General features: G+C 51.1%; 1 protein-coding gene across 1 annotated transcript; it reads left to right on the forward strand.

The window, feature by feature from the left end:
• Positions 1 to 6,644: 6,644 nt before the first annotated feature.
• PTP4A3 (protein tyrosine phosphatase 4A3) lies at positions 6,645 to 53,617 on the forward strand. The gene is made up of 6 exons (XM_084260792.1): positions 6,645 to 6,756; positions 44,205 to 45,019; positions 46,583 to 46,675; positions 50,981 to 51,111; positions 51,755 to 51,829; positions 52,305 to 53,617. Exons 2-6 carry the CDS (start codon positions 44,915 to 44,917, stop codon positions 52,420 to 52,422), a joined length of 522 nt encoding a protein of 173 aa, XP_084116918.1. The 5' UTR covers positions 6,645 to 6,756; positions 44,205 to 44,914; the 3' UTR covers positions 52,423 to 53,617.
• The last annotated feature ends 16,989 nt before the right edge of the window (positions 53,618 to 70,606 follow it).

Below are 70,606 nucleotides of genomic sequence, written 5' to 3' on the forward strand. Positions count from 1 at the left end.
CTGATTCATTCATCCCCTGCCTCTGTCATCTCAGGAACCATGAGTTTCCTTCACATCCATCACTGAATGCAACCAAACCTCCTAGGAAAGGTCAGATTCTGCTCCATGTGCTTGGTTTTTTCACCAAAAGTTCTAGGTTTTGTCAGAGCAGTCCAAGCTAAATCCCAGCAAGATGCTTTCTTCTATACAAAGAACATCCATACAGGGATGCATGTGGGCCTAGCCAAGTGAGATCCTACAGGCCTCACAGGACTAAAAATGAAAGCTAGAGCCAGAGATCTACTACATATGCAGCTTCAGGACTCTGCTGGTGAGTCCTGAAGCTGTATGAATGGTCCTGAAGCTATGTTTGAATGGTGCCGGGTCAAGCTGTTTGAGGTTGAGCTGGTAATCCAGACACTTCATTATCAAGGTTAAGATAAAGGTGGACAAGCTTACACTTCAGTTGAAATTCATCAGCACTCTTTGAAGAACCTTCCCAGTGTAAACACCCCAAACAAAAGAAATGAAGCGCTGTTGGGCTTTTTTCTCACAGGACCAAGGAGGAAACTACTCTGAGGCACAGAGACATCTCTCAGTTCCGTGTTTCTCACCCTTTTCCAATTGCCATCTCCATACCAGCCTGTCAGTCGCAGTGCTTGTCTTTGCTGGACGTCTGGGGCACACCCTCTGCCCCCCCCACACCGATAGTATCATGTCCTTAGGATGTGTCTACACTCCCAGGTAGAGCTGGTTATGCAGAATAGTACTTTCCTTCGGCCTGGCTAAGTCTGGAGGCCTGGGTGTGAGATAGAAAGTAGGCACTGCTCCTTATCATACAAGGAAGATTTTGCAAGTATGTCCTTTAATGAGGCTCTTTGAATAGGTATGTGGGGTTGGCTGCAGTTAACTTCTGGCAGTGAGCAGGGTTCTTGCAGCATGTACCAGCCCATGTTTCTAGTGCCAGATGAAGTGGGGAAACCAGCCACCCCCCACCAGCCTCCTTAAACCAAACGAACAATTCACCTTCCTTCTCAGCCTCCTTAAACCAAGCAAACAATTCACCTTCCTTATAAAAAAAAAGGACAAAATAATAGCATCACTGAAAGAACTGACACCAGGACCTAAAATTCAAAATGTTTATCTGTCTGTTACTTCATCTCCTGTCTGATGGCTGGCTTGCAGGCGTGGGAATGCAATGTGTATGTTTTTTTTTTAACTGCAATCATTTTGCAGACCACCTTCAGGCATGCTGGGGACCACCAATAGTGCAGGGACCGCATGTGAAGAAGCCCTGCCCTAGGAGACCCATCCTGCCTTCCCTGATGTGGTTAAAATGCCATTCCAAGTTGTGGTGCCTGCAAGGATTTAAGCACGTTCTCAGCCCAGACAAAAGCCCTGGACTATGCCATGTGCCTGAGAAAGCAGGACTGAGATTCTGCTGTGTAGGAGGGCAGCTGCAAGAAGCCAGGCTACCTGCAAGCGCTTGGTAGTGATCCCTTTAGAGCCTCCTCCATATCTCTCACATGCAAATACAACCTCTTAGTCTCTGGGCCCAGCTCTTTCTGTTCTGAAGTCTTCGTTGCCTATTAATACCTAGGGAATCTGTGAAGTAGGCAAACAGGGTTTTGATGAGTGTGGGAAAAAGAGAGGCGTTACCACGTATGAGTGAACTTCAGTTTCGCTCGTGTGTTGAATTAGTCAGTGCCTTCAAGTGAATTCCAAGTGCTGGTCCAGCTATTAAATGACTCTTCTTAGAGAGTTAAGCACTCATTTTGAGCTTCTCCTGTAGGAAAAGCTAACCTAAAAACCAGAATAAAATCTGAATTACAACTGTTGCATAGATTTTCTTTTTTTTTGCTTTCTTATCTCTCCCAGAAAGATAAAGTATCCCCTAGTCAAGGCACAGCAACTTCTGGGACCTCTGCAAGCTGGAGAAACCCAGGTTGCTTGTAGTGAAGTGAATGTGATGTATGTGTCTGGACTGCTGACTGAAAACCCCATCCAGATGTTGAAGTTCCAGAAGAACATGATGTGATAGCTGTTTCACTGGAGGAAGAAGAGTAGAGCCAAGACACAAGCTCCAGTGGCTGAGAAACTCAGTTTAAACAACTAGTGGATGGGAAGGAGGTATCAGTGCTGAAACATTAACACCGACATATCAAGAATCCACATTTTACTTCCTACCCTGGAGGAGCAGCTCCTCTGGCAACCTTCTGAACCCAGAGTTCCCACTTTTCTGCTGCTTCCCTCTCTAACACGGCACTGGTGAGAAGCCTTGCCTGCAGGTGGCAAAAGGGAGAGTTATTTTTTTCCATCAGTTGAGCGTGAATGGTGTCCTGGCTTAAAGAAAGCTGAGTTTGGCTGAAATGGAAATGACAGAAGGGGTAGGTAAGGACTATGGAAAAAAAAAGATTACAGAAACTCAGACAAAGCAGGTGTATGGATTGCATTAGCATCCCTTCTGCAAACATGGAGGCTGTGAGGGCTTGGTCCAGGGAAGTGTCCTACCAGTAATAAAAAGCACTTTGACAAGCACACATTAAAACATGGCCAGACTTTCCACTAACACCAAGGCAAATAAAGCCCTCTGGGATTAGTATCAGAGGTTACAATCCTTCCACATCGCTTTTCAGTGCATTATGCTGAAAAACATGCTCAAGGATGCTAACGTGCACAGGAGATTGTCGCTATTTGTGCTGAAAATCCATTCAAATTCAGGAAATTACAGCTAACATGAAGCCTGTTTGATCCTCTTAAGGCAGTGACCTGATTGTGGGAACATTTCCCTCTGCCTGTTTCTCTAAAATGCAGGGGAATGAGGTAGGGCTTGACTTAAGATGATTTCAGGCTTGCTAGGAGACCCAAAGGTGTTCCTCAGCTGCACTGCGTATCAATTTTTGATGCCTTTGTTTTCCCTCCAGCTACCAGTAGATGAATGTTCCCCAACCAAAGAGCAGCAGCCAAACTGGTATGAATTGACCTGGACAGGCTGGAGAGCTGGGCAGTTAGAAACCAGATGAAGTTCAACAAAAGCAAGTGTAGAGTCTTGCACTTGGGAAGGAACAACCGTTTGTATCAGTACAGGCTGGGGGATGACCTGCTGGAGAAGAGCTCTGTGGAGATGAACCTGGGGGTCCTGGTTGATGACAGATTGGCCATGAGCCAGCAGTGTGCCCTGGGGGCTGAGAGAGACAATGGGATCCTGGGGGGGCATCCGGAGGAGTGTAGCCAGCAGGTCAAAGGAGGTGATCCTCCCCCTCTACTCTGCCCTGGTCAGGCTCCACCTGGAGTATTGTGTCCAGTTCAGGGCTCCATGGGATAAAAAGGACAGGGATCTCCTGGAGAGAGTCCAGAGGAGGGCTACGAAGATGATGAAGGGCCTGGAGCATCTCCCCTACGAGGAAAGGCTGAGTAAGCTGGGACTGTTCAGCCTAGAGAAGAGAAGACTAAGGGGGGACCTAATTAAAGTCTATAATTATCTTAAGCATGGAATGCAGGGGGAATCAGCCAGCCCATTTTCAGTGGTCTGTGGGGACAGGACAAGGGGCAATGGCTGCAAGTTGGAGCACAGGAAGTTCCACACCAACATGCGGAAGAACTTTTTCCCAGTGAGGGTGACAGAGCCCTGGGACAGGCTGCCCAGGGAGGTGGTGGAGTCTCCTTCTCTGGAGATATTCAAGACCCGCCTGGACGCCTATCTGAGTGATATGTCCTAGGGAGCTGCTTTGGCAGGGGGGTTGGACCCAATGATCTCTCGAGGTCCCTTCCAACCCCTACAATTCTATGATTCTATGATTCTATGAATTTACACTCAGCTGAGAAGCTACATTCTGAGGCAGGACAAGCCTTCAGCCTCAACCCGTGCAAGATGTATCAAGCTGGGTTTGATGGAACTTCTGAGGCGACATGGTGGAGGCTCACGCTGTTGCCCCCTTTTTCTTTTGCCAGAGCTGTCAAGCTGAGATGGTGCTTGAGCACTAGAATTTACCATGTGACATTTCAAATGGGAAGCAAAGAACAGTTTGCCAACCGCCACTCGCAGGTTCTCAACTAAATAAAACCAGATTACTGGCATTTGCTGCATCTGGAAGAAAGGCAGGTCTATCATATTCACAAACAGCACAGGATCCCGAAAAACAAACGTATTCCCTCAGAGCCAGAGGCAGTTCCTGATCATGCCTGGGAATCCCCATGGAAGGAAAAGGGGTCATGCTGTTTTAACAAGAAAGGATTTGACCAAAAATACCCAACCAACTACAGCAGCTGCAAAGCTGTTTTCCTTTGTGCTGGATTTTTTTGTTTGTTTCAGTTTTCAAGTTTTTTGCTTTTTTTTTAAAAAAAAAAAAAAAGCTTTTGCAAGTGGGTGTCTCAGTCAGTCCTACCATCACCAGCAATAGCAGGAGGACTCCTGCCCTCCAGAGCTTCTGCTAAGCTTTGCCAGACTGATTCTAGCACCACTGAAACTCACACTTAAGTATTTAATTAAAAACGTTGATGTGCCTAACAGATAATTTTCTCACTTAGGAAAAGTAGCAGGGAGTCAAACAGCAAAGCCTAAATGTCAATAGCAAGGGAAGTAACAGCTTTCTGTTTGCAGCAGACATCTACTGCAAAGTGTGAATTTGTTGATGTCTGTCCAAGGTTAAGCTTATGCTATGCCTCTGCCTTGAGAGGTGAAGGGGAAGGAGGGAGGGAGGCATACTGATGGATGTTCCTTTTATACAGCTGCCTTTTTTCAAACCTGCAGAAATTAAACTCTAATATCCTTTGAAATCAGTCAACAGATTCACAAGTTTTAGCAAAGGTGCATTTTACATATCTACACACACTGTAGTTGCATAAGATTCAGTGCATTAAGAAACTTAGGTAGAATTTACTTGGTTTTTGTACTGATTTTTTTTTATTGTACTAAGACAAGTTAAGAAATTAAGAAATTCTGGAGCTTTTCTTTCCTTTTATTCCTTTTTTTTTTTCTGTTTGAAACAGTCAACTTTGCCAAATCATCCTTTCTCAAGTTCTGCTGGAGGACTTGCTGCAGGTTGTGACTGGTCAGCACTTAAGCAAAGAGACCTCCCAGCCAAATCACCCTCTGTTTCTTTTTGACACCCTAAAAAGCCCCTAAAATGGCACACCACTGAAAAGAGTTTTGGCCCCATCTTCTTGACATCCACCATTTATAAGCACTAATGAGATCCCCGCTCAGGCTTTTCTTCTCCAGGCTAAACAGACCCATCTCCCTCAGCATTTCCTCATAAGGGAGATGTTCCAGTCCCCTCATCGTCTTTGTTGCCGTCCGCTGGAATCTCTCCAGTAGTTCCCCATCTTCCTTGAACTGGGGAGCCCAGAACTGCTCACAGCACTTCAGATGTGGCCTCACCAGGAGAGAGTAGGTGGGGAGGATAACCTCCCTTGACCTGCTGGCCACTCTCTTCTTCATTCAACCCGGATTATCATTGTCCTTCTCGGCTGCAAAGCCGTATTGTTTGCTCATGGCTTTAATGTCTGTGAAGCCCTTACCTACCTCCGCAGTCACTTCTGCTAAGAGTCCTCAAAAAATAAGAAATGCATTAAAAGTGGCAACCTCTGCTCAAGTCAGGTGCTCTGCTCCCATTCCTCTGAATATACAGCAGTTCTTTACACCACAGGTGTAGACAGGGATTGATAGCCACAAGGGTCAACGATCTGGAGGCAAGGCCAGAAGGTCTGAGCCATAGCAGCTCCTGAATCGCACCACACCGGTCCCCAGAGCAGCATCCAGCTTGGCAACACCGCTGTGCCTCTTGTGTATCCAGCACTGCTAAAGGTAAGGTGTTAAATGTGTCTTTTACAGCACTTCAGGAATGAGTGGCTTCCTCCCTGCACCCAGCCTGGCCCACCCGTGCCCTTGTGGGCCTCTGCCTGGCCAGCACTGCCTAGGAGATGGGGGGCACCCCTGCACAAAGCCCAGTCCTGTGCTGCCTGCCCCTTCCCTAGGCTGCTTCACTCTTTGTCCTCCTCATCTTCTTCCTTGTCATCATCATTGTCTTCCTCTTCTTCCTCCTCCTCTCTTACTTCTCCTTTGCCTTCTCCCTCTTCTTCCTCCTCCTCTCCTTCTTCTTCCTCCTCATCACTGCCATCCTCATCATCATCCTCCTTGTCCTTATCCTCATCCTCTTCCTCCTCTTCTTCTTCCTCCTCCTCTTCTTCTTCTTCCTCCTCCTCTCATCACTGTCATCCTCATCATCAACATCCTCCTCCTCATGCTCTTCATCTCTTACTTCATTTGCCTTCTCCATCTTCTTCCTTCTCCTCTTCAGCTTCATCATCATCATCATCGTCGTCGTCGTCGTCGTCTTTCTCCATCTTCTCCGTCTCTTTCCTCACCTCCTTCCCTCTCACCCCCTGGGCCACCCCTCAGCCCCCTGTCCCCACGGCAAGCTTAGCCCCGCCTCATCCCCGCGAGGCCCCGCCCACCGCACCGCTCCTCCCGCCTCTACCCCCGCCCCTTCTCCATCCCCGCCGCCTCTTCTCTCTCCTCCCTATTAGGCGGATTCCTCCCCATTGGCTCCCGGGAGCCACGTGACGCCGCGGCCGCGCGCTGCCGGAGCGCGGGGGCGGGGCCAGTGCGGGAGGAGGAGACGGGGGGGGGGGCGGGTGGCCGAGCCGGGGGCGCGCGCGCGCGCGGGGCAGCAGCGGCGGCGGCTGCATGTGCGGGAGCCGGGCGGCCGGAGCGGGGCTGGGCGGGCGGCGAGGAGCGGAGCGGGGCGGCGCGGCGCGGCCGGAGCCGGCGAGCAGGTCAGTGAGCGGGACGGGCGCGGCGGGAGGAGGAGGAGGAGGAGGAGGAGGAGGAAGCGGCGGCACGAGGGCCCGCCGCGCAACAATGCGGGCGGGAGGGAGGGGGGCCGTGTGCTGCCACCGTCCGCGGACGGGGCCGGCGCCGCACTGCGCGGGGGAGCCGATTCCCCCCCCCATCCCTTCTCCGCCTCCGGGGAGGCCAGGCGCGGGGCGATCGCGGCGGGGAGGGGAGGGAAAGGGGGGGGGGGGGGGAGGCCAAGCGCGGGGTGATCGCGCTGTGCGGGGGAGGCCGGGAGCGGGGCGATCGCGCTGCGCGGGGGAGGCCGCGCACGGCTCGGCTCAGCACGCTGCTGGCCCGGCGGGGGTGGGCGTCGTGCGCGGCGCTGCGCTGTGCCGTGCCCCCGGGAGCGGCGGTGGGGCGGGGGGGAGGCCGTGAGGGGTGGGGAGGGGGGCTGCACGGTGCGGTAACGCCGGTAGCAGCCTGGGGAGGGGGCTTCGCGCGGTGTAGGAACCCCCGTAGCAGTAAGGGGCGGGAAGAGGGGGGCACGCACAGCCTTGCACGGTGCACTTATCCTGGCAGCAGCAGAGGCGTTGCACAGTGCAGCCATCCTGGTAGCGGAGGAGAGGGGGGGGTGCCACGCACGGTATCGCACCGTGGAATAGCCCCGGTGTGGAAGCCACGTGCGATGCTGCACGCCGCAGCCACCCCCCCCCCCCACCCACCCACCCCGTCGGGGCAGCGTGCGCGGTGCTGCCCATCACCGGGGCAGCTCCGAGCTGCAGCGCACCCCGGCAAGGCAGAGCACCCCCGACAGGAAGAGCACCCCCTGCGCCAAAAGCTGGGTGCGAGGCAGGGCGCAAAACAGCGGGCGTGAACGGTTCCCGGCTCCAAGGAGCCTCAGCATCCCCATCCGAGGCCGGACACAAGGCTGTATTCCAAGGGGGCTCCCGCGGAGGGGTGGGGGGAAAGCACGTACTTTGTGCTGTCTGGTCTTCCCACCCCGATGGACATTTCCCACCCCAATGGACATTGTCCACCTCTTTGTAAGGAAACAGCATCAAGCATACGGGGCTGCACTCTCTGCACCAGCAGTTGCAGCAGTGACGGCCTCTCCTGGGCTAAATTTGAGCACGTTTCCATTAGGCTAACGAGCCTTTCGCCGGGCTGGCCCAGGTTTAGGGGTCTGGGGAGGCTGGTGGAACCCATTGGGCGAGCAGGTGGGTTGCACAGCAGGAGGACAGCCCGTGCAGTGCCTTTCTGTGCAGTAGGTGAGATGGATTTTGCATGCGGCTGGAATTACTAATCCAGACAATTAGCTGGAATCTGGCACGTTTGTGCTGCTGCCAATTTCCAGCTAATTCGGTTACGGCTTCATCTTTCTGCTCGAAGGAGCTGAAGCGTAGCTGGGGTAAATGGGGTGACAGGGCGTCTGGAGCTGCTGGGTTGGTTTTACGTGGGCCCTTCTCACTGGAGGAGGATCAGCAAGAAAAGAGAGTGTTAACGAAGTCCTGTGCTTATTGACAGCAGTGGAATAAGGGTAGCATGAATAAATGGGGCTGGTGGCGTGTTTGTGTATGAAATATGATGAATCTACTTCCCCTGTTGGGAGATAGATTTAAATTTCGCTGTTACTGCTGATGTTGTTGCTGATACTGTATGTTGAAAATGCTGCAGGTGGATTTAAAGCTGGGGGATTTGTACACCCACCAATATCCTGCATTCATATTTAACATATATCTAGGAACTCCATAGCACGTTGTCATTAGGTTTCAGAGTTAACCGTCCAGGTTGCAGCAAAGTCCTTGACACAGCTGCTTTTGGGAAATGTCAGATGCTGGTAGCGGCCCCCGAATTTGATACATGGGGAAGCAGAGGAAGAGACTTTTAACCTTTGGTAAATGCTCCAACCTGAAATTTGTTCCTTAGGGAAAGCGATACTTCTCTTGGCTTTCTTGAGGCTGAAAATAGTCACGTCACCAGAGCCCCGCCAGCCTTCGCCCCTTTGGCTCCACTTACAGGGATGGCTGCTTGAGGAAGCAAAAGGCTTTCACTGTAACTATTTTATTTATATGTGTGTCTTAATAGCTCAAAAATCACTCTCCTGCTTCCAGTCAAGGCTGTCCCTGATGAGAAGCATCCGCTGGGATTGACCCCCGAAGTGCATTTCTTTGATTTGACGGCAGAAGTGCTCATAGATACGTCAAAAAAACCCAGCATTTAGGCACATTTCCAGCTTAATCATCCCCTGCAAGCGATGGAAATCAGTGGCTTGAAATCCAACAGCACTTGATATTAAAATAGCAAACAGTAAACATTGGCTTCTATCAATAACTTTAATTATGGTTTGGGTTTTGTCTTAAATAGGCACATGTTGCCATAGGGAAATAAAAGTTTAGCATCCAGACGTGCTTGGCGGGGTGGTAGCGTCTTTTGACTTGGTGTAACATGCCTTTATAGCATAAATTAGAGAATGAAATGAGGTTTTAGCAGCGTAGCATGCTGTTGTGTAAGAAAATTGCAAACTTTGGGGCTGAGACCGCGTGGTTTCTGGGCATCCTGTGCCGCCGCGGCGTGTTGGCGGACGACGTTCCAGGGCAGCTTTGAATGGGGAGAGCAAGTTTTACTGCTCCGGAGCTGAAACCATAAAACAAAGTGCAGAGGAAGCTTTGTGTTTGCCACTGATAGCCAAACTGAAAGCAAAAATAAACACCCACTAAAGGGTTTTATTTTTGTGGTCATTGATAGAAAAGGAAAGTGCTGGGCCAGGGGTGGGTGTGAAATGTCACGTTCCCTACACTCCGAACCTGGAAAATCCAGATTGAAGCCTGTGGCAGGGGCTTGCACGGCTCCCCACGTGTATTTGGCAATTTTTCTTTTCCCCTCTCTGATTTTATCCAAAATGAAAGGGGAAAAAGCAGCACCCTTCAGTCCATGAAATGTTCGTTTTTGCCAAGTTACGCCACTTTGTGAACATGAGACACGGCACTGGATTCCTGTGGCAAGGATCCCTTAAAATTTCAACAGCTCTACCTATAAATATAGTCACTGTGAAAGGCAATCCAGCTTTTTTTTTTTTTTTTTTTTAAAACAACCCAAAAAAGAACCCCACACGCTCTTTTTTTAGCCCCACTGTATCTGCCTGACTTCAGTGCAGTGCAAGGCATCTCCACCCGGGCAATGAAGGCAAGGCAGCATGGAGCATAAAGTCTTTTTAATTCCTCTTGCTAATTTATTATGTGACTAATGGGTGCAAGCAGAGGGGAAAAAAATAATTAATTACTTTTTCCTCGTCCTGCAGATTTTAGCAGGTGGGGTGGTGAGGCTGGCTCCGTGCAGCTGATTGCTCAGTCCCAGTGGGTCCCTGGGAGCTGCCACATCATGGATTGATACAGGACAGGGGAGGAAGGAGCATGAAGCGTCCCTTTGGGTGCAAAGCGATGTCCTGGGTGAAAATTAAAGTTAGAAAATTGAATTAAATACTAAGGAAAGAAAGAGGTGTGGGGGGGAAAGCAGGCTGCCACCTTGCCCCAGAGGTGTCTGGGCTCAGCCTGCTGCTCTCTGATGCAAGCTTGGCTGCCCGGGGAGCTTGGGGGCTGGTTTTGGGCATGCCTGGGGTTGCCCAGGAACAGGCTGGCCCCAGGATTGGGTACAATGTGTTCTGGGTGCTCCTTCACACTGATGGGGGACACCCCATCCTCCCCCTGGGCCCGCCATGCACCAGCCCAGTCTGATGCGGTGGTGTGATGGCCACTGTGCACATCCTGGTGAAGACACAGCTGCCTGTGGGGCTGGGATTTAGCTGGAAACCCTAAAAGGAGGGGTGGTTTTGCAGCGTAGCGATGCTTTTCTGCGTGCCCTGCGCTTGCATGGCAGAAATCCATGGCCAAGTACAGCTTTGGCACAAAGCCTCCCCCTCCCACCCCGAGTCACCTTGCAGCACAAAGTCCTGCTAGGGGCTTTTCAGATGGGGAGAGGGAAAACAGGGTGAGAGCAGAACAGGAGATCTCAGAGGCGGCGAATCGCTGCGTGTGCAGTTTGGCCAAGTGCTGAGCCTGGGCTGCACGGGAGCTGCAGACAGGCGCCTCACGTGACCGTCTGAATTTCAGATGATTGCTGGACCACTTTGCCAACAGCCTCTCGCGGCTCATCGGCTGCAATATCACTGGGTTTGGGGTTTTTTTTTTCCCTGCTTTTTTTTTTCCTTTCTATTTTTTTGTTCTTCCCCACCCTGCCTGATTTCCAAGCCGAAGCAGGAGGGATGAACACGACACAGAGGGTGGCTGCAGCTGCACAGGGTCTGTATCCAAATGATTTCCTAAAAGGCAAGGTTTGGGGGGGGGTTGTTGGTTTTTTGGCATTTGCTTAACCTTATAAATATTTTTTTACCTCAAGTCTCTTGTATCTGGGCTGTTTGGATGTCAGGTTTAGTTTCCCATGACATGGGAAAATTGGGGGGGTGGGAAGGAGGAGCTGAATGAATTTTACGTGCAGATGTCTCTGCGGCGTTATCGTAGCTGATGGATGGTAAATGTGCTCCCTCTCATCTCTGCGATAGTTCTCAGTGATTTCCTCTTTTACGTCACTGCAGTTAATAAGATGTTTAACTTGAGAGCTGGGGGTGATGTGGCATGTTATCTCCTTGCAAAGAAGGGGTAGAGGGGTGGGGAGGGGGGGGGTGACAGGTTCACGCACAGACTTGTGCTGGGGAAGATCGTATCGATGCAACCCTTCAGGCTGGAGAGAACAGCTGGGTTTGGAGTCACACTGTTGCCTTTCACCCTTAATGAACCTGACCTGGCTGTATCAAATTCATTTAATTACGGCAATTATTATTTTTTCCTTCTAATTCTGAGAGAAGCAACTCCATCCTCTGTATCAGCTGTGTTGCCAGAGCCAAGGGTGCAGCCTTTGATATTTTTAAGCAGACTATATGTACCTGTCTGGCTGGACTTTTGACTTTCTATTATTTCTGTGGGGTTTTTTTGGCATTGCAAAATACCACTTGGCCTTTCTTTAATTGTTTTTGGGGTGATGTTGGGGTGCCAATGCAGGTGTGGTGCCTGCAAAGCCGGAGCCCTTCCTGGGAGGGTCATTGATTTTGTGTTTTGAGTTCCGTCTATGTCACCGGTTGATTATAGAGTTAATAAAGCGTCGCTGTTGAACACACCTTGACCAGAAATAGCATCCCTCCCCTGCCACAGTTTGCAAGGCCAGCTTGTTGAGAGTGGGCGATTTGGTCAATAAAAGCTGCCAGCGGCACCCTTGGGAGTTCTGCACTGAAATGGAAACTCCTGTGTCCTTCAGCCTTTCCCTCTTTACCGAGTGGTTTTCTTCCCCCGCTCCTTTTCCAACCTGCCACTCAAACCCTCTCCTTTCTGCTGTGTTTTTCCACAAGTGTCTTTCGAGCATGACAGCGGGGAGAAGCAAGTTGGCACGGGGTCACAGGCACCGTGACGATGGGGGCAGATGCCTATCAGCCCAACCCTTGCCTGTGGCTTTGGGAACTCCCTTCACTCCAGGTGACTTGGTGGTTGCTGGCTGGCTGTGCAGCTGCAGGTGGGGTTGCATCCAGCAACAGTTGGGCATGGGGCTGTCTCTGCCTGCCACCAACCCCATCCCACCTGCCTGTATCTCTTGCCAGACCTCTTCTCTACGGTTTGAGTCAGCCAGGGTCACGGAGGTGTCCCATTGTAGGTGTGAATCATAGAATCATAGACTGGTCTGGGTTGGAAGGGACCTCAAGGATCATAGAGTTCCAGCCCTCCTGACACAGGCAGGGCCACCAACCTCCAGGTCTGGATGTGGAGCAGAGAAGGGCTCCATAACCATCTCTGGGCAGCAGGGTGGGCAGGGGAACACCCTTCTTTGCAAGAAGAACCACCACAGCACCGGTGGGGACATCCTCCAACCAGGACATGTTGCTCACAGTCCTGCCAATGCTTACCTGAAGACTTGCCCTCAGTGGTTCTGTTCAACAACCATTTTATTTTAAGAACAAAACACTTCTTAAAAACAATGTGCCACCAGCATGTGGGGATGTTGGCTTGGGTTTTTGGAGGGTCCCAGCCTCCAAGTTCTGCTTTCACTCCAGGGAAGAAGCAATGCAGTTGGGTGCAATTCTCAGCTCTCATGGGAGCAGGATCTCAAAAAATAACCCCACAGCATCCCAGCTAAGCCAACTTGCTTCCTTTTTGCTGGATGTGGGAATTAGGGTGGGGTTTTTTTGCTTCTGACCTTGCTTCAGCCCTTGCCATACCCCTCCTGTGACCTGAGGTGAGGGGAAATTTGGGTACAACTCCAGGCAGTGCTGGCTCGGCACATGTTCCCGAGCTGGGTGACTGCCCAGGGCCCCCTTCATGTGAATGGGGTCAGCAGCTGGGAAATAGCAGAGCAAAGTGCCTCCCTGGTAATTCCCAGCTGCCGTTAAAGCGGCTTTAAAATAAATTCCCTCAAAGAGCAATTCCAAGTATTTGAGGGTTTGAACTTTTCTGGAGAAGGGTTTGGGAGCTGCTGGCCACCTCACTGTCCCCTGGCACAGTGGGGAAAGACACTGGAGGAATTTCCTTGATGATCCTATCTCTAGAAATGGCTTTTTTAATGGGTATATTGTGTTTATTTACTAGCTGCACACACTATGTGATGGTCAGAAATGGAAGCAGAGCTTGCATTAAGATGGGTTGCAGAGCAGTGGCCTGGGCTGCAGGCAGTGCCCAGGCTCAGCGACCTTCACCATGCCCTCATACCTGGTTTGGGGGGTGCAGCCTGGCCAGGCACCCCTCACCATGCATTCCTCAGCCAGCTCTGCTTGGTAACATGGGTACAACAGAAAACAAACTTTGCAGTGAGCCTTGCTCTCCCAGAGCCCCTGAAGCTTGCTTTTTTTAAAGAAAAAAAACAAAAACCCAGAACTTTGGAGCAATGTAGTATTTTTTTTTTCCCTCTCTTCTTTTTTTTTCTCATGCTCATGAAAATTCTCATACCAAACCAGTAACCTCCACTGCCCCTGGTTCAATATGTTTTAAGGTGGCGTTCAGGGGGCATTTAAGGGAAAGCTTGTCCAACCCAGCTTCCCAGTCTCTGTGTCCCCTCCTCTCATGCACCCTGTCACTGCCAAATTACAGCTTCATGCTTGCTCTGTGATGGGCAGAAAAACAAGGATTTTGTTCAATAAAACAGGAGAATTTTTCCCATCCCCACGTCCCTACCCTCAAAGGCTCTGGATCACAGAGTCATTACTCTTGGAAAAGACCTCCAAGATCATCTAGTCCAACCATCCCCCTACCCACCTATATTACTAACTAAACCATGTCCCTATCCAACATCTGTACCAGGTCCCTAAGTACCTCATCCAACCTTTCTTTGAATACCCCAAGGGATGCCACCACCTCCCTGGGCAATCCATTCCATGGATGCTGCTGTGCTGGTGTTCCCAGGTGACGTGTCCCCAGGAGCATCACAGGGATATTCCCATAAGGCTGGGTACCCCAAGCTGGGAAATCCAAGCCTTTTTTTTTGCAAGGACAGTGTTGAGCTCCTGCTAAAGTCCTCTCTCTGGTGCCCTGCCGCCAGTGCAAGTGCAGCTGGGCTGAAGGCTGGTGATTAACCCCATGGTCCAGGTCATCTCCTGCCCTGAACGATAGGGATGCTGATACCAGGGCCACATCCAGGCAGGAAGCTTGCACACCATCGAAGGGGTTGGGGATGAACTGAGCTGTTTTGGGGTAAAACCACCCCAGAAAACCCCATTGTAGAAAGGGTTTCCTCCCCATGCACCCTTTATTGCTGTGGTTTGGCTGCTCCCAGCTCAAAATGATTCTGTTCATGATCTGTCCTTTGCTCTGGCAGCTTCTTAATTAACTTTCTATTATGTATGTAATTTTTAAAACTTATTTTCTCCATGAACGTGGCAGAGCTGGCTCCTGAGGTGGGAGAAAACACATCTTCCCTTCTTAAGGACAGGTAGAGAAACCTGCAGATTGCTCAGGGAGCTTTGTCACGGATGGGACAGCAATGGGTGCAGTCCCAGCCCAAAGTCACATCCACCAGACCACACACTTAGTTCTCCTGGGTATTTTCTTCCTTCAAAACTAATTCCTCCAGCCCCGTAGGCTTTGTTGTTGTTGTTGATGTTGTTGTTGTTGTTGCTGCTGCTGCTTCTCTCTGAATTCCTTCTAATTTGCAGGCTCACTGCCAGCATACAAGGCGCTATAAAAAGGGGACTTGTTCTTCAAGCTTCCCTCCGGTACGCAGCATGTACACAAATAGCAACGTGCTTGACAAGTAGGTCCGATTCCCCCTCCTATTACTGAAATGCTCGTAGGGTGCTTGGGGAGTAGAGCTGCTGTCTTAAGACAAGCCAAGCTGAATTTCACAGAGGGCCCGGAGCCCAAATCCCAGCTGGTGTTTAAGCTCCTGTCAGCTGGAAAAAGGGAGCTGTGCCTTTGTATTTTTCTCCCCGTGCAGCTTCCCTCTCTCCGAGAGCCAGCGAGTGGGGTTTGCATCCCTCCATTCCCCACCAGCACAGGCATAGTCAATGGGTGTGATGTGGGCTGTGACAGAAGACTTGTGTCCTGCTGAAGCCAGCCCCAGGGCCACCACCAATTTTTCGGCTGGTCCCTCCCTGCTGTAATAGGCAGCCACAGTGCAGAACCCCCACTGTCTTCCTTCTTAAAGCTAACAAGCCGTTTGACCCTGGCAAGTCCTCCGGGAAAGCTGCTGCCAGAGCCTTGTTGCAGATACAAACTGCTCTTGTTTCCAGCTTAAATTTATTTGTACGAGATGACTCGTACCCATTTGGCCTTGTTCATCTTGTACCCACACTGGCTTTTAGCTCCGATGGCTCTTTTCCCTGCGCTGGTATTTATCCTCTGGCAGGCTGTGCTGAGTGCTGTGGGTCTGCCAACCTAAATAACCACAGTGCTCCTGGTTGAGAAGGGATGGAGGGGGTGTAAGGGAATCCAGGCTTCCCCATCCCTGCGGTGGAGACAGCCCCAGCGACTCAACGGTTGCAGTTCATCCTCCCATTGACAAGGGAGAACCCACTGTGCTGCCTCTTCACATCTCCAGGGATGGTTCCAACCTGCAGAAGGATCCCCCAACCATCCTTCCTGCTGACAAAGGCTCTGAGATGTAAAGCCATCATCTAATTTCACACTCCTCTTTTGCAATACCAAAGCCATTTTGGTGGAAGATGATACTTACTTCCTAATGCAGCCTTCAGTAACACCCTTCCCTCTCAGTTGGCAACCTCGGGTAGTGGCGCGACCGCTGGCGCTCCCACCCATGCTAATCTCATGATAATGTCAGCCCCGGTCTTCTGAGGCAGACGTTTCCTGTGCAGGGTTGTGCCAGGCACTTTGCTCAGAGGCTGAAGTAGATTTATAACTCTTTTAAGTCCGTCACAGCAAAATACACGTGCGGCTCCTTAGGACTACTCCCCTTTTGGGTGTGTTGTATTGTGATGAGAACCCTACCAAGGGAGGTCGAGGCTGCATACATGAGACCTTGCAAAACTCAGTGCTCAGGGTGATGGCTGGGGGCCTGCTCTGATACAGGAACTGCTGTGAGGTGTTTGCTTTCCCACCAGGGGTGGCAATTCCTCACCTTGGGGGTCTGATTTCATAGAATGACAGAATGCATCAGAATCATACAATGGTTTGGGTTGGAAGCGACCTCAAAGGTCATCTAGTTCCAACACCCCGGCCATTGGCAGGAACACCTCCACTAGACCGTGTTGCCCAAAGCCTCATCCACCTTGGCCTTGAACACTGCCAGAAATGGGGCTTACACAGCTTCTCTGGGCAACCTGTTCCAGTGCCTCACCACCGTCAAAGTAAAGAATGTCTTCCTAATGTCTGATTTACCCCTCCCCTACTGTAGTTTAAAACTATTTCCTCTCATCCCATCACTACGTGCCCTCCCCAGCTTTCCTGTAGGTCCTCTTCAGCTACTAGAAGGCTACAATAAGGTCTCCCCTGAGCCTTCTCCAGGCTGAACCACCCCAACTCTCACAGCCTGTCTTCATAGCAGAGGTGCTCCATCCCTCTGATCATCCTTGTGGCCTCCTCTGAATCTGCGTCAAGTAGTCCATGTCCTTCTTGTGCTGAGGGGTCCAAAGCTGGACACAGCACTCCAGATGAGTTCTCACCAGAACAGAGCAGAGGGGCAGAATCCCCTCTCCATCTGCTGGTCACACTTCTTTAGATGCAACCCAGGATGCAATTGTCCTTCTGGGCTGCAAGTGCACACTGTTGACTTATGTCCAGATTTGCATCCTTAAGTACCCCCAAGTCCTTTTCCCCCATCTGTTCTTGTCCCTGCCACGTGCAGTGTCATTGTTGCAGATTTTCTTTGCATGTGGATGCCTTTTTTGCACTTTCTTTGGAAGTCCTGTTACTACACTTGGTGATGCTGGTTTGCCCATCCCGATTTGGACCCCTGCCTTCTCCTTGGCAGGCAGAGCTCAACTGGTACCTTTGATAGAAAGAAAGATGCTCTGGGTGCCAACACTCACCAGCTCCTTACTTCCTTCCAAGTTTTCCTTTAGTTAGGAACCTATTTTTAGTTTGGGCTTTTATTTTTTTCATGCTACCTAATCTGAAGTACATCAGCATGTGTCCGTTTGCAGCAGGATTTTATATTCCCCTGCAGTGTCCTTCCATCATGCCTCACCCTCATTAAACCACATGTAAATTGGCATCATCAAGGAGGTGCTGGGCTCTGCAGCTATTAGCAGGATTATTCTCATCTCTCACGCTTTTCAGCGAAGCCTCTTGGCTGCTGTAACCCAGTTGTTCCCCCTAATGCTCATCTCTGCTGTCAGGGAGAGTGATGCTAATCCAGCGCTGAGGCTGGGCAGCGCATTCCTGGGAGGAAACCAGAAGGCCCTATCACATCTTTCCTCACTAAGTGATTTTTGACCCCAAGCTCATCTTCTCCAGGTCATGGATGTTTAGTCCATCATGTTGGTGTCCATTGAAGTGTAGGGTGTTGCACTTGGGCTGGAAGAATCCCAGACATAGATACAGACTGGGAGAAGAGCTGCTTGAGAGTAGCCCTGCTGAGAAGGACCTGGATGTCATGGTAGGTGAGAAACTTCACATGAGCCAGCAGTGTGCTCTTTGCAGCTCGGAAGGCAAATGGTATCCTGGGCTCCATCAGAAGAGGGGTGGCCAGCAGGGACAGGGAGGTGATTGTCCCTCTCTACTCTGCCCTTGTGAGGCCCCAGCTGGAGTCCTGTGTCCAGAGCTGGGGCCCCCAATACAAGAAGGATGTGGAACTGTTGGAGAGGGTTCAGAGAAGCCACAAAGATGATTAGAGGGCTGCAGCCCCTATGAAGAGAGGCTGAGGGAGCTGGGCTTGTTCAGCCTGGAGAAGAGAAGGCTGTGGGGGGACCTCACTGCAGCCTTCCAGTGCCTGAAGGGAGCAGAGAAACAGGAGGGGAATCAACTTTTTAAAAGGGTAGATAATGGCAGGAGAAGGGGGAATGGATTAAAGCTAAAGGAGGGAAGGTTTAGATTAGATACTAAGGGGAAGTTTTTTACAGAGAGAGTGGTGAGGTGCTGGAACAGGCTGCCCAGAGAGGTGATGGTTGCCCCGTCCCTGGGGGTGTTCAAGGCCAGGTTGGATGGGGCCCTGGGCAACCTTGTGCAGATCCAGGCCTGGAGGTTGGTGTCCCTGTCTGTGGCAGGGGTGTTGGAACTCTCTGATCCTTGGGGTCCCTTCCAACCCAGATGATTCTATGATTCTATGATTGGGCATTAACTTCCCACCCCTGAGCTGTTTCCAGGCAGACTGTGAGGCCTCCGCAGCCGCAGCTCCGGCGCAGGAGCGCATCGCCTGCTGTGCTCATCAGTGGTATTGCTGGGTTTGCTTTTTGCATCACATTTTCTCACCACCTAAGTCACCATCCACTGATTCCAGCACTCGTGGTGGGTGCAGCTGGGCATTTTTCTCCCTGCAGTCGATCATCTGCATTCCTCTCTCCCCACTTCTTTGATTTCTTGCAGTATTTAAAGCCCGGGGTGGTCAGTGCATGCTTTGCAACCTTCTGCTCCTGTTACTCATTTCTTAGAAATGAAGGGGAAGGAACCACCAGCAATAAAGAACCTGAGGTTTGAAGACTGGCTGTTTATTTGTCAAAGCTAGAAATGCAGTGGCTGAAGTGGGCGAGAGGAAATCCTCAGTGCAAATGTACCTCAATTAAATTTGGGCTTGTCTAAGTCAAAACTCTGGGGGCCACAGCTGTAACAGCTGGAGGGGGGGGGATTTCCTCCTCCTCTAGTTTTATGTGGAGGTGTTACCACTACCATTGTTGCAAATAACATCTTATTTTTGAATTTGCAACATGTTTTGCTTTTTGCACCTCATTTTTTGCACACGCCAGGCCAGCTTGGCTGCACCATGCCTGGCTGGTGCTGGGGGAGCAGTGGTGGCCATCTCAGTGGCACCTTGGCATCCCTTGTAAGGGGATTATGTGCAGGGGGTGGCAAGTTGGTGACTGTAAACCAGCCCCAGGGATTCAAATACTGGGCAGGTGTCTGAGGTTGGCTGTTAATTGCTGGGGAGAGGGGATGTGGATCAGCAGGATGGCTCTAGATGCTAAATCTGAAGATGCTCTAAAGCCCAAAACAGATGAAAAATAGGTGGCAGATACTTACAGAGGGCTGGGGACTGCTAATGATCTTTTCCTTCGGAAGCAGCAATTACCAGATGAAAAGGAACATCCTCAACCAGGCATTTTGGAGCATCTGTTTTGCATTTCAGGCATGTGTTTGGGAAGTGGGGAGGGCTGCTTGCTGGTTTGATGGCTGGGTAAGGCAGAGGATGTCCTTCAGGGGATATTGCTGGTTGCTTACGAAATGCATTTTGACACCAGGAGTGATTTCCACATCTCTCCTCCTTTTCTGGACTACGTTGTCACTAACTTTCCAAAGAGCCAACACTGGGCACGAGCCAGATTTCTGCTTGTGGGAGGGCGAGGGGCCATCTCTGCGTGAAGCAGCGAGGGGGGGAAAACGTGCACACACTTCTCTTTTTCCATGTTGCCCCTCCTCACTACAGAGAAGCCATTGGCATGTAATTACCACCAGCTTTAACCCAGCCAGACCAACTGTCTTTCTGGCAAATGCAAATACAATAGGAGCCAAAGGTTATTGCACGCCCTAAATAAAACCATTACAACCCCTGGGACCTTACCCAAGCCCAGTCCACAAATCATCCAGGACCAGCTCAGTTCGGTTTTCTTGAGCCCAGAAGACATGGGTTGATGGCAGTGACCCATAATTTCAGGGTTTTTTCTTTAGTTTCCCCCTGCAAAGCCACCTGCACGCTTGTGGTCACTGCAGCACCCGCCAGGACATCTGGCCAGTGTTAGGAAGCCCGCCACGGGATGCTCTTGATTCAGGGTTTTCTTGCTAAAGTTATTAGTGACTTTAATTGGTACCAGAGGTGGGCAAAGGCACATCACATGGATGCACACCACCAGCAGGCATGCACAGCACAGCCTGGCACGTGGCTGTGATCAGCATCCTCATGGACCGCTGCCAGATGCGACCTGATGCCCATCGGTGGGATGGATGATGTTAGGCACCACACAAGGTCCTTCTGCTTGGCCTGGAGGAGCCACCCAGGAGCCAGTGCATCCCACTGGGCTTTTCTTCCAGCTACTGCTCTGAACTGGGATTTACTCCGAAACTCTGACAATTTAACTTTCTATCCCTGACCAAATACAGCCCAAAGTGATGCAAATTCATGACCTCACCCAAATCTCAAGAAGAGGTAAATGCAGCATTGCGTCATGCTGAGCCTGCTGTATCCTTTGCCCCAGTCTGAGAAACAATGTCTGAGTCTACCCTGCTGTAAGGACAAGCCAGGCTGGGAAGGAGTTATGTGGTGGGAAAGGCTTTCTCCTTGCCACCCGGTTTAATTATCAGTGTCTCAGCATTTGCAATGAGATGGAAGCTGGTCCTGCCCCCATGCAAAGCTGCTCTGGCTGCTGGCATTCCCACAGAGCTGCCAGCATGGAGGAATTGGGTTTCACAACCCATCTTTCCAGGCTCCCACAAGATTACTGGAGGGAGAGGAATGTGGTGGAGAAAATATCCCAACTGCTGTTAAAAGGCATAGCTTTCTGTACCCCTTTCCGGGACAGACGGTCCTCCACCACACCAGACTCCCTCCTCCAGCTGGCAGCACCCGCTGGAGCCAGCCCCATGTCACCTCCCCGAGTCACCCTGGGGTGCCTCTGCCCTTCTGGCCTCCCCTTCATGTGCAAATAGTTGCAGTTGTGATAAGCAGGCTCTTTCATGAAGAAACTCTTTGCTTTTCCCTCCCGGTGCTCCTGGGACAGAGCTCAGTCACTTTATATCTGGACAATAAATCTCCAGGCTCTCCAGGACACACCCTTCAAGCAAGACTGTAATGCCTCTTAAATAATGGGCCTGCCAGATGCTTGTTCTGTCTGGGTGAAGAGCACGCCAGCCAGTTACAGCATCTGTAAATAATTTTCCAGGAGAGTCCAGGCAGTGCAGGAGTCTCGGTCAGATCCCTTTTTTTCCCCAATGGTTTTGAATCCTGGTGAAGGTTTCTGGGCTGCCCACAGCAGAAACATGTGTGAGCTGCTGCAGCCCATGGTGAGAGATGCATCCCACACATCTTGGGAGGAAGGTGAAGAAATCTCCACAGCCTTTCTGCTTCTCTAAGGCGTGAAATCCTTGCCAGCAAAGGTTATGATAGTCCTGTTTCTTGGACCCACTCTCTGTGTCTGCTGTTGCTTCAAAATGCTGGGAGTATCAAATGTCCTTGGCAGTGGAGGGCGCTGGGGATTGGTTTGGTGTTGGGTCATCCCCTCCTGGGTGGTGGGACATGGAAAAAGGTGAAAGTGGGCATGGCTTTTGCTGATGTGCCTTCTCTGTTGGGTTCTGTTTGGGGCTTCATGACCTCAGTCCGCCTGTTTTCTCTCCAGCAAGAACTCCTATAGGGTCTCTCCACAGAAGATCTCATTGCATCTGGGGTTGATGGCTGGGATGGTGCACTCACCCTGATTTCTCTCCCAGGCTAGTTACAAGCCCCTTGGAGTCTCAGGCAGCTTTGGCAGGTTCTCTGCTTTTTGAGCTCCAGCCACAACCATAAAGCCTTTCCCTAGCTATTAGAAAGCAGTTATACTCCTTGTGTGTCTTTTCATTGCCGGAAGCTGGTAAGTAGACAGATCCTACACAAATAAACTTCTCAAGGGCAGAGAGTCAAAATATCCCTGGGCTTGTTTGGTGGAAAAAGGTTAACCAGTGTGAAGTCTATGAATTGCTGCTGACCCGATTTTGTTGACAGAATAAGGTGTTATTAATTGGAGTTGCAGGCAAACAGCCTGGGGACTGTTTAGAAGGAGATTGTCAGTCACAGGGACTGAGATCTCCCTGGGAGGAGATCTGGCCAGGCTCTTCAGAGATGCACCTGTGGTCTTGGCCATGGTTCTGGTTCAGGGTTTTGTTGCTGAGGATGAGGTATGTAGGGGTCTTGGTCTCCCACAGTGGCCACAGGAGCATGGGGATTCACTTACCATGGAGTTAGGGCAGTCAGGGAAGGACAGGAGGAACCCTCCAAGAATCCAGGAACCAGGTGACTCCTTCAGAGGGAGCTGAAATGGTTTCTGTTGATCTACCTCATTGCAGAGGGTTTGGACTGGATGACCTTTAAAGGTCCATTCCAACCCAAACCATGTTAATGACGCCTCTAATGAAACTCCTGCCCCCATAAATTCACATTTCTGCTCTCAATCTGAATCCTACCTATAGCATCATTGCTTGGGCAGGAGCAACAGCTTCCTGATGAAGGTGAAGTTCAGGAGTGTAACCTGTGCTGCTCTCAGAGTGCTCCTAAATCTCAGCAGCTGCTGACCATTGCGTTGGCATGGGAGATGTTCACTGTCACCCTGCTGTTCCCCTAGCCCAGGGGGCAGTGGTCATTACAAGGCCCTGGAGAAGAGCCGCCATCATGGCGGCCGAGCCCCTCAAGCTCCGGAGCTGGCTGCTCCTGTCGTGGCTGGCAGGTTCGTTCACAGCCTCTCACGGCAGCGCGTGACGAGCAGCTTGCTTCCCTCGGCCTGGAAGCAAGCAGAAAACCCATGCTGGCGCCAGCCCAAGACAGAAGCTATGGGAATCCTCCTCGACAGCATGACAGCAAACGTTTGTCTTGAGCGGGGCCTGCATCGGGAGGCTCTCGCCTGACAAGCCGACGGCGAAACCCGGCCTCTTTCAGGAAGAGCTTGCCTTGGGCTGTGAGGTTTCCTGCACCTGCGTGACTAAGCGCGCTGGAAAGCACCTACGGTGTGTGCTGGGGTGGTGGAAATTGGGCTGCTGGCAAACAAACATGCCAGTGCGTGCCCTGCTGTGCTTTGAGGAGGTGGGTAGCACCCAATGGAGGCAGTCAAAGGGGCTGTGGTCTTTCCTCAGTTTCCCTGAAAGGCTGACAAGCACCTCCCAAGGTAAGGTCAGACACATTTAGGGGGAGCCTCATACAGGTGGAAGGTGCTACTCAAGGGATGCCAGGTCCTTGTAGCCCCACAGCTGAAACCCCTTGTCCTGAGGTGCTCAGCCCTTGCCTAATGCAAGTTGTCCCATACAAAAGTGACCTGGGAGAACCAATGGGACCGAGATCCATACTTCTGTTCCTTTTGCAGAGCCTTTCAGGACCCTCTTGCCCAGGGTGATGTGGCCACAGGGGTGGAGCAGTCCATCAGGCAGGAGTTCGGAGCAGCTTGACCGTTCTCCACAGAGCAACCATGGCAAGCAGCCCACGTTTCACAAGTGGGGTTTTCCCATCAGGCTCTCCAGCTGCTATAAATAACAGGAAATGTTTTGTCGTTTTCTGCTCCAGAGAAGGTCAGGAGCTGGATTCCGTGGTCTTTGGAGCTTTAATGAGGTTAGAGATTTATGTGGTATACTGGAAAATCCTCTGGGAGAGCCTGCCTGGGGCCATTTGGTTCCTTGAATTGGAGAAGTCTTGAATGCCAGCCTTTGACAAAGTTACCTTAGCCATCCTTTATGAGATGACAGGTCCTGCTAAATCTTTCATGTGCTCTCAGAGGCCAGATGTTAACTCTTGGATTGCTGCAGAACCCGCTCACAAGATGTTTGAATTGCCTTCTGTGGTAGGAAAAGCTTTTACTGTGGATCCCAGCATGGACAGAGGAACACCAGCCACTGTTCTCATGAGCTCACTGGGAGCTCATATTGCAACTTCTCTCACTCATCAGCACTTGGTATTCAGCTCATGAAGGGCAAATTCCTAAAATTTCTTTTTTGCCTCCTCTATCAAGGAAGGCTGGTCCTTCCTGAGTCTCCTCTGGGATCCATGGATGGACCAGCTCTTTTACTCCTAGGTGGTTGGTCTCTGATGGCAGGACCATTACATTTACCAGTGTCTTCCTGCCACAAGGGAACAAGAGTCCCCATCAAATGGTGGAAGACTTTAGGCAGTCCTTAGTGCAAAGTGATTTTCTATCTTTTATTCAAATTAGAGTATTCACCTTGGAGTATCCCCCCCCAAACCAATACTCAGTCAAGCTTGAGGTGAAACTCCACCATCTCCATTATTGGAGTGTGCTCCTTGTGTCTGTCTTCTTCAGCTGGTATATCCTACCAAAGGTCTGCTTCCTCAAGGTTGCTGTCCTCCATCCTTATGACTAGGATTTTTGTTAATGTCATGATGCCAAGGGGTGGTTGGAATGGTCCTAAAGCATAAGAAAGGTGTCAACAGAAACAGGTCAAAATAACCTATTTCTGGTTAGTTATCCTAACTATTATCCTAACATATTTCCAGGAGTTATCCTATTGTACTTCTTAAATTAGGGAGGTGACTGCCCCATGCTTCAAATATAGTTAGTATAAGGGATGGGGAGATGATACTTCCAGGAGTTGGCTTGCTCCACAGACATGGCAAATGCCCTTTAATTCTCTATTAGGGAATAAAGTGCAAAGTCTGAAAGGTGTTTGTCTGGGGCTAGCTGGTGTGGAAGAAAGTCATTAGTACCTTTTCTGGCTGGTGGCAGCCCATTGGGGTCCTATTAGTTCTCACCTGGTGTCCCCATCTCCTCTTCTTGTTGTTTACCTGGCTTGTGCTTGCAGCAGGATGGAAACTCAACAAATCGAGCAAGAAGATCCATCCCCAAGGGTCTGCTCAGATATCTAGACAGCTTTCCTGGATCTTGGAGAGCTGCAGGCATGAGATCCATGCCGCCTGTCACCCCAGCAGCCATGCAGGGAAGAGGCAGAGCCGCTGTCTGACGCCTCTCCCCATTTTCCCAGCAGATAAAAGAATGCTTTGATGTCCACTCCCCCAGCCCCAAGCACCCAGCACCAGGATTAACCACCAGTCAGACCCTTCCACTGCCTCCAAATAAATCTGTTCTCAGACAGCCCCACTCGCAGGGTCCCAGGGTTCCCCTCTTGCAGAATAAGGGTTAAAAATAGTTCCTCCCTTTGCACCTGCCCCTCCAAAGCCATGACTCTGTTTTATTTTTACAGCCCAGATTTCCTGGTGGTTGGCTCCTCTCCTGGGGCGTAGAGGATAGGGACAAGTAGAGAAATTACCCATCTCAGTGCTGCAGTGGAGTAGGCAGCACAGAAAGTGCTCATGTGTGCATGGGTTGGAAGGGAACCCTTCCCACCCTAACTTCTCCATCCTATAACCTCATGGTTCCAAACGGAGGCAAAAATGCAGCTCCAGGGATGGTCCTTAGGAAAAAAGGCAGCCTTTTGATTCTTTTTGCATTATTTAGAGACACCCTTTCAAGGGACAGGAGGGTGGCAAAACTGGAAATGGAATTGCATGTTTGCAAGAGTGTTGTATCTGTCTCTAAGAGGGTTTTTTGGGGGGGATCTAAATTAGCATCCCCTGCACAGATCTCTGAAGCAGTGAAGGAAGCTCGGCTCAGTCCCGATTAAATGGTTTCAGTGAGCCTGAATTATCTGTTTGTAAAAGCCCATGTGTTTATATTTCATAAGCTTATTTTAAAATGCCATGTGTATACAAGAGTGGGCTTATTTTTAAGGCAGAATAGCCTGCTGTGTCCTTACCTGACTTAAGTGTCAAGGAAGCAGCTTTGTTTTTATTTTTTCCAAGCTCAGTTTAAAATAAAATGCTGGTTTGGAGCATGGCAGTGAATCTGCCCAAGAGAAGGTCAGGGCAAGGGCTTGTTTTCTGACTGTAAAAAGTTATTTTGCTTGTTTATGGAGCTTCCTCTTGCCAGCTGTCATTTTAGGCTCATCTGTTAATGACAGCTATAGGTAAAAAAAATACCCTATTTCTATCCCCCAGGGTCACAGCAAGCTTCCATTGCCAAAATCCCAAACCAGCTGGGCTTGCCAGTGAATGGTGTTTGGGAACTTTCCATTGGTAAAGTGGGATTTGCTGGGTGACCCTTTCAGGCCAGGTCTTGGCAAGGTTTCTAGCTTCAAATCCCTCAGGAAAATACATGAGAAAACCTCTTTTGGGGGGGGAATCTTGGCATTTTCTTCTTTCTTCCCCCAAGGGAAGCATTTTATTCTTTATTCTTGCCTTTAACCATATGAACCAGCAATGCACCAACGGTGGCTGGAAGGCGAGGAGCAACTTGTGGTGGTGAAGAAAGGCTGCAGGTGGTTGTTGAAGTATGGTGAGATGTTGAATGTGGACCTTCACAGTAGGGCAGGGAGGGTGCTAGTTTACACAGAAGCAAAGTGAAACTTTGACAGTAGGATGTAAGAGTTCATCTTCAATGCAGAAGGGACAAAAAGGCCATATGTGGTTTTGTGCCTATGCTTGGAGATATTTTTCTGCCTCTAAATAGCTTCCATGAAGCAAACGGGCCTGGTGGGTGTGAAGATGAAGACCTAGGAGGTAGGGAGGTGAGCAGATGCCAGTTACACTCAGGAAACAGCTGAAGCAGATGTGGTGTGAGGGATGGTTTTCCATCCAGCAGAGCTGTAAACCAAAGCCCTGACCACTGGTGGTTATTTAAAGACTACCACGGCGCTTCCTGCGATGGGAAGGTGCTTGGCCTATGTTCAGGCTGGGCGACTGCTCTCTGCAAAGCCAAATAAACAGCAGCCACTTGAACTTTCCACCTTGTGGTCTCGGCCGGATGCCTCGTCCCCAGGCCATGGCCTGGTGCCGCGCCTCGGACGGGCTTTACGGACAAGTTTCCGTAGAGGATTCAGGGTGATGAGCGTGTTTGGGTGTTAAGGGGTGCTTTTCCCATCACATGAAGCACCCCAGGGTCCTTGGGGTGCTGCTTAGAGCTGAGAGGGCACATCTGTGGAAGGGAGGCTCTCCAGGGTGGGCTGGGGTGTCCTACATGTGGGTCCGTGTCCTTTGGTGACCCTGGGCAGGGCAAAGAGATAAAATTATATCCTTTAACACTAGACATATACTTTAGATGCTGAATTTCCTGTGTGGGGCACAATCAAAGTAGCTGGGACAAGGAATCCCACCCATCCACCAAGGCAGTCCAGGGATGCATCATGGCATGAATGGTGAGATGCCCATGGTGATGCTTGGGGAGGTTGGAGGAGGTCTCTTCCAACCTCAGCCTTCTGTAACAGGCACTGTGACATGCCAGGCACTCACCTGTATACATTTTGGTGGTTTTACTGAGTTGTATTTTACATGGTGCACATCTCTCCTCACTTCTGGCCCTTCCGTGGTGCCTTGAGATGTTTCAGCAACTCAGATGAACCCTGCAATGGATGCTTCTTCCTCACATCCAGCGGCAGCCCCTCAAGCCTGGGAACTTTTGCAAGACTTGGCAGTGGGACCGGTGCAGGAGTATTTCACACAGGACCCAAAAATATTGCTGTCGGTGCAGCGTCGGTCGGCCTGAAGGCAGGGTCAGGTCCCTAAGAAATCAGACTGTTGACGAACAAACTCGAGCGTATTCAAATGTTTCGTCTGATTTTCTTGGACTGCAAAGTTTCCAAGGGAGCCAAAAAGCTGGCTGCTCTTCTTGTTGACTTTGCAGACCAGAAATACAGCCGGGTTCAGTGAAATAAGGAAGCTCAAATTTCTTGTATTGGTGTAGCAGAAGGAGAAGAAGCTCCATTTCGAAAAGCTCAGATGTCCACTGTAGAGATAAAAGTCCAAGGTGGTGTGCCCTGGCTCTGCTGCCTGCACTCAGCATCAAGGGTGATCACTTGGTCACAGGGCAGCCCACGATATCTAGCCCCAGGGCCAAAATACTTGCTTTAAACCCCTTTTGAATTCCCAGCAAAGAAACGAATCCAGGGACATTGCTCTCAATCAAGGTCAGTTCATTGGGTCCATGTGGCCACTGGACAGGTACAAGCCGTGCCAGTACGTGCTGGTGCTGAGCTGAGAGCACAGGAGACATCAGGCAGGAGCAGAGCATCATTTTAAACTGCAAATGAACTCTGAAGTGACAGCAAACTTGTAACAAGCAAGCCCACATTTCAGGCCAGGCTGGCTGTGAATCAGCTCTGGAAAATGAAAGATGAAACTTTCTGACTTCAGTTCAAGTTATGAACTTCTAAACTCTCAATTATCTGCTTTAATGGACACAAGCCAGGGAGACAAACATTTTTCTGAGGCGAGCATTTGGGACAGCTTCCTGAAAGTGAACTTCTTGAAAAAGGCGTGATGTGGAGACTAAAGGTTGGACTCAAAAGTCTGGTATTTTGAAATTGGGTTAATTCCACATGAAGATACCCTGCTGTCCATCCCAGACATGCTCTTGAGTTCCCTCAATCCCTTTGCTGCTCTTCACTAAAATGTAGGGGGCATGAAAAATCCCTTCAGAAAATGACAGTGGAAAAAAAAAACCTACCAGATTTTAAACCCATCTGAATCTCTAGTCTGGTGGAGGCCCTTGTGATCCTTTGCATATGGGGTGATTATAGTTCTTCCCACAACCTTCCTACCTTCCCAGCAAAGGGGAAGGAGTGCTTTCCCTCTTACTTCCCTGAGTGCCAGGGCTCTCCAGTAAGTCAGGCTTGCAGGACTGGCAAGTGTGAATTCCTAAAGCAGCCCTGCGTGGGGGGAAGTGAACTTCCTTATCTGTAAGCACCTTTTTAAGTCTGACTTAGATACTCTAATAACTGTATTTAGAAAAAACAAACCATGAATGTTTGTAACTTTTGGAATTGCACTTGAATACAGGATTATTGATAACTTTAAATATTTTTTGGGGAATCAACTTTTTAAAAGGGTAGACAATGGCAGGACAAGGGGGAATGGATTAAAACTAAAGGAAAGAAGGTTTAAATTGGATATTAGGGAGAAGTTTTTTACAGAGAGTGGTGAGGTGCTGGAACAGGCTGCCCAGAGAGGTGGTGGATGCCCCATCCCTGGGGGTGTTCAAGGCCAGTTTGGATGGTGCCCTGGGCAACCCTGTGTAGCTCCAGGCGTGGAGGTTGGTGTCCCTGCCTGTGGCAGGGGGGTTGGAACTCTGTGATCCTTGGGGTCCCTTACAACCTAGACCATTCTGTGATTCTGTGATAGCAAAAATGCAGAAGGCTTTAGCATGAGACAGCCATATAAACTTCCTCCTTACCCCAGAGATAACAAGCCCAGGCTGGCAGTGAGCTGTGGGCAAGTGGGGGTCAACAGCACAACCCAACAGCCTGGCTTTGCTATTTCATGGCTCACCTTCATGGTGTGTGTTAGAGTGGGGATGTCCCACATGTGGGCGCAGGTTTTGTCATTACTGCAGCATTTTTGCAGATGCTGTTTGGGAATCCAGGCTTTTTTTTTTTCTTTTCCTTTGTTTCCCTTTAAAATACTGTGTGTTTTTTCTCTTATCATTTTTTAAATAGCTGTATGTACCCCAAAACTGTCTTCAGGCATTAAGAAAATCAGAGTATATGCCCGAAGCTCTGCTAACGATAAGAACAGAGAAGAGGCATCATGTACACAGCTGGGCAGCAGTTCCTCCTGCAAGCTGCTAAAATTAGCATCTACTAAAGTTAGTGGAGATTTCACTGAGCTCTTGTTTGTTTTATTGAAGTGGACAGGTCAAGGACTGGGGTTTTGTCGGCACCGTGGCATCAAAAGGACGGGCCTGCAGTCCCAGCTGCTGGGAATCATTATTGTCCTTAGGGCTGTGGCCATGGGTCATGAGGATGGCCGAGGCCTGCTGTTGGTAATGCTGTCAGCAGGTTCAGAGGCAGCAGTGCCTGCCATGATGCTCCTGCCTACAGTTGTCCCAGTGAAGTAGATGAGCTCAGGGTTAATTCTTGCCATTAACCAAAATCTGCCCTGGTCAGGCCCCACCTGGAGTATTGTGTCCAGTTCTGGGCTTCCTGGGATAAAAAAGACAGGGATCTCCTGGAGAGAGTCCAGTGGAGGCTACAGAGGTGATTCAAGGCCTGGACCATCTCCCCTACAAGGAAAGGCTGAATGAACTGGGGCTGTTCAGCCTTGAGAAAAGAAGACTGAGAGGGGATCTGATCAATGTTGGTAAATATCTCAAGTGTGGGACACAAGGGGGAAATGGCCAGCCTCTGCTCAGTGTCTGTGGGGACAGGACAAGGGGCGATGGCTGCAAGTTGGAGCACAGGAAGTTCTGCACCAATATGAGGAAGAACTTTTTCCCAGTGAGGGTGACAGAGCCCTGGGACAGGCTGCCCAGGGGGGTTGTGGAGTCTCCTTCTCTGGAGATACTCCAGACCCATCGGGACACCGACCTGTGCGACCTGTCCTAGGGAGCTGCTTTGGCAGGGGGGTTGGACTTGATGATCTCTGGAGGTCCTTTCCAACCCCTATGATTCTGTGATTCTGTGATATCCCTACCCCTGTGCAAGACACGTGTACTGTGCTGGTCTCCTAGGAGCAGATTTGGGGAAGATGCCCCTCTGCAGTTGAATTGGGTGAAGGCTTCATGGGTACATCCATGCAAATGTGGGTCACCACAGTCATGCCAGCTAGCAGAGGCTCAGCTGGGAAGGCCACCAGGTCCAGGTTCCCAGAAGAGGTCGGGCTGCATTTCCAGACCCTGCAGGGAAGACTCTTGGCAAAGTCCCCAAAGACCTTCAGGTTCCACCATTGGGTGGAGCAAATTGCAGCCCACAAGTAGAGCTCAAGGGACATGTGATGTGATTGATGTGATAAACAGCAGCCCTGCGGAAAAGGACTTGGGGGTACCAATGAATGAAGAGCTGAACATGAGCCAACAATGTGCACTCACAGCCCAAAAGGCCAACCACATCCTGGGTTGCATCACAAGAAGTGAAGTGTGTGCGGCCAGCAGATGGAGAGAGGAGATTTTGTCCCTCTGCTCTGGTGAGACCCCACCTGCAGTACTGTGTCCAGCTCTGGAGCCCTCAACACAAGAAGGACGTGGACCTCTTGGAGCAGGTCCAGAGTGCCAGGAGGATGATCAGAGGGTGGGAGCACCTCTCCTTTGAATACAGGCTGAGAGAGTTGGGGTGGTTCGGCCTGGAGAAGAGAAGGCTCAGTGGAGACCCTTCTTGCACCCTTCCAATGCCTGAAGGGCACCTACAGGAAAGCTGGGGAGGGACTGTTTGCAAGGGTGTGTAGCGCTGGGACAAGGGACAGTGGTTTTAAACTAGAGCAGCAGGGTAGGTTTAGAACCCTAGAATGTGTCAGATTGGAAGGGACCTTTAGAGGTCATCTAGTGCAACCCACCCTGCAGTAAGCAGGGACATCTTCACTAGATGAGCTCACTCAGAGCTTCATCAAGCCTGGCCTTGAATATCTCCAGGGATGGGGCCTCCACTACCTCTCTGGGCAACCTGTTAGAGTGATTTACCATCCTCATAGTGAAGACTTTTTTCCTAATATCCAACCTAAATCTCCCCTTTTTGAGTTTAAAACCATCACCCCTTGTCCTATTGCTACACATCCTTGGGACCAGTTCTTCCCCAGCTTTCTTTGAGGCACTGGAACAGGTTGCCCAGAGAGGTGGTGGAGGCATTCAAGGTTAGGCTTGATGAAGCTCTGAGCTACCCAATCTAATTTAATGGTGTCCCTGCCCACTGCAGGGGGGTTGGACTAGATGGCCTTTAAAGGTCCCTTCTAACCTAATGCAGTCTGTGATTCTATGACATCCTTCTGCTGTGTTTCTAGTAAGGGCCTGCCCAGGGGGTGCCAATGACGTGGGCAAGGATGTGCTCCATCTGTTTGAGGAGCGACACTTACGGTAGAGGTGGAATTGGGGCCGGGGGTGTTTTATCCACCAGCTGATAAAAGAAAATGCTGGGGAAATTCCTGCCCCTTTCCCTGTTCACACTGTGCCTCAGTGTTTAATTACAGTGCTCATTTAGCAGCTGTTGGCTGCCTGTCCCTGTCCCCATACTGCCCACGGAGCCAGGCCAGTACAGCTGCCTGTTTGCAGGGAGATTGTGTGGGAATGGATTCAGCTGAAAAAAAATCAACTTTTATTTATTTATCTATAATTCACCCTACTGAGGAATCAGTTCCTGGGTGCCTTCGCCAAGGCAGCCGTTGCCATCTCCACACCCTCATGAAGCATGGAGCCGAGCCAGAGAGGGAGCAGCTGCCTGCACTGGGTAAGAATGAGCCCTCTGGCTGGAGGTGACATCTTTGGTGGCTGTTGTCTCAGCTCCATTGGGCTGGACCACAGTGGGACAGGCCTTTCCTGGGCTGGTTTTCACAGAATCACAGAATCGTAGGGGTTGGATTCTGGCTGGCCATTTCCCCCTGTGTCCCACACTTGAGATATTTATAAACATTAATGAGATCCCCTCTCAGTCGTCTTTTCTCGAGGGTGAACAGTCCGAGCTCACTCAGCCTTTCCTCATAGGGGAGATGCTCCAGGCCCTTAATCATCTTTGTAGCCCTTCTCTGGACTCTCTCCAGGAGATCCCTGTGTATTTTCTACCAGGGAGCCCAGAACTGGACACAGTACTCAGGTGGGGCCTGACCAGGGCAGAGCAGAGGGGGAGGATCACCTCCTTTGACCTGCTGGCCACACTCCTCCTGATGCCCCCCAGGATCCCATTGGCTCTATTAACCACCAGGGCACACTGCTGGCTCATGGCCAACCTGTCATCAACCAGGACCTACAGGTCCTTCTCTGCAGAGCTCCTCTCCAGCAGGTCATCCTCCAGCCTGTACTGATAGATGTTTTTGCTGTTGGTTGTCGTGTACAATGCCAAATTTAAATTACTTGTGAAGCAGCAGAGCATCCTTCGTGCTGGCTGCTGTGGGTACTCTGTGCACAGCACCTGTAGCGTGCTGTAGTATGTATTTTTCTGCATAGATAATATAGATTTCGACATGGAACCAGGTGTATTAGTTGGAGTGCCCTCATTTGGCTGCTTCTCCATACCACAGGAGCTTATAATGGAGGAATTGATCGAGCACAAAGTCAGCACTGGGTGTTTCTGTGCTTCTGCAGATTTTCCTCGATGTCACATTTCCTGTTCGCTGCAGCCTCAGTCTTTAGGAAGCAGCATAAAGAGAGAAAAACCCTCCCCAGGGTGTACCCCAAAAAGGCAGGACTGGGAATGGCTGTCTGCCACCTTCCCATCTTATGTGTCCTGGGCAGTGGAGAGGCAGGGACCACTCTTTCAAAGGAAGTGTTTAGCCTCGTAGTCCAAGCTGCCCCTCTGAACCTCCGTTTCTGGCAGACTCTGAACACCCAGGTATGCCCTGTGGCTCCCCTGTGGAGCCCATATGTGTGGGACCAAGGAGCCCCAGGCAGGGATTGGTGATGCCAAGCACAGGGAGGCCAGAAAGTAGAAAGGACAATGACAGACAAGCCTGTGTTTTAGGCATGGTCCCATTTTTCTCATGGCACATGCAGCTGGAGACACTGAGGGGTTGTGACCCTGTACTCTCACCACTGACTGTGATGCCCTGCAGTCAAGCAGAGCTGGTCCCACAGTTTTTTCAGAGCTTGGCACAGCAGCTCAGTCTCCAGTGGGATGCTTGGAGCATCACTGGGATGAGGCTCCCTGGGTTTGCCTCTCCCTTGGGTCTTGTACAAAGAGCTTTTTCCCTGCACAGCAGCTTTGGCTTTTTGCTTCTTCATTCACCTCCTTTGCCTTTCCCCGTACCAAGAAGCAGAGCACATGTATGTGCATCCCAAAAAAACATGTATTATCCTCAGTAGTTCACTGCTGCCTTCATCCTAAACGATGAATTTCGGGTTGTGGCCTCATTTATCCAGGGAAACTCATTTGCTTTCAGCTTGCTTGGAGCCTGCTCCAGCACAGCAAGGGTGGCCAGGAAATGCCACCCACGCCGGGGTGTCAAAACCATCCAGGAGCCAAGCAGAGCCAGAGCAGCTTGCGTGTCTCCAGGCCATTAAAGCTTACCCCTGGGGCTGGGGAGGATGTGCAGAGCCTGGATGAAACGCCAGCGTCCTGCCTGTCCCATTCCTGCTGGATCCGGCAGAGCTGGGGAAGCTTTCCTGCTGAGCAGGGTGGGGAGGCTTCACATCTCAGCATTTATTTAATTTTCAGCTGATAAAAGCCTTGCTTCCTTGCCCGTGGTGTCTGAGCAGCCAGCACGTTCAAACTCTTCCCTTTCTGCTGGGAATTTGCATTTCCCTAAAGGCAGCACTGGTTGTATGCAAATAGCCCAATAAAAGAAAGTCAAAGCCATAGCATGCTCATGAGTAAGAGTTCCTGAACCTTTGTTGAGCAATCAGATGCTTTCTTCCAAGCCTTTCAGCGTTTTGGGGAGAAGCAGCATGGCCATGCTTTGCCTACAGTGGGCTCTTCTGGCCTGAAAAAGCTCCGTGCAATGATGACTTCACCTCCATGTTGTCCCAGAAGTGGTACCAGTCTGGAAAGGTGCTTTGGGGTTGCAGTGTCCCACTGTGGGATTTGCTTTTTCTGGGATGTGGCATCCCCACTTCTGGTGTTCACATAGTGGTCCACAAGCAGCACTGTAGGCAGAATGGGTCTCCTCTTCCTGCCATTCCCATGAGGATGTGGTCCTTCTCTTCTAGTAGTCTCCAAAATCACCTGGGCACAGTCCATCAGCACAAGCTGGGTTGTGCTGCACGACCTTCTTGCTTTCCCTGCAGGGATGAAGAGAGAAGCGACTGGCAGCATCCCACAGCAGCTCTGACATCTATTTGGAGCAAGATTTTTTTGCTCATGCAAATCATTGCAGTTTCTCTTGAGATGTCAGGGCATTTGCTGGCTTTTATAAAGCCACTGCTGGAAATCCTGCCTGTGAATGACAGGAATATGATTAGATGACTGTTCGTCCTACGTATCAAAAGTTCATTTAAATGACAAGAAGCACTGGGATCTCAATTCCTGTTTCAGATGGTTTTGCCTGGGAGCAGTCTTGGCATGGTGGAGCATCACTGTGTTGTATGTGAGGATGTCAGCCACCCCTGGGAGTGGTGGCTGACACACCAGAGGGTTGTGCTGCCACTCAGCAAGGCTTAGACAGGCTGGAGAGCTGGGTGGGGAGAAGTTTAATGAGATTTAACAAGGGCAAGTGTAGCGTCTGGCATCTGGGGAAGAACAACCCCAGGTACCAGTACAGGTTGGGGACTGGCCTGGTAGAGAGCATAGGGGAGAGGGACCTGGGGGTCCTGGTGGACAGCAGGATGACCATGAGCCAGCAATGTGCCCTCGTGGCCGTGAAGGCCAGTGTCATCCTGGGGTGTATTATAAGGGGTGTGATTAGTAGGCCAAGAGATGTTCTTCTCCCTCTCTGCTCTGCCCTGGTGAGACTGCACCTGGAATATTGTGTCCAGTTCTGGGCCCCTCAGTTCAAGAAGGACATAGAACTACTTTGGTCCTCCATCTCCCATGTTGGCAGGGTGTGAATTGGGCTAAGGACTAGGGGCAATGCTTTCCACATCAAGCAGGCACTGCACAACGGATGGAGACACTGGTGTTCCACCAGCAGGAATGGCTACAACTTGGAATTGCATCCCCTTTAACCATTTTATTTGGAAAAACAGCACCTTTATTTGCTCTGGCAGCTCTCATGGGTGGGGGATACCTCTCAGCACCTGCCAGCACAGCATCCCTTGCCACTGGAATTTTGTGAAGAGCAGCAGCAGCTCACACCAAAGGATTTTGTCCCTGTTGCTGGTGGTGGCCAGGTGCAGGTGGGGAGGAGAGGGTTCAGGATCAGGCTGTACCTGTAATCATGCATCCAAAAACTGGCAGACCTGCCTCTGTCCCCAGAGCTATGTCGACTTACTGCCTTTGCAGATTAGTAGTCCTATGGCAACCAAGGAGCTATGCCATGGCTTTTTGCTAGAGCTAAGGAGATTGCTGAAAGAGTTTTGTGGGGAACACTTTCTCTGCAGGGACTGGGCTCAGTGGGATGAGCCAGGAACTGGGCATGATAGGGTGTGCAGCATGTCTGGACCTGGCAGCATCCCATGCAGGAGTAGGGCATTTTCCCATCTCCCTTAGCTTCCTCCATGGCTTTTAATTATCCTGGGTGACACCCATCATGCTTCCCCTGGCATCTCTCCATATTATTAATAGTTCTTGGTGGGGGAGCACTTAACACCTGCATGCAGCATCTCTGTCCCATGCTGCTAGAAAGGGAACAGCTCTGGAAGGGCTGTTTCAAGGGGTGGTTTCTGCTGGGGAGGTGACAGCAGTCAGGGCTGGTAAGGACAAAGAGGAGCCATCCCAGGGTTTTCCAGGCAGCACTGTACTCATGGGATGCTGCTGCCTTCAGAAGTGCTTCTTTGTCCATTACAAGGCAGAGGTGGTGTTGCTGCCCCCCAACAGCCTGTCACAACATGTGTGACCCTGTTTCTTTGGGGTGAAATCTGTAGAACTGGTACTGGGGAGCAAGGGTGAGGTGGTTTGGGTGGACAACCTTGGAGTGCACAGAGTCTGGATGGGGGAGGAAGATCAAGGACCCACAAAGCCCATCTCAGCTCGGTGCCACTGACTTGGAAGAGCTGCCTTTCTCCAGAGCTTGGCTTCTCTGGTTGACCCTGGCCACCAGAGAAGACCTTTCCGTTGAGCTCATCACAGGCAGAGTGTGTTTTCTTCTCTCCTGTGTTGCCATTCCTCAGCATGTCATGGACCAGGGTGTACTTCAAACACTATCTGCAGGTCGAAATCCACCTGTTGGGTAGATTGAGTCCCCTGGAGCCCCCTTCTTTGTCAACAAATGTCCATCAAAGCCGCCGCAGCCCGTTGACATGGGGAGTTGTGCAAGATGCCCTGATGACCCAGAGAAGGCTGCCAGTGCCCTTTGGTCAGGGCTGCTGTTGGCTTGGCAAGGCAGTAGGACTGGACAGCCTAGGGACATCTTCCCATCAGGATGCCACCACCGAGTGGGGACATGTGAAATAGCAAAGTTCAGGTCTGGTGGAAAATGGGGTGGTTGAAGACCAGGGGCTAAAACACCAGTGCTAGGATAGGCAGTGGAAAAACTAAACACAGGCTGCACCTCTCCCAAAAATAGCCTAGCCTCCCCATCACAGGCTCAAGTTGTACTTTGGAGGGGAGATCACAGCAGCCACCCCGTTCCCTTCCTGGGGACCCACTTCTGTCCTTAACCCTGTAAGAGGCATCATTCCCACCCCACCTCCCCCAGCTCTACCCCCCTCTGCATTCTGCTGTTTGGACACCTGCCACAAGTATTAAATTCTCTCAAAATGCTGTGAGAAACCACAAGAAAAGATGAGCAGATGTTCAGCTGCACCAGATTCGGGGTGGGAGAGACACATGGTAGTTGCAGTCGTTGTGTGGGGGTGGAAACCACTGGAGTCAGCTTGCCCCCCATGAGTGTTTTGAGGCAAAGATGCTGCTTTGGGAATTTTTTTCTCTCTAACATGATTTTGGGCAAGGCAGGAAGCCTGGAAATGCCCCATCAGATGCAGAATTCCTTTTTATTTTTTTTTTTCCTGATTCCTCTGGCCAAAAGAAATCCCTGAAGGATGGGAGGGAACTGGCCCCCCAGTATTTGGGGTGCCTGGCTTCCATCCTCATCAAGTGCCGAAGCGTGGGGACCAGCCATCCCCAAACAACTGAGCCTTTTTCCCTGCAAGAAACCCCTCCAGGGTGCACCCTCTGCAGATTTGGGAGGCAGCCAGCCCAAAGCCTGCTATTACTTTTCCCCGTGGAGTTGGCCTCTCTTCCTCCTGCCTCTTTTTTTTGCCTCCTTTAGATCCAAGCCAGGAAAAGCCTCTGACGTCGGCACCGCGGCTGTGGGCTCCTCGTAGCTGCTGGGGGGAAGGCAGCAGAGGGGATATCCTGGATCATAAAACTGGGATCTTGCTGCGAGCAGGGCTGCCTCCAGCTGCCCACGAATTGTCCCCTCCCAGAGACAGGGTGGGATGGATGGGCCATGGTCTGCATTCAGCTGGGGAGGTCCTGTTGCCCCCAGTGCTGAACATTTTGTGCCTTTTAGTGGGGTTTTTTTGATCAGCTGGCTGGTTCACTGTCTCATCTTCCCTGCTCCTCCCTTGTTCGTGGTCTCCCAGTTCCCTCCTGCTTGCAAATCTCTGCGTCAACATCATGCTAAAATCCTTCCCCACTGCCTAAATACCACCAAACTCCTTAAATCAGACCTGGGCTATCGAATATGGGAATGGCCCTCTCTTGTCTGCCAGTTTACACTGGAGCTGGCATTCACCATGCACTAAAGAGGATGTGGAGGAAGATGCATGAACTAGTTTTATCTTGCAGTTTCTGTGGGCTGCCAAGAGCTCCCCATCAGTCTCCCTCTGTGCTCCTGCAATTTTCATTCTCCTTCTTGCTATTCTGTTCAGAAAACATCCCCTGTGGGAAAAGAAACAGAATAACCTTGGGAGGGAAAACTCCACAAGATTCTCCTGCAGACAGCACCGGGCACTGCTCCGTTCTCGGCAGCAGATTCCCTGCAGCCACCCTCTCCCTGAAGTGTCCAGCACAGCTTTTCCAGGATATCTCTGTCTGCTCCTTCCATCCCTGCACCTGGAGCAGGATGTGCTGGTGGCTGCATACGCCTCTGCCCCCAGACACCACCAACTGCTGCGGAGTGTTTTTGTTTCCGTCGCTCTCCTCCCAGATCTTCCCTGTTTCCTTCCGCGCAGATGCAGCTGGAGGAAATCTCACTGTGTTGGTTTGGGCTGTGGTCATTGGCTGGGGACAGCACCATGGGTCTCCATATCCTGGGACCTATCCTTCCTGGTAGTGGTGGTGGTGCTGGTGCTGATGCTGGTGCAGGTAACCAAGCACCATAGCCTCACTGTGGTCACAGATGGCAGTGATGGATGTGTACAAAACTACTACGTGGTAGTAACCAGGACTACTATCCAGCAGTGTGCCCTGGGGGCTAAGAGAGCCAATGGGATCCTGGGGGGCATCAGGAGGAGTCTGGCCAACAGGTCAAAGGACGGGATCCTCCCCCTCTACTCTGCCCTGGTCAGGCTCCACCTGGAGTATTGTGTCCAGTTCTGGGCTCCCTGGGATAAAAAAGACAGGGATCTCCTGGAGAGAGTCCAGAGAAGGGCTACAGAGATGATTAAGGGCCTGGAGCATCTCCCCTATGAGGAAAGGCTGAAAGAACTGGGGCTGTTCAGCCTAGAGAAAAGAAGCCTGTGAGGGGATTTAATCAATGTTTATAAATATCTCAAGTGTGGGACACAAGGGAAAATGGCCAGCCTCTTCTCATCAGTCTGTGGGGACAGGACAAGGGACAATGGCTGCAAGTTGGAGCACAGGAAGTTCCACACCAACATGTGGAAGAACTTTTTCACAGTGAGGGTGACAGAGCCCTGGGACAGGCTGCCCAGGGAGGTGGTGGAGTCTCCTTCTCTGGAGATACTCCAGACCTGTCTGGACACCTACCTGTGTGACCTGCCCTAGGGAACCTGCTTTGGCAGGGGGGCTGGTTCCGATGATCTCTGGAGGTCCCTTCCAACCCCTACAATTCTGTGATACTCAGAAACTTGCATGCCATTTTCAGGGTGTTGGAAATGCTCATTGTGGAGGTGGGATTGGGGGCAGGGATAGTAGGACTTGGTCATCCTTAAGGGGAAAGGGCTGGTTGTTATCTTACATGGGCTGAAACCAGGAGAGAGGTCGTGCAGATACAGCGCAGATGGGTGTTTTGTTAGGATTTTCTGCAGGTGAACTTTGAACACGAGATGTGCTCACTCAGGAGACAGCTCTATTTATGTCTGGGGAAGATACATACTCTTTAGGTGAGTAAGAGCCTTTGTTCCAAGTCACACTGCTAAAGCCCACGTGGAGCGACAGTTTGGCGACAGTCTTCCTCTTCCTCTGCTTGAGGAGTTGCAGTGCTTAAGAAAACCTGACTTCACCAGCTGCATCCTGAGTACTGGCAGCATGGCCATCAGATCTGGCATTGTTCACCACCCCAGCGAGGAAGCCCTGACCTTAGTTTTGCCTTGGGGTGCTGGGAGGAAGAGCATCCTATGGTGGCTCACCCCATCCCTGATGGGGTCCATCCCTGGCCATTTGGGAGGCCAAAGTATAATGGAGCCACTGTGTTGAACAGAAATGATTAGGAAAGTGCTATGACCCCCTTAATTTTGGGGTGTAAGTGAGGAAGTGATGGCTCAGTAGTCTCCCAGAGCACCCTCATTTTTCTCTTGCCATACCAGAGTGCAGTCACCCTGGATCCTCACTGTGCTTTTGGCTGCAAAACTTGTGGAAGAGCCACCATGGCCAGTGCTGCACTGCTGAGCATCCTCATCCAGGGCCTGCTTGCTGTGTCCTCACATGCTTCATCCCAATCCTGATCCCCTGCAGCACTCGAGTCAGAAGAATACATCTTCACTGGGCAGGTTATTAATATCAGCTGAAATACCCTTTTCTACATTGTTCTGCCACACTTAATATGGTGATCAGCATCACAGCCTGCAGAGCTGGGGGTGAATTGTCGTTGAAGGTCCATTAGGGATTTATGGGCTTGGGGGATGAATTGCCAGGACATGCAGTTGCCAAAATACTTGAAATGCTTCCACTGGAGATGAGACCTTGTGGGAAAGGAGCACTCGCTGTTCTCATACGCAGGCGGTTCCCAATGAACCTCTGTTCCTGGCAGTGAGGATGCCCAAGCACATAAAAATTTGTATGGAGCATGAACAGAGGATGAACCACGTGTCAGATGTGTGCCCTGGGGGCTAAGAGAGCCAATGGGATCCTGGGGGGCATCAGGAGTGTGGCCAGCAGGTCAAAGGAGGTGATCCTCCCCCTCTGCTCTGCCCTGGTCAGGCCCCATCTGGAGTGTTGTGTCCAGTTCTGGGCTCCCTGGGATAGAAAAGACAGGGATCTCCTGGGGAGAGTCCAGAGAAGGGCTACAGAGATGATTAAGGGCCTGGAGCATCTTCCCTATGAGGAAAGGCTGAGTGAGCTGGGGCTGTTCAGCCTAGAGAAAAGAAGACTAAGGGGGGAACCTTATTAATGTTTATCGATATCTTAAGTATGGGATGCAGGGGGAATTGGCCAGCCCCTTTTCAGTGCTCTGTGGGGACAGGACAAGGAGCAATGGCTGCAAGTTGGAGCACCAATATGGGGAAGAACTTTTTCCCAGTGAGGGTGACAGAGCCCTGGGACAGGCTGCCCAGGGGGGTTGTGGAGTGTCCTTCTCTGGAGATATTCAAGACCCATCTGGATGCCAACCTGTGTAATGTGAGCTGAGGAGCTGCTTTGGCAGGGGGGTTGGACCTGATGATCTCTCGAGGTCCCTTCCAACCCCTGTGAGTCTGTGATGATGGGGAGCACACTCACCTCTCCAAGTGGTGTTCACAGTAGCTCCCAGTCTCACTGGGCCATGCTGGCCCCGCAGCTCTGCAGCTGGAGCTGTAGGAACCACATAACCAAAACCAGATCTAAATTATCCTCCAGAAATATCTTTACCTGCCTGGCCACAGTGAGCTCATCTCAAGGGGAAGCAGACCCCACAAGTGAAGCAATATGTTGGAACATCACTGGAAAAGCACATTAAGCCCAGGGGAGAAGCACATTTCCCATCTTCTCATGCACAGTCATTGCAAAGTTTGAACAAAGATTCCAGTTTGCTATGGTCCAGCTGGGGAGGGTGAGCTTCCCCAGTGGGCAGGTAGCATTGCCTTGGGGTTGAGCTGCTCTGAATGAGACCCAAAATGCTGCTGGGAGGCAGCTCTCACGTTTCCTCCCATCCCTCAGCCAAGCTTCCTGTCTCCATCAGCTGCTAAAATGTTGATTTCCTCAATTGGGGCTGGAAAAATCCCCCTGGGATGTCATGCTTTTCCCTACAGCCTGGGCTGGATTTGAACTTAGCAGAGCATCCTTGCAGGGTGGAATATTTATTTTCACAGAATCACAAGGTTGGAAAAGACCTTTAAGATCATCAAGTCCAACCGTTCCCATCCTATGCTAAACCATATCCCTAAGCACCTCATCTACCCTTTTGTTACACACATCCAGGGAAGATGTGTCTTCTTCACATTTTCTTCAGCATCCTCAGAAAAAAAGAAAAAAACCCAACACAGCCTAACCCAAGGAGCACATGGGTTGACTGTTCAGCAATGGGTCACCATCACAAACCACAGCTGGCTCCATCCCATCTCTTCCTGGCTCTGGGGTAGCGTTGTCTGAGTTTCTTACATGAAAGAAAGTGAGGAGGGATGTGATCTGGTTGTCAGAGGGGAATGGGGTAACTTGGGGGAGCAAGGGGACACCTCAGGGTCTGTGGTGGAGCTGGGAAGGGCTCAGTACTGAAGTCCCCTTGAGTTCTGGCTCTTTCCCAGCTCCTACCTCCCTCTGAGCTCCTTCCCCAAATCGTGGCTGTAAAACCATGGACACAGAGATGTGCTGTGAGTCAGGCAGCGCTGGGGATGCCAATAATAAATAATTAGTGTGAAAGTCCATGATTTTAGCAGCCAGGCTGGGCAGGCATATTTGGGAGAGCTGCCCCCTGCACCTCGCCTGGCTTATTTTTCACCCTTTGCTATTTGATTTTTTTTCTTGTTTGATGTTTTCATTCGTGGAGACCACTGGTGAAGCAGCTGTTGTAAATGATGCTCAGGCACCAAGGAGCCCAGTGACAGAAATGTGATGAGCTGCCCGGTGCTCAGCACACCTCCCCTCTCCTTGTTGTGTTGAGATAAAACGACTCAAAGGGGAAAGTTTCTGGATGCTGGGGCATGAGGAGGAGAGATGAGAGGGTGCATGCCAGCCCAGCTCGTGTTACTTATGTGCTTATGGTCTATTTTGAGGCTCCAGCCACGCGGCGCTAAGCAGCTGCTGACCCAGGGAAGAGACCAGCTTCAAAACAAGAGTCTGGTGGGTAGTGACCCAGGGAAGCACCGGGTTTCCTTTGGTTCTAAGAGGGGCTTGCAGCATCCTCACCCACCCCCACCCCCCCCAGGCCCATCTTCTCATGGATTTACACATTTCCATGTTGGGAATCGATTTGAATTCTTCCCATCCCATCCTTGAAGGCAAAGATGCCCCAGGTTGCAAGGCCAGGGTCCTTGATAGGGAGCGACACGCCGGCAGTGATGGGGATGCGGATAGCGAGCTGAGGGGCACATCCAGCACTAGTGCTGGCGAACCCATGCATCTGCAGCCCCCTCCTCTGCTCCCCCCCCCTTTCCCAAGAAAGCTCATTGGTGGGTGGCTTAGTTTGCCTAAGAGCATTAGAGGTGCATTTGGTGGACATCAGCCACTCGAGCAGCGCGGGCAGCGTGTGGCTGATCAGAGGCAGCAGCAGCTGGTTTGGGGCAGAGCACAGCGTTCGGGGTGGAAATATTTGCCGTGCGTTTCGGGGATGCAAAGGTGAGGTCTGGGGGGGAGAGGATGGGTGCTGGGGGTGTGTGTGGGGGTGGGGATCAGCTCCTGTGGCTCAGGTGCTTAAATATACTGGCTATATACTGGCTAGGTGTTGATGTTGGGCAGCATGAGAGCAAGCTCCTTCCCTGCAGTGTGCTTTCCACTTTTTCAGGGAGAATGTGAGTTGCCAGCTTGGCTTTCCAGTGCTCTTTCAGCTTTTCAGATGATAATCTTTTTCTTTAACCACCATCTCAATTTATAATCTTAGAATCATAGAATGGTCTGGGTTGGAAGGGACCCCAAGGATCACACAGTTCCAACCCCCCTGCCACAGGCAGGGACACCAACCTCCAGGCCTGGATCTACACAAGGTTGCCCAGGGCCCCATCCAACCTGGCCTTCAACACCTCCAGGGACGGGGCATCCACCACCTCTCAGGGCAGCCTGTTCCAGCCCCTCACCACTCTCTCTGTAAAAATCTTCCCTCTAATATTTAATCTAAACCTTCCTTCCTTTAGCTTCAATCCATCCCCCTTGTCCTGACATTGTCTGCCCTTTTAAAAAATTGATTCCCCTGCTGTTTGTAATCCGTGGTCTCCCATGAAGATGAGCATGGTCAGTGATGCTCGTGCGGGCTGTGGTGTGTGCTGGTGCATTCAGGTGCACCGTGTCCCCCTCCACATGGGCCAGGGGCTTCCTTGGATTGAGCCCTGAGAGGAGCACACCCTCACCAACCACCTTTCCCTTTCCCTCCCCTGCAGCCTCGCTCTCCGCTGGGATTTATGGAGGTGCTGACGAGCAGCTCTGAGCCCCGCAGCCCCCGGCAGCCCGCCCTGTGAAGCAGTGCCCGGCTGCCTCTCCTCATCTTGCCCAGCATCCCAACCCTCCGACTCAACCATTCAAGGCTCCCGTGCATGGATCGCCCCAGCGAGGGACCGCTGCCGGACGCCGCCGACGCCGCCCCGTAGCCTCCCGGCCCCCCGTGCCGCCCCTAAGTACTCCACATACCCCGATGGGGTAACGTGACGGGGGTCACCCTCCCACCAACCCCCCCAACATATGCAGAGGCCTTTCTAAAGCGCCGGGGAGCGCGCGGCACCGGAGGCGGCAGCCGCTCACCATCGCACACACGCCAAGGACGCCGACACTACAGCAAAGGGATTTCTTTTTGGTTTAATTATTATTATTATTATCATCATCATCATCATCATTAATATTATTTTTTCCCCATCTGGCTTTTTCCCCCGGGGGGTTTGCGGTGTGTCAAGGAAGCCGGCGCGCTCCCAGGAGCTGGGATTATTTGCACAACGTCTGTATATTGAGTTCTCCATCCTGGTTTAGTTTTGTTTTTTAAGCTCAGAGGGCTGGTTGGGGTTGGTTTGGTTTTTTTTCCCCTCCACACCACCCTTTTCTTGGGGTTTTTCCCCCCACCATCACCGTCAGCACCACCTCACCCTCTTCCTGTCCCACCATGGCCCGGATGAACCGCCCTGCACCGGTGGAGGTCTGCTACAAAAACATGAGGTTCCTAATCACCCACAACCCTACCAATGCCACACTCAACACCTTCTTGGAGGTAAGGAGGGGAGGCTGGGAGGGGGGAACTGGGACACAGCTGCATGTTTTGGGCCCAAAGGCCCCTGTAGAGATACAACAGGTTTCAACCCTCCATAAGATGGAGCAGCAGCACATTCACTTTGGTACCATGACCCACAGCGTCCTGTCTCAGTGTGTCCAGTCACTGCTGGCTTTTCACATTTTGGAGGAGCCAAGTGCAGTGTTTGGGCACAGTGGAGATGGAGCAGAGTTGTCCTGTTCCTGTTCCATCCCCTGCCAGCTCCACCAGCACATCACATCAAGGGGCTTCACAGTGATGCAGATGGATGCATGCAACCTCTCCTGCATCTCCCACTATGCCAATAAGGACTTTTTTTATCCCAAATGTTCCAGTGTCCAGAGTGCACTGGGTGGTGCACAAGGAACTGGAGGGCTCAGTGTTGCATGAGCCACCAACACTGCCTTGCCTGGCAGCGCTGCCTCCATCGCTGGCAGCAGCTGGGAGTTGTGGGGGAGATTAATGGCTGTGTGTCTGCGATCTGGGGTGAAAGACTTTGACTTAGCCTTTTTATCACTGCCTGGGGCAAAGGCAACATCCTGCAGGTTTGGTCGAGCCAGCTCAAGCAGCTTCTGCTTAGGAGGAGGCGTTTTGGGATGTTGCTGCATTTGCAGAAGGACTTGGGGCTGCACACAAGCCCAGCAAGGGGTTTTTGCTGTAGACCTAAACCCCGTTGAGGTTTGATGGGCCAGTACTAGATGCATCCTCCAGGCTAAAGGAAACTCCCCCATCTGCATATCCAAAAAAGCAACATATGAGCCTCAGTTCAGAGAGTTGCAGGAAGGGGGTTGGGATTTGGGCACGACAGTGGGGATGGCACTAGTGGGAAGGGGCAAAATTTCCCCTTTCCTGTAGCTTCCTCGATTTTTGACTGAGCTGCTGAGCACGCAGGGGTTTGCCATGGTCTGGCAAGTGTTCATGGGGAAGCAGGGAAAGATGGAAATGGGTTGTTGAAGGGGACAGTCTCACGTGGCGCCTGGCAGGGCTGGTATGCCGCCACATAATCCCAGGGCAATCCTTGCGGCGGGCGATAAGCCACGCTGGAAAGAGCCCAAGTCCCATGCCCAAGCCTGCAGCACATTTGAGTGATGACTGGATACAGCAGCGAGGTCAAGAAGGAGTCCCTGAGCAATCTGCCAGGCACAAAGAATTTCTCCTTTCAGGGATTTGCAGCCCTGTCAGGGGTGTTTCTCTTTCCTGGGGTGTAAAGGTGCCACTGGAGGTGTGATGTGGCTGTGATGGGCTTCAAAATAAGCAGCACTGTTGGTGCTTGCAACGTGAGGAGCTGTGAAGGTGCTGGGTAAAAATTCTGTCATGGCCAGCCAGCTTTGGTGCCCTGGGATTTCATGTTTGCTTGTGCTTCCCAGGCTGGATGGACCACAGTGGGTTTTGCTCAAGGGTCCAGAGATGAGGTTCTGTTTTAGGGTCCGTGTGGTCATAGCAGGGCTTGGGTGTGTTGGGGTTAACTGGGATGTGACCCACAGAGTGGTTCTTTTAGACCCCTCTTTCTCCTTCTCTCCACAGGACCTGAAGAAATACGGTGCCACCACGGTTGTGCGAGTGTGTGAAGTGACCTATGACAAGACCCCCCTGGAAAAGGACGGCATCACCGTCATGGTAGGTGCCCTGTGTCATGTCCCCCCTGCCCCATCCATGCTTAAACACCCCTGTCTGTGGGGTCTGCTAAACACCCACATCTCAGAAAGACCAAATTGGCATCACACGTGCCCAGGAGCGGAGTTTGAAGCCCAACTTCATCCTCAGGGCTAGGCAAGCAAGCTCCCCACTCCTGGGCCAAGGTGGGGCTGGTGCTTTAAAAAAAGAAAGTGCTGCCCACACACCCGAAACTGTGACTCATAAGGTTGAGTTGGCAGCTGCCTTCCCTGCCTGATGCTTTAAAGCATCCAGGGGATGAGAGCGCCTGATCCCACTTGGAAGATGCTCGTGATCCCCGTTACCCCCGGTGTTATCTTACCCAGGGGAGGTGTAGGGATTTTGTTCTCACAGCAGCTTGCTGATGCAGCTTGGGGGGATGAAAGGGAGCAAGCAGCAAGCAGGAAAAGGCAAGGAGGCAAGGCCTGTAGCTGCCTGGGCTGCATCTTGGCTGATATATAATTGGGGATGATATCAGGCATGATTGGCCTGCCAGGGAGTTCAGCTCTAGCTGGAAAGTGAGGCTCTGCTCATTCTTTAAGAAGGTTTTGGAAGCGTCTCGTGTCTCCTGGGGTGGTCCTCTGTGTGTAGATCCTCTATATAGAACTCCCTTTGTGTAATGTATGTCCATAGAGATAGGTAGATCCTCTGGGATATAGGTAGATACAGATCCTAAGTCTCTCTCTAGATACAAATCTTCTAGATACAGGTCATCTAGATGCAGATCTCTTTAGATACAGATGTTAAGCTGCTACAGGATGTATCTTCCAGAGAAAGATAGCTGTGCTGTACATATAGAATCTGTATGCAGGGGATCATCCCTGCTCTCTTACAGAGCAAATTCTGCCTTTTACCCTGTTCCAGGCTGGAACCTCTCTGCCTGAGTCTCTATATCTAGGCTATACATACCTCTCTGAATATATAGAGAGATATCTTTATGTAGGACATGTTTTATATACAGAGGTGTCAACATCCTAGATACAGAAAGCATATAAGATATCCTACCTAACAAGATATCTATATCCTGTGTATCTGTGAATAGATGTATCTATGCAGATACAGCAATATCTCTATATATATCAAATATATCTCTATATATAGACTATATTCTGTGCCTTTCTTTGGGGAATAGGCACAAGGCATGACTCCAGTGTGCTGTGCCTGGGTGCCAGCATCCACATCCATGGTGCCCACACGTGCAGTGTTCCGGTCCTGGTTGCACTCCCTCAGTGTTTTGGGTGGCTCCTCTGCATGCCTCAGGATCCCAAGCAATCTCTAGATCTGATGGCAGTTGCCAGGTTGTGCCAGGCACGAGTGTCCTGTGCCATAGACATCTGCTCATCAGCTCTTCCAGCAGGTTGGAGATGGGACAGGAACCCTGCTGTAGAACCAGCGCCGTGTGGGTAATGATGTAGGAGGGTTTATGGTGCAGGATGGAGATACTGTGTTGGATCTACCAATAGCATTTAATATTGGTGATGTAAATTGTGGGATTGCTGAGTGGTGCAGTTGACACAGTTGGAGGGAAGGGATGCCATCCAGAGGGACCTTGACAGGCTGGAGGAGTGGACCCAAGCATGAAGTTAAACAAGGCCAAGTTCAAGGTCCTGCACATGGGACAGGGCGATCCCCCAGTATCAGGAATGGATTGAGAGCAGCCCTGAGGAGAAGGACTTGAGGGTGTCAGTGGATGAAAAGCCCAACATGACCCAGCAATGTGCATCTGCAGCCCAGAAAGCCAACTCTATCCTGGGATGCATCAAAACCAGTATGACCAGCAGGTCAAGGGTGGGGATTCTGCCCCTCTGCTCTGCTGTGGTGAGACCCCACCTTCAGTATTGCATCCAGCTCTGGGAATCCCAGTACAAGACAGACATGGAGCTGTTACAGCAAGCCCAGAGGAGGCAATGGAAATGGTCAGAGAGCTAGAAGACCTCTGCTGTGAAGACAGGCTGACAGTTGGGGTTTTTCAGCCTGGAAATGAGAAGGCTCCAGGGATACCTTATAACAGCTTTTCAATATATAAAGGGGGCTTATAAGAAAGATGGAAAGAGACATTTAGAATCATAAAGGAATCCTATAATAATTTAGGTTGGGAAAGACCTTTAAAATCGTCAAGTCCACTAAACCATGTCCCTAAGCACCACATCTGTGCATGTTTTAAACAACCTCCAAGGATGGTCACTCAACCACTTCCCTGGGCAGCCTGTTCCAGTGCTTGACAACCCTTTCACTGAGAAAGTTTTTCATAATATCCAATCTGAATCTTCCTTGGCCACAACTTGAGTCCATTTCCTATTGTCCTATCACTTGTTACTTGGGAGAAGAGACCAACACACCTACCTGGCTACGACCTCCTCCCAAATAGTTGTAGAGACTACAACTGAAGGTCTCCCCTCAGCCTTCTTTTCTCCAGGCTAAAGAACCCCAGTTCCCTCAGCAGCTTCTCATAAGACTTGTGATCTAGACCCTTCACCAGCTTTGTTGCCCTTCTCCAGAACCTCAGTGTCCTTCTTGGAATGAGGAGGAGCCCAAAACTGAACATAGTACTTGAGGTGTGACCTCACCAATGCCAAGTACAAGACCTGTAGTACTTTGCCAAGGCCTGTAGTGACAGGGCAAGGGGCAGTGGTTTTAAATTGAAAGAGGGTAGGTTTAGATCAGATACAGTGAGGAAATCTGTTATGATGAGGGTGGTGAGGCACTAGAACAGGTTGCCCAGAGAAGTTATAGGTGCCCCATCATCAGAAGCTTTCCAGGCCAGGTTGGATGGGGCTGAGAGCAACCTGATCCAGAGAAAGATTTCCCTGCCCATGGCAGGAGGTGTTGGACTCAATGATATTTGAAGGTTCCTTCCAGCCCAAACCATTCTATGACTTTGTGATACAGCACATCGTCCTCTGTGTGAGCCCGGTGACCTTCTCTCCTGGCTGAAGCAGTGCTTTCCAGGCACTGTGGGGTGGAGATGGACTTGCAAGATGGGCATGTGCTGTGCAGGGTGGGCTGGCTCAAGCATCATTATAACCCCAAACCCAGCATGCTCCTGTCCAGGCAAAGCCCAGCTGAAATCCCATTACCTGGTCAAACACTGGAGTGGAGCTCAGCTGCTTCTTTTAACATCTTACACCAAGGATGACTCCAGCACAGCAGCTTAGTGACTCACTCCTCAAACTGAGGATTACAGCCCCGTGCTTCCCACCCACCCCCACCCAGGCTCACAGTGCCACATCCCCTCCAAGTGATGCTCCCCTCCCCATCCCTCTCTCCCACTGGTGTGTGTAGCCAGTGGTCACACTCCTGCCAAATCCATTTTGTGAGAGAAATCCCAATTTTGGGGCAGATGTACAGCCTCAGCTGGCTTCCAGTGCCCATGGGGGAGAGACAGTCCCTTCCCCAAAATGCTACAGCAGTCACAAGCAAGGCTGTGGGTCATCAGAGCCCAGGGCTGGGGGGGGGGTGTTTAATGCAGCACCCGTTTTACCCACATCATCACCAAGCCCTGATGTTGCAGCTCAAGGATGAAGCTCAGAAGAAAACTGGTGCTTTTTCCCCCCCTCTCTTAATAACCCTTCCTGAAGGATGCTGTTTACTTGGCCCCATTTGGAGGAACTTCCCCCCCAGAAAAACAGGACAGAACCCATCACCTCCCTCTATGGCTGCTTTAGGGGCTCCCTGGAGCATCATTTCAGGGCTTGTGTGCTTACTTCCCTCCATGTGTTTGAGCAAACTGAACTTCAGCACCACATCAGCCATCCCCAAACCCCCTTGGCTCAAACTTCCTGCACAGTGGCTCTGCATTCCCGAGCACTGGATTTAGATGGGAGATGGTGGGGGGGAAAAGGATGGGAGTTGCATCACACCAGAGCTCACTGTGGTCATCCAAATGGGGAGGAGGCAGGTGATGGCCACACTGATCTGCAGAGGCAGGAGGACATGGGGACCATATTGCAGATCCCATAGATGCTCCTGAAGGCTGAACCTGCCCACAGGAGATGGGAAAACCCCACTACTAGACTTCATATGGCTGAAAACCCTGAGCTGAAGTGCCCAGGGCATTCCTGCAGTCCAGACAGTGCTGCAAAACCTGCTGCATCCCTGTGGAGCTGCACTGTGAGCCCAGTCCATGGCACACACATCCACCTCTCCGCTGCCAAGGTCCAAAAAAAACCAGCATCACCCTGAGTAAAAAAAAAACCCCAATCTCCTGAGTTTTTCCCTGGGGTCTGACAGCCTTTCTCTCCTCCCCTTGATCTTGCCCACCCTTTTCAGGATTGGCCATTTGATGATGGGGCACCTCCTCCCAGCAAGATAGTGGAAGATTGGCTCAACTTGTTGAAGACCAAGTTCTGCGAAGACCCTGGCTGCTGCGTGGCCGTGCACTGCGTGGCTGGGCTGGGGCGGTAAGTCAGGGTCTGACCCCCCACCATCTACCACCCCACCCATGAAGGAGGGAGAGGGAAAACCTTGTCTGGTCTCCTCCATCCCTCCCTTAGTCCCCCTTAGAGCAGGGTTTTTGCCTGCAGTGAGAATAGGTGTTAATGAAGGAGGGTGGGGGAATGGCTGATGCCTGAGCTCCACCTTACACTTCCCATGGCCAAATTCTGGGCACCAGGGGAGGACCAGGGTGCACAGTGCTGTCCTGCCAGTGCTCTGAGGCTGTTCTGCTAAGAGTTTATCATGGAAACCCTGCAAAATGCATCCCACTACAACAAGGGAGCTGATGCTTTTCAAAAGCTGCTGCATTTTACTGCTCCCCTTGCTGCAGGTCAGATTTTGCATCTGCATTTACATCCACATTTCCTTTGGATTTGCCTCCCAAGTCCTCATGCTTGTTAGAAGAGCAGCATGCACCTGTCAGTCCTGTCATAGGGGTTTTACCCCAAAATGCTCCTTAGGGGCAGCACTTGCAGCCAAATGGCAAGAAATAAACTCAGAGCTGGTGGCTGCCTGCCATACCCCCATTACACCCCCCCACTCCAGGATGGGATGTCAGCCTTGGGGCTGTGTGGCTGGGGAGTGACTGCCACTGCCATTGCCTTTCAGAGCTCCTGTCCTCGTGGCCCTGGCCTTGATTGAGAGCGGGATGAAGTATGAAGATGCCATCCAGTTCATCAGACAGTAAGTCAAGTGGTGTTTTGGTGTTGGGGGGAGAAAGCAGCCCTGCTCTGAGGGAATGGAGAGATCTGGCATGTCCCAGGGTGTTTTTCAGAGCTCTGGGATTTCTTTTCTCTCCTGTTGAAGAGGCAAGGAAGAAAAGGGAGGGGCAACATCGAGCCCCTTGTGCCTTTGCTGTGGGAGGCTGAGGTGAGAGCTGGGAGCATCCTTGGGGGCTTTTGGCAGGCACCCTGCTTTGGGCAGCCTCCCCACGCCTTCCTTCCCTGGCTGTTTCCATGTCCTAAGACTCTTGGGTTGGATGAGCAAGGAAAGCTGCTGAGGTCAGTGCTTGCCTCCATCCCCAAAGGGATGCACACAGCTGCAGAATTCCTTCCCACTCCAGGCAGGGGGGAGTTTAGCACCCTGAGAAGGGTGGGTTTAGGGGTGTGGGGTCTTCTGCCACGCTGCTGACTGTGTCATCCCTTCTCTGTCCCCTCAGGAAGCGCAGAGGAGCCATCAACAGCAAGCAGCTGACGTACTTGGAAAAATACCGACCAAAGCAGAGACTCCGATTTAAGGACCCTCATAACCACAAGAACAAATGCTGCATCATGTAACCTCAATGACCTCTTGCCAAAATCCATGCACACAGACACCCGGGCACTCGCACGCATCCCACACCCCCCACACACACCCCCCCTGCCCAGCCCTGTGCACCCCACCTGCTGCCCTACTGCCAGGGCTGGGCTGGGCTGGGGACATGAAGCACCACCACGGTGTTCCAGCACCCACAGCACGGTCATCTTCTTGTTGGACCCCCTGAAAAAAGCTGCTGTCTCCAGCTCCAGCCCTGAGGAGGGATGGCAGCACTGCCCTTTGACTCTTGGCATTAGCAGGCAATGAGCTCACGTGACGGTTTCTTCATCGTCTTCCTCCTCCTCCTCCCTTTTCCCTCCCGTTGCACTGAGAGGGATGGGTGAAGGGTGCTTGGTGTGGGGTGATGCAGGCAGGGCTGTGCCAGCTGAGAAGGGACAGGGAGCAGGAGGGCTGGAGCACCCCCACAAAAAACCCTTTCCCACCTCTTCTGTATAAATAAGGGCTGCAGCAGTGGGGATGGAGGTGGGGATTGTGCAGTGGCCTTGGGGGAAGCAGGCAGAGATGAAGGGGGCTAGTAGCTTGGTGCTGATCTTGTGGAAGGAAGGGCTGAGCTAAATCCCCCAGCACCATCATTCCCTTTCTCTTGGCCCCTCTGCCACTTCTCCACCTCAGTGCCAGTCAGGGTGCTGCAGGTGGGGCTCACTGGGGGCTAGCTGCAGCAAAGGTGGGGTGCTCTTATTTATAGCTTCCAAATTCAATGCACAGGGTGGTGGTGGGTTCTCTCCTGTCATGTTCCCATCACAGAGCCACGGCACAAACCCCAAATCAGGCTGTGATGCCCTGGGGATGCAACACATATCTCGGGGTACATCCTCATCCTCCACTGCTGTGTTTGCTGCAGTTGTCCTGGGGAACTTTGGGTGCTCCTGGCAAGAGCACAGAACTAAATTTTGCACCTGCCTTTTCTCACACCTTGGTGGCACCTGTAACACAACCCCCCAGCACCCCAGAACTTCTCAGCACGTGCCCTAGTAGGGTGGGCTCAGAGCTGCCCCTGAGACAGGACATTAAACATCTCTCCACTTTCTGCCTTTGAACGCTTGCAGCACCTGGAGTTGTGGGCATGTAGGTGATGTGGGGGTGTCTTTTTCTTTTGACCAGGATAAGAAAAAAAATTTGCTAATTAAAGGAAAAGAAAATCTTTAAAAAAAACAACCTGTTTGTCTTCCACACATCCTCTGGCCTTTCTTTCTCCACCGCTGCCTGGCAGAGCCTGGGAGGTGACCATGGCTCCCCCAGACTGATCCCCAGAACCAGGTCAAAGCCAGCTGCCAGCTGCTGTCACCAGGGTATATGTGTGGCCCAAGGGATGCTCCAGGTATCCTCTTGGCCTGGCTGCTCCTCACCCCCTCAGCTGCAGAAGATTGAAGGTGTTGGGGCAAAGAGGGCTAGTCATCCATCATCTTGTGGCTTTAGGCTGCCCAACTTGAGATGCCTTCAGTGCCCTGTGTTGGGTATCTCCAAAGGTTTGTGTGCCTTCCAAAACCTACTATCCAGAGACATTTGCTTCTAGAGTGTCCATCTCTTGGCCTAAGTGATGAGGAAGGCAGGTTAGACACTTCCAGAATCTGCAGAAGGATAAGGGATAGTTTTGTGCTACCACACGTGGCCAGAGGAGCTTGGAGCCATTTCCAGAGCCACTTCTCTCCCAATGGAGCAGAGAGAGGTGGAGACCACACATGGCACCAGAGCTGTCATACCACACACCTTGGGCCTGTCCAAGCCCTCACAAGGGGACAGCCCCTGGTTCCTTGAGTTCCTTCTGCCTGGTTCTAGGCTGTTGGTTCCCATGTCTCCTGGGGAAGGTGGTTGAAGGTTCTGCATTGGTTGGGAAGGGTGAGAAATTGGACTGATAAAAAGCCCTGATGTGTAGTGCAACAGATCTTAGGGGTGGGTCACCACACTTCCTGCCCCATTGTGTCCTCCTGCTGCTAAAATAGGTGCTGCTTCATCCCCAGGGGCAGTAGGAGGTGGCTCAGCACAGGAAAAAGATCCAATGCCTCTTAGCTAGAAGACCTCATGGTCTCATGCTCCCCAGACACAACAGGCTGTGCCATGACTTGTGAAGAATTTGGGATAAAGTGGTGGGACCTGTTGCTTTGCAGGCTTGGAGATGTTTCTGCCCTGGCAAGAGGAGGAGAAATGTTTTCCTCACCCACACTCAGAGCATTGCATGGCAGATTGATTACCCAGGGCAGGTGGTCCAGGGCTTCACCCACGATGCTTTTGGGTTGGGGTGTGAACAGATGGGCTTGAATTCAGCTTCTTGGCCACAAAAACTCTTCATGTTCTCCATGTAGGGTTTGATGGTGGACGTGCTCAGTGCTGAGCTCTGATGAGTACATTCAAACCTCAGCTGGGCAGGTTTGCTTTGGGGTCAGGCAGAGCAGGGGGAAAAGCTTTGCAGTGCTCTTTGCTTTATGTAGCATCAACCCAACCACCTTAAAAACAGAGAGCTCCTAGTGTTAAAAGCAGTCCTTGACCTGGTACAACCCATGTGGCCAAATCCTGAGCACCTCTGGCTAGCAGAGCAGCGTCCTGATACTCTGCTTTTGTGAGTGACTTGTAAAGTACCCCACACCCATGCTGCTTCCTGGGTATTTTTTTCTCTTTTTTATTTTTAAATGAATGTTTCTTCCCTGTCCTGAAACTTCCTGTCACCTCCTATATGCTGCTGCATGGACAGGACACCTTGGCAGCCCAGGAGCTGCTGTCCTTGCATGGACAGCATGAACCCACTCCAAGGTTTCTATGGGTTGGATTGCCAAATATTGTTTGATTTTTTTTATATATATATACAGACTTGAGTTCCTGCTTCTGAGGTACCAGGTCCTTGATGTTTCAGCCTAGAGAAGGTTACAGAAATGTTGCAGGCTGGGGAACTTGAGGGGGGTCTTCCAACAGGGTTTTGGGTTAGAAATGTCAAAAGAGCCCAGTTCCTTCACAAAAATCTTGGGACAGCTGAAGAAGAGGAAAAGTTGAAGCTTGGTGGTCACAGAGCACCAAAGTGAAGCCTGAGTGGCTAAGGGCTCATGGTTTGGTCTGGTTCTGGCATCTCCTTGCATGCTAATCCTCATTTCACCTCAGATGCCATGATGTTGAAAGGTGAGCCTTAAGAATTGGACCTATTTGCTGATGCTGTTGCTGCTCCGTTTGTCTCCATTGAATCTTGGCAGATGCTGTGGGGAACAGACACCTCCATGGCTTTGGCTACAAACCACCCACCTCACCCTGCCCTTTTGTGCAGAAGCAAAGGCACAAACTTGGGTTTATACCTCCTTACTCCTATCCACCTCCTCCACCCTCTCCATAGAAAGCCACTACCTTTCCAGGGGGCAGAGCTCCAAACTGGTGGCAAGAGCTTTGGAGACCCAAGAGATAGCAAAGCAGAGATGCCCTAACCATCAAACCAATAGCTTGTGGGCTTCTCCCAGGAATCAATCATGGCTGAACCTTGTTTGAGGGAATAAATCTAAGCAGGAATTCATAGTTCTGTCCTCTCACTGGTAGCACACGTGTGCCTTGTTCTGCGCTTCAGTTAAGAGGTTCATGTGTGTGTGTCTGTGTCTGTGTCCCTTCTGTTTTCCGTGTTTGCCAGATGTGTGGAACACGTAGTGGGGAGAGCAGTGGGAAGGAAGGCAATGTGCCCATCACAAATGGCCAGCTCTTTATTTCAGAAAGGTCTGGAGACAGGTATGTAGAGACTTTATGTTTGTGAATTCATACAAGTCTTGCAGTGAGGTGGCACTGGGGCTGAGAGCTTCAGAGGAGGAGGCTTATGAGTAACAGATTTCCCCAAGGAAGCAAAGAGCCTTGCTCTATCTGCAGCAAAACGAGTCATTTTCTTCTTTTTCTTCCTTTTTTTTCATTGAGTTTGGGTTTTTCATTAGCCCCAGGGGGAAAGCACCCAGGGAGATTCGTGACTTCCATCCAGTTCCCAGGGGTTTACATCTTCCTCACATCCAGCAGGCTGGGTAGGTGCAGTTGGGTGGCTGGATTTGGATGGGATACTGTCTGGTGGGAGAAAAATGGGGCTGGTTTCTTTGCACAGCCTGGGGGGCGGGGGGGGGGTCACAGGCCAGGCTCTGGCAGGCATTCCCAGGGAATGGGGAGGGAGGGGAGGATCGTTTCACTGAGCTCAGCTTCCCTTTACACGATGAACTCTCCACTTCCCTGCTGTTCCTTTCTGTGCAACAAAGAACTGCATATTTTCCTTTTTAACTCCATGGGCAATCGTAGTAGTATGTAGATTAAGCCCAGATGACTTTCTTTTTGGGTTTTGGTTGGGTTTTTTGTTAGGTTTTTTTTGGTTTTTTGGTTTTTTTTGGTTTGGTTTATTTTTTTGTCTGAGCCAGAGCTAAATTATTATACCTAATGCTTTTTGTATCAAATGGCATCACTTTGAATATGCAGATGAGGTATAGGATCTTGACACTTTATAACCTTTTTAAAAAAGAAACTTGTCTGTTTACTTACATCTTGTGTAAAAAGGACAAAAAAAAAATTACTGTATGCCTTTTAGTAATCACTTTTGTTTTGTTTTATTTTGGTTTGAGTTTTATGGAATTACAGTGGTTTCACTCCAGCAGCGAAATAAAAAGCGTTCACTGTTTTGTACATCCCTGTGTGCTGCTAGTGGGGGAGTTCCCAGGGTGAGGGAGGCAAAGGCAGATCCTCTGACTCCCAAGGAAGGGCAGGAGGGGTGCATGGGAGGGTGTCAGGGCTGTGCTGCCTCCCCTTGGCTGGAGACCTCAGCCCACTCCTATCCCTGATTAGAGGGCTGGAGCACCTCCCCTATGAAGGGAGGCTGGGGGAGCTGGGCTTGTTCAGCCTGGAGAAGAGAAGGCTGTGGGGGGACCTCATTGCAGCCTTCCAGTGCCTGAAGGGAGCAGAGAAACAGGAGGGGAATCAACTTTTTAAAAGGGCAGACACTGGCAGGACAAGGGGGATGGATAGAAGCTGAAGGAAGGAAGGTTTAGATTAGATATTAGGGGGAAGTTCTTTACAGAGAGAGTGGTGAGGTGCTGGAACAGGCTGCCCAGAGAGGTGGTGGATGCCCCATCCCTGGAGGTGTTCAAGGCCAGGTTAGATGGGGCCCTGGGCAACCTTGTGTAGATCCAGGCCTGGAGGTTGGTGTCCCTGCCTGTGGCAGAGGGGTTGGAACTCTGTGATCCTTGGGGTCCCTTCTAACCCAGACCATTCTATGATTCTATGATCCCACCCCAAATATTAACTTCTTCACAGTGAGGGTAACAGAGCCCTGGGACAGGCTGCCCAGGGGTTGTGGAGTCTCCTTCTCTGGAGATACTCAAGACCCATCTGGATGCCAACCTGTGTGACCTGTCCTAGGGACCCTGCTTTGGCAGGGGGGTTGGACCTGATGGTCTCTGGAGGTCCCTTCCAACCCCTACAATTCTGTTAAATATGTCCCAGCTACATTCTTCTCCTGGGTTATCTTCCTCCTCTAATCCCCTAATCCTCCTCTTGCCCGAGAGCTCCCAGGACAATGGAGGTGGCTGGGAAAGGGTTGGACCTACTGTGATTAAATGGTTGAGCTGCAGCCCAATTAGGTAAAGTAGAGCCCAGGGCAGAGAGAATTTACTTGCTCAATGCCAAGGCAGGTGCTACAGGTGCACCCAGAGCCCCAGGGATTCACAAAAAAAAGCTCTTTTCCCCACAGGCTGCTCTTCCCATCCAGCACAGCATGGTCCATCCCAGCCCTTAGCAAAACATCATGCATGTCTGCAGTGGTGGTTGGCAGGTCAGGCAGCACCCACTTCCAATATTCCCCCAGCACAGCCATCATGACCACCACACTGTCAGGAGCCAGTGCCTTGCCACAGACAATCCAACCATCCCATCATTTACCTCCAGTCCAGAAGTGAGGTCTTCTCCAGAGGAGGGGCTGGCAGCAGGGAGACCCCAGAGCTGGTCTGCAGCTGTGAACTTGCCTTGGCTGAGCAAGCTAATTGTGTTGCTCATTCACCAAAGCGTGTCATGGTCTTTAGGTACCCACTTCATGATCAAATAATTGGCACACGTAGAGCCCACACACCCTCTTGTCCTGGGTCCAGCCCGTCTCAACTGATGTGGTTTGGATAAAAGATGTTGTAAGGCTCAGCGATGCCTTTTATCTCACGTGGAAAGACATGATGTCATAGCAAGGTTGTAGGGTGGTGTTGGACAAGCTGCCCAACTGAGGGCCCCAGTTCAGCCCCCCAAGGACCCATGGCTCATAAATCACAGCGTGCAAGATCCTACTCACTCCTGAGGTCAGCACTGCAGTGGGCAGCCCTTGTATCAGCAACATACCAAACACCTGTATCAGCTGTGAGCAGCCTCTTTGGACTCTGGCATGAAGCAGCAGTAGGAGGAACTAGCTCCTAAGTATCCATCATCCACCAGCACCAACACATCCACCAGGGACACCTGGGTAAGGAAGATCTTGTGGCTGGAGATCTGATGGTTGCTTCTCCCTCCCTTGCTGATTCTCCTATTATAGACCAGTTTAACAGCTAAATCTACTGGGTGGAGAGCAGCTGCTCAGTGACTGAGGTCTTGGAGCAGCGTCTCCTAATTGAGCAACATGAGAAATGTTGACCTCAGTCCACCTGAGAAGGTAGACTGGGTGGACTGGTCAGCACACCAGCAAGGAGGAGCTGGGATGAATACCAGGGTAGACTTTCTGCTGGTGAAGGGGACTTTTAGAGGCAGGGCATGGTGTTCAAGCTCTTGGGGGACTTGTAAGCACAGGAGAGGTTTATCCCAAACCCCACTAATGCTTTGTGGTCCACTGTGGTGGAGCCTAGCTCTTCTCCAGGCTCAATCCCAATTGAGCAAGTTAAAACTGTCTAGACAACTGAGTTAGGCTGGACATGGGATATTCAGAGACCTATCTCAGCATTTCTCCAGAACTAGATATGTTGTCTATGGCAAAAACATTTTCCCTTGCCTAGGAAAGGAAGAAGGCTGAAATGACCTGGACTCAACTCAGTGTTTTCTACAGGAAGGACCTACCAGGAAAAGAGGTCTGGTTTGGATGACATGAGGTGGGTTTTACTTACCCACTTTCACCATCCAGTTTAGACCCCTCAGTTCTGCCCTGTAGCTGGGACTCCTGAAAGAACCAAGCACTGTAAGGTACCAGCCAGTCTGCTCTTGAGGAACTTTGACCTTCTCCAGTGGCTGTTGTCAACAGCAAAGCTCCTCCATGGAAGAACATTGGAAGGTGGCTTGGGCCAGCTGGGTTGCTGCTTGGGAAGCTGCTCCAAGGCTGCTTCAAATAGGGCACTGGCATTACAGCTTCAAATTCAGGCATGTGATCAGGTTTCCTTAACACTTCCACTGCCAGCCTGATGGTTTGGCATTAGTTTTGACAAACTATTTGCAACAGGGCTTGTAAAACCCATTTGTCCATCTCTCCACCCCAAGAATTTGGATCCAATGACTGGTTTAATCTTGCAGAGTGTGAGAACTCCAAAAGACACCACATTCCTACAAGACCAATGAAAATAGCAGATAAACAAAAGACCTAAGTGGTTATGTCCAGTAGAGCATTGGCTCAACTTTGGTTAGACACCCAAGAGTCCACCCAGAGGAGACACTATACACACTCCACCCACTGAAGATGGTGCTGCACCACTGGCAGGGGCAAACCCATAGGGCACAAAACCAGGCTTCTCCCACAAAAACAACTGGGTTTTTTAACATCACCAAGGCAGGAAGGCAAAGACCAGAGAGGATCCACTGGAAGCTGAAGAGCAGGAGCTTGCATGAACAGGCTGGTAAGCAAGGAAAGCTGACGCTAATTGTGTGAGCTCCTGAGTAATTACAAGTGGTTGGGTGGGGTTACTGGGGAAGGGGAGAGGAAATTCCCCTTGTGCTGCTGTGGCTCAGGAATGATTTTTGCTGAGATGAAAGAGGAGAGAGCTGCAGGTCAGAGCACAGTGTGGTGACATGGCCAGAGCTGTCCTTGGATTGCCCCAGCGCTACCCAAGTGCTCTGCAAGGCAGATCCTTATCTCCTCAAAGGCTTTGTACCATCCAGCTGCAAGGGGCACTGCCTCAGGGGTTGTGCAAATAAGCAACTGGGCGTCAATCAGCCTAATTGCTGCCTCACCTTGCAATCAGGAGGGCCAGGGGGACTTCTGAATGAGGGAGAAACACCCGCCCATGCTCCTGCCCATACACGCTGGCTCCTACCTGCCTGCATTCCTCCTCACCCTCTGTCATCTAAAATGTGCACCCCTTTGGGGGCCAGACCTGGTTCTCTGTGATAGGCTGCTGCTATGGCATGCAGAGTTTCCTACCCTCTTCAAGAGGAGCACTGGAAAAGCCCATCAAGGTCGTCTGAATTGGTTGTTTCAGGTCCTGGGATCTCTTCCCAACTTATGACATGGTCTTCAGTGCCTTAGGCCCCTCTCAGCAGAGGAGGTGGGTACCTACAAGCCCCATGACAACAATGTATTTCCATGCCTTTGGTTGTGCCAACACCAAAATTAGTGAGCGAGCTCAAGGTGGGTGTCCACAGTCTTGTCTCATCAACAGAGAACACATCAAAGGTTAATACAAGAGATCTGGGAAGAGTCAATCTCATACTGGCATGGACAATTTTTTCAGAGCTCCACCACTGCAGAGAATCCCCAGAAGCCCAGCTCACTTAGAGACACCCACGTTGGAGGCACCCAAATCACTGGGAGATGACCCATGGCCCAGAGCTCACCCTGTCAACTTTACTAGCCCACCTCAGAAAATCAGCTCCCTGCAGCCCACAGAGTCAAAGAAGGGAAGGGTCTTCAGTAAATCTAGATCAGTCGTGGTCCAGGCACATGAGACTGTATAAAAAACGCTCTCTGAGGACCCCCTTGTTCCCTGTTTGCTACATCCTGAGCCATGATGAACCCTTCCCTTGCTTGTCATGGACTGGTGCTGGCTGTCATGGTCAACACTGGCTCTTCTTGGACACAGCACAGCTCTCATCACTGCTCCTGTCAATCTGATTGAGATCAGCCCTTTTACACCTCCAGCTGAGGACATTGTGCTGTCTGAAAAGGGTCTTCCAGCTTTCCTCTGCCCACAAGGAGACACACACCATCAAGGAGAGCCTGTGCAGTGATGGGAGGCTGCAGGGGTGAAGGTCTCACCCTTACCCCCAGCACCTGGGGGACCCTCTGGGTCTGGGCACAAGACACAGGAGGGTGGGAGATGCTACCCTGCTCATTCTGAGGTATCTGGAGACTCCCATGCTGGTAGGTATAAAAAGGTGGGGCAGAGCCAGGGTTGGGAAGAACATCAAAAAGTTCAAATGTAGCTGAGAAGTCAAGTGGGGAATTAGGCACTGCTTGGGAAAGGTACCATAATGAGCATTGCCAGGGGTAGGTTTTGCCCTGGGTGCTTTCACTGCACACAGAACAAGGAGGGGATGGAGAAACTTTGCCCAGCCCTACACAACCACCCCCATGGTTCAGGAAGGGGGTTCTTCAAACCACCACTCCATACCACAACCACAGCAAGGAGCTGTGCTGCCCTGCTCGAGCTGCTCACAGGGGGCAGGACCTCAGGGAAGAATTTCTTTCAGCGGTTGGAAAGAGCAAAGACTTGAGTGGCAGGAGGGGGAAGAGGCTTACACAGAGCCTGCAAGGGGCTGAGTCACTCGCTGTCAGGCGTCAGCAGCTGAGGAGAAAAAAGCACAGCTGCCAAGCAGCCACCTGGAGCTTTGTCAGCCCATCATTTAGGGAAAAAAAAAACCCAAAAGAAAAAAGAAAACCAAAACCAAACCCCCTCAACTGACAGCTTCTCCCCCATCCCACCAGGGAACTCCGTGTGCTGCACACAGCTGAGGAGTTCCCTGCAAGAGAGTGGCTGTGGAAAATGCCCTTCCCTGGCTGCAGGTGCTGGTTTCTGTTGCAACATCTCTCTTGGGGCTGGGGGAGCAGAGGAGGCTGCCTTGCCCTCCCACAGCAACCTCCAGGGACATGTCACGGCCAAGCTGGGGCTGGGTCCAAGGACCGGGGGCGGGAGATGATTAGAGACCTGACAGCTTGGCAGGACAATGCAAGAGCTGCCTCTGCCTGACAGAGATAACTGAGAGGCTGGCAGTGCTGCTGACTTCAGCTGGGGACTGACTCACCTACACCAGGGCATCTTGCCTGGCTATCAGGTGGAGGCAGGGAGAAGCAATGCATTCAGGTGAGCTTTGATCTTCAAGGCAAACAACACTGGCTTGTTTTCGCTGTGCTCAGGCAGCCAAGGGTGGCAAAGGGAGGATGGCCAGACAGGTTTTGGGGTGCCCAGTTCAAGGCACTGATTTCCAGTGGAAACACTCAGAACAGGGCTGTGATAAAGGGCTATAATGAAAATTCACCCAACGCCACCAAACACCAGGGACAAACATCTTGGGGCTCTTTCTGGATTGCAGGTCTGATAGGTTGAGGGAGACAACACAGCTCAGCAGTGCAGAGAGAAACATGTCTGTAACTACCCTGACTGTAGCCAAGTGACCCAGCTGAGAGTGGATGTTCAATCCTGCTGGCTGCAGCCCCTCAACCTGACACATCTGCAGTCCCCAACTGGGAGGGTTTCAGGATAAAGCCATGAGCAACTGGGCTGACTCTCACAGCTGACCTTGCTTTGAGCAGGAGACTTGCTGAGGTCCCTTCCAGCATGAGTACTCTGGTCCTGTGATGATCATGGTCAAGGTGTTCATATCTGTAGAGTGAATTATGTCCAGACTGTATGCTCCCTGCATGGACAACTCAGCATCCTCTCTAAAGTGTGGACACCAGAACCATGTGTTAAACCCAGCATCAGACTACACCTAAAGCAGTCAAATTTCCCTGCACAAACCTCTTACTCAGCCTGGGAGAGTTGGGGTTGCTCAGCCTGGAGAAGAGAAGGCTCCATGAGGATCTTAGAGCAGCCTTCCAGTACCTGAAGGGCCTACAGGAAGGCTAGGGAGGGACTTTATAAAAAGAAATGTAATAATAGTCTTCTCTGTGAGGGTGGTGAGGCACTGGCACAGGTTGCCCAGAGAAGCTGTGGCTGCCCCCTCCCTGGCAGTGTTCAAGCCAGGTTAGATGGGGTTTTGGGCAGCCTGGTCTAGAGGAGGATGTCCCTGCCCATGGAAGGGGGTTGGAACTAGATGATCTTTGAGGTCTCTTCCCACACAAATCATTCTATGAACCTGTCATCTGTTTTCTATTAAGAGGGTTTCTGTCACAGGATGCAGATTTACCAAATGCAAAGCCCTGCAAAGAGATGTCTCTGGCTCCATCAGCTGTCAGCACACAATCCATCAAGAGGCTGAGCTGCAGCCCATCACATTTCAACCCCTCAACCCACCACCAGGTCCTTTTCCCTAGGACACAACTTTTCCAGCTGGCTGGGCTAAACTCTACATGGAAACAGCTTCTTACCACGAAAGACTAAGCAGTCCCTGTGGCTGTCTGTCCTTGTCCACCTAATTTTTCTCATTTTCCTCCCCTCCCAGCTTCTTCAGGAGCAATTTTGCCTTCATTTCCAGCTCACCAATGGAGAAGGCTGCCTAGTTTTAGGTCTAGAATTTTCCTCTGAAGAAACAGTTTCAGTCAGTAGTGATTTCCCACTTTTTGAGATCTGTCAGTTAGCCAACTCACAGCTCATTTAACATGTGCTCTACTGATGTGTGCTGCTTCCCCCTGCCACTACAATTCCATGCTGTACAAACCCAATATTTTACAGGCCTCTTGCATATACAGTTATATTTATGAACCAACCTTATGATCTAAAAGAACAAAATCAAGTTGATACAAGAAGACCTGTTTTCCATAAAACCACAGCAACTGGAATTTATTATATTTCTCTTTCCTCTTTTCATGAATCAGATTCTAGATCAGACTGTTATTATTAGCCTGACATCACTCCTTGACATGTCTGGCCCATAAAGGCAATTAAACTGCTCAGCAGGCTCCTGAGGCTTAGCATCATCTTGGTATGGGTACTGGAGAACAGGAAAAGATATATATTAGGAAAAAAATCTTCAATATGAGGTGGTAGATCACAGTAACAGGTTGCCTAGAGAAGTAGTGGAGGCCTCATCCCTGGAGGCATTCAAGGTCAGGTCTGATGGGGCTCCGAACAACCTGATCTAGTGAAGGTGTCCCTGCTTACTGCAGGGGATTGGACTAGATCACAGAATCATAGAATGCTTTGGGTTGGAAGGGACCTCAAGATCATCTAGTTCCAACACTCCTGCCTCAGGCAGGGACACCAACCTTCATGCCTGGAGCTACACAAGGTTGTCCAGGGCCCCATCCAACCTGGCCTTGAACACCTCCAGGGACGGGGCATCCACCACCTCTCTGGGCAGCCTGTTCCAGCCCCTCACCACTCTCTCTGTAAAAAACTTCCCCCTAATATCTAATCTAAACCTTCCCTCCTTTAGCTTCAATCCATCCTCCTTGTCCTGCCATTATCTACCCTTTCAAAAAGTTGATTCCCCTCCTGTTTCTCTGCTCCCTTCAGGGACTGGAAGGCTGCAATGAGGTCCCCCCACAGCCTTCTGCTCTTGCAGCCTGTGCTGGAATGAAATCCTCTGTGCACTGAAACCCCACCAGCACAAGCAGCCAGCTGCCCACCCATGCTCTCAGCCTGCCACCGGCGTAGAGAATCCCCAGCCTGAAGGACACAGCCTTGAGGAAAAGCCAAGGAAATAAAAAGCCCCAGAACAAGCTCCTCCACAGCCTGACCTTTTATTGTCCATAAGGAGCTGCCAAACCAAACTGTGCTGCGAGTCCTTCCCTCTCCTTGCATCTCATCTGAGATTCATCCCCACCCTGTGACTGCTGGTGTGGTTGCAGCCCTGTCTGCGTCATCAGGGCTCCCCAGGAGTGAGGAAAATAATGGGGGAGGATCCTCAGGGTGGTGTGGGCAGCTTCCTCTGCCTCCATCCAAGGAGGGTGTCCTGGGAGGAAAGACTCAGTGGTGGGTGGGATCTGCAGTTCCAGGCAGATAAGAGTGAGCCAAGGTGGAAGAGCATCTGCAGCTTTTTGGAGCTGACCAGTTAGGAAGGACCAGAAGGAACACAGCAGGTTTAAATAACCTTCTCCCCTCCAGGGCCCATTTGGGCTACTTCAGGAGGTAAACAAAAGGGGAAAAAAGGGGGAAGGAGGGAAATTCCCCTGGGATTAACTGATCCCAGCTGCCAGAGGAAAAGCTTGGCCCTGGACAGTGCTTGTCCCAGCAGAGCCAGTCTCACTTCTGCTGCCCTTCTCATTTCCACTCTGTGTCCCCACACTCAGCTCACCAGCTCCTGAGGACAGGAGCTGACCTTGAGCAGCTGAGACCCCTTTGCTTTGCCATGACAAGCCATGCCCTCCCTGCCTGCAAGCACACAGCCAGGGCTTGTCCACATTAGACAGAGCTGGCTGCCTCTAATTAGCAGCAAGTGATAAATCTGAGAGGGGAGATGACAACCTGGCAGGATGAACCCAAGCATCCTGCCTTTTCAGTTCTCTTCCTGCCATCAAACACAGCCAGGCTTGCCTGGTCCTATCATCTCCTGTAGCAACAAGCCATCACCCCAGGTGGTGAATGAGCTTGATGGTTGTGTTGCAGCCCCATCTGATGGCCTAAGAGAACGGGGCATTTACTCTGTGCCCTGCTGTTGGGAAGCAGAGTTTGGCCTAGCCTCTCTGTCCCACTGGTGGTGGAAGGAGATGCCATGAGTTCTCACCTGTTAGACCATGGAGGGGTTCAGTCACGTTGTCCAGCGTGTGCCAACTGACCTGGGACCCTGCACTGAACACCACTTTCATTTGGTAGAGAGGTTTGGGGAAGAACCACCTGCTCTCATGGTTTTCTTCACTGGGCCTCATCCTGCAAAACAGGCTGTTGCACTTGCAAAAAAGATTTGCATATATCAGCATCCTGATGTGGAGAGCAAAGTGGTGAGCATCATAGAATCATAGAATGGCTTGGGTTGGAAGGGACCTCGAAGATCATCTAGTTCTAACCCCCCTGCAAGGACACCCTCCTCTAGACCAGGTTCTCCAAGGCCCCATCCAACCTGGCCTTAAACACTGCCAGGGAGGGGGCAGCCACAGCTTCTCTGGGAAACTTCTCATCTTGCACCCCTCCATAAGCCTTCATTCTGCCCAGCAGAGGAGACTGAGCAGGGCTTTAAAAGCCAGGGTGCCATGCATGAGGCTGCATGGAGACCCCAGCACCAAGAGCTGGGGGAGCTCTGTGAGCCCTGGCCAAAGCCAGGATGAGAAAAAGCTATATAGTAAAATTGAGATGGTTCATCCCAGATGGAGAGGATCAGAGCCTGGAAAGGGGCCAGGTATGTCGAGAGCTGGGGCACAAAGCCAAGCAGGTTAGGAGCAGGACAATGTCAAAATTCAGGGTTGGATGGGGTTTTTGCCAGCCTTCTCCTCCACACCTTGAGGGGAGTGTCCATGCCTGTGGATTGATGCATCTGCTAGATGGCACCTCATGCCCAAAGACACGGACCCACCTGCCCACTTGTCTCTGCTCCCAATCTACCCCAATGTCTCTTGCTCTCTGTATACTCACTCTTCTGCCACTGACCCCCACTCTCCCCAGGCAGAGCAGGGCCCTGCTGACCCAAAAATGCCACCTCTGCTGCTGGTTTGGGACAGGCTTCAGACAATAACTTTTACACCTGGGGCTGCCAGGGTGGCTGGGCAAAGGCAGATACCAAGCTAGAGGGTCTCCCATGGATGGAGAGACACAGCTCAGCCTGTTTTTTCTCCTGTGATTTCAGCAAGGATCTGCCCTAGATCCTGCCAAACACAGGGAGGATCCCCTCAGTGCCATGGTCCCCATGGGCAGTGGCTGTTTTTCCCCTGCAAACTGGAGGGAACATCATCTCCTCAAGGGCTTTTCTATTCCTCATCGTTTGGGTTAAAACTGCCCAGGGTGATTCACATAAATCTTGCTCCTTTAGGAAAACAAGGGGAGAAACATTGGGGTGTGGTGTAAAAGCAGCTTGCTGTGCCAAGAGCATCCCTGCTGGGTTTGCAAAGTCTTCCCTGGTGTCTTGCAACCCTGCTCTTGGGAGACCATAAACCTTCACTGGGACTGGCATGGTTTGGGGACCACCAGCCCCCAAGGGGGGTGGTGGGGTGGAGGCTGGTGTCTGCTCTGCAGACCTGCATGAACTTCTCAGAGCCCAGCCCTGCTGCTGGCTGGGGTGGGAAAGCTGTGAATTCATCTCCCTCCCAGGAAAAAAATGGACTCACAACCATTTCTCAGATCTTCCCTCCATAAGGAAAGTGGGCACCTCCCTGGGGAGGTTCTTCACAGTGTGGTAGAGTCATGCTTTGGTTTATGGTTCATTTCCCATTTCCCCAGACTTCCCTGAGGGGGAAATAAAAAGTGAGAGCAGATGTAGGAAGATGCAAGCCTGGGATATGGGCTCAGGCTGGGGTGGGATGTGTGCTGGAGAGGAGAGGGGAGGAAAAGAGGAATTATGGGACATGGTTTCACAGTGATGCCCAGTTACAGGCAAGGACTGGAAGTCTGTGGAGGCTTTTCAGATCCTGTCAGCAATATGGGGAGGCAAAAGCCACTGTTTGAGGAGTCAAAAGCTATGGGTACAGAGCTGAGAAGTCTGGAGTTTTGGGGTGTAGCAGCCTGACTCCTTTTCGGGGTGCACAGTTTTCACTTGGCTTTGGTGGTGCAGTGCTTGGCCCAGTAGGCATGGCTGGGACATAGGGCTGGGGTGGGAAAACTGCAGGTCCATCCGTTGTTAGCTCAGCCCAGCACTGTCCTGGCCCTGCATGGTGCATCAATGCCCTCTTCAGGAACTGTGCAGGCACCGTCACACCTTGCAGAGAAGGGACCATGGACCACAGGGCTTCCCCATGCATGACACCTGGCTCCTGGTCCTAAGGCAAAGCTCCTTGGACTGAGTCAAGAGAGGGAGGCAGAAAGGATGTAATTCATGACAAAGTGATTTAATTTCTCCTTCTTTCCTCACCACTGACCTCCTCACCAGAAGATGGTGGGGGAAATAAAAGGCTAAATAGAATAAAAAATGCTGAGAGCACCTGGGATCAGGTCTTTGCAGCTCCAGTTGAAGTGGACTGCCCCTGAGCAGAGTCTACAAGGCTTGGACAAGGCCAACTTGAGCATCCCCCCTGGCAGAACAAGTAAATGGCAGGTACATCAGCAAAGCTGGCATCACTCTTTCATGATTTTATATAAACTGAAATATTATAGAAGTAATTGCAGGCCAATAAAACACACCAAGCAATCAGTGCTGAGAACCCCCATTGTTCTGTGCTGTCATGAAACAGGAAAGTGGTTAAAACAAGCCCATGCCTCAGAGTGGGAGTAACAACAAAGTGTGGTTTGCCCTGCTCCAGCACCCAGCCCCAGCCCAGACCTTCTGCAAGAACAAAACTCACATTGCAATTGTATTTTTTTCTGTCAGTAGGAAAGGGACAGAGAGATGCAACAAGCACTCTGCAATCTACTCTTCTGCAGGTGTGCCTCATGCCAACTCTAGCTGGCATGGCATCCTCTGGGATCAGTGATGTCCTGTTGGTTGTGGACCCCTTGCCACAGCCCATTAACAGCAACAAGCCTGTGGTGGCTTTAGGCAGAAGCAGGGCTGGCTGCAGGACTGTGTGGAGCCTCTTTCTTTGGCCAGGAGTTGGAGTGTCACCTCATGGGGATGAGCAAGTGGCGTTTGCTCTGACATGCAGTTATGCAGAGACATGAAGCACTGAGTTTCAGGCTGGGGCAGTCTGTGGGTAGCTATCTAGGGGTTGTTCACACAGTGTTATGCCTGAGGAGCTTTCCCCAGGCTTTCCAGGCACCAGGGCCTGGTTCCCATAGGATCCCAAGCTTCCTGGCTTTTGGCTGCTGAGTCCAAGATAGATCCAAGACTTTCACAGTTTGAAGATATCAGGGATGGGCTGATCATCTCAGAGCCATGGACACTGGAGTGGCATGAGGCTGTCTCAGCGTGGTGTCTATCACACCTGCCTTCGTGGCTCAGGTGGATGCCATCAGTGTGGTTAACCAAAACTTCCAGAGTCATGGCTCTGGGATGCATGCTCTGGAAGACCCATATTGATGTGAAGCCAAGAGCCTTCCACATGTTCCCATCTAGATAACGAGGGTGTTTCGTGGCACATGGTACCCCAGGGCTCTCAGCTTTCTGCTGTAGACTCACAGTAAGTCCAGCACCCATAGAAGGTTCTCAGTGAATGTTTTTCACAATGTGTCTCAGCTGCTGCTCCAGGCTCAGGGAGAACTGCAGGCACTTAGAGCAAACAGGTGCTGGAAAAGTGGCTGGCGTAAGAAAACCAGCCCCAGAGTGTCATCTTCACAGAGAGTTCCATGCATGAGTAGAGGAAGCTGCTGCAAGCATTGATCTACTGCTCTCTCATGTCTCTGCTCTGGTCTGCAGAAAGGTCTCTTGCAGCTTTTTGCTAGGAATGGTGGAAACACCACATGCATGGCCAGGTGATATTGCTGTCACCACGTCTCAGCTATGAGGAGCCAAAGCTGCATATGACAGATCTCCAGAAAGTCTCACCACGTGTGACTGGAGGCATTGCTTTGACACTTTGGAGGTACAGAAGACAAAGCAACATGTGCAGCAAGCTGGAAGACCTCCCATCTCATCTGAGAGTGGCCAGGACCAGTGGAAATGTTGTCCAGGGTTGACAAAGACTCACTACATCTCTGTCCTTCAGTGCTGTGATGAGTGCCAGGAGCAAAGAGTTACAGGAGCTTGCTCATGCTGCCTTTGGAGCAGTTAAACCAAACCCTTTTTGAATGAAGTCTGTCAGGATAAGTGCCAGCAATTTTGTCTGTGTGCTGTTTTTTAGGAAGTCCAGCAGTCTCCAGATCAGTGGTTCTAGGAGGATGCACAAGAAAGACTGCTCTTCCAGAGATTTTCCAAGAGGACCCCCCCATTACCCAGAGTATACATTACTTTGACTGAAGCCATACATCTCACCTTGGACCTTCAGTGTCTCTCAGATAAAGTATTCCTCATGGAGAGCAAAGGCTGAGGAGCTAGGACCTTTCTCCCAATGGGTATTTATTAGTAGCAATATGCAGAAGGTGGCTTTCAAACAGGAGCAAACTGGGTAATGGGAGCCTGAAATCCATGATCTACCTTATG

This window comes from Gallinula chloropus (genome assembly GCF_964237585.1).
Source record: "Gallinula chloropus genome assembly, chromosome: 2".
In the NCBI taxonomy this organism is placed as follows: domain Eukaryota; kingdom Metazoa; phylum Chordata; class Aves; order Gruiformes; family Rallidae; genus Gallinula; species Gallinula chloropus.

Excerpts from the sequence above, each read along its gene's own strand:
- PTP4A3 (XM_084260792.1), top strand. The coding sequence starts at position 44,915 with ATGGCCCGGATGAACCGCCCTGCACCGGTGGAGGTCTGCTACAAAAAC. Across the intron at positions 46,676-50,980 it reads AGGACGGCATCACCGTCATG|GATTGGCCATTTGATGATGG; the intron begins GTAGGTGCCCTG and ends CACCCTTTTCAG. Across the intron at positions 51,830-52,304 it reads GCCATCCAGTTCATCAGACA|GAAGCGCAGAGGAGCCATCA; the intron begins GTAAGTCAAGTG and ends CTGTCCCCTCAG.